The sequence below is a fragment of the Aristolochia californica genome, unplaced genomic scaffold (assembly GCF_029961685.1).
Source record: "Aristolochia californica isolate CCGP_79_NKW_82.1479 unplaced genomic scaffold, dmAriCali1.0.hap1 SCAF_1, whole genome shotgun sequence".
Lineage (NCBI taxonomy): Eukaryota > Viridiplantae > Streptophyta > Magnoliopsida > Piperales > Aristolochiaceae > Aristolochia > Aristolochia californica.
The window spans coordinates 26599718-26671806 of record NW_027181770.1 but is presented as its reverse complement, the minus strand read 5'-3'; positions in this window follow the sequence as shown (position 1 = coordinate 26671806).

The window sequence follows — 72089 nt, the reverse complement described above, 5'->3', positions numbered from 1 at the left end:
GAAACATGTTTAAGATGAAAATGACCTATGGATCCAAACCTTTTAAACAGAATAACAAACGCTGATTAAATTCTCAAGTGAACTTGCGGTGGGATATTTACCCGAGTCAAATAAGCCATTACTTTGCCCATTTACAAAAAGCTGACCTATCAATCATAGATGATTGTAATGTGATTTATCATGCGTAACGGGCTATATTTTTTAAGAAATGACTTTTGGATTGGGAGTCAATGCTCAGTTAAATATCCCCCGCCTCCCCCGTTTCCTAACGATTGTAAAACCTAATATATGAAAACTAAAAAGAGTTTACAATCCCTAAAACTGATAAGAATGCTTTTAAATTATGTCTCTCTACATTTGAGCATTGTGCTTTTCATTTTTAGATGTATACATTTTTCGTAAATCAAAACTTTGAGTTTTCGCCCTCCCTTCATCCCGTAAAAAAAAGGCAATTAGACCACAACAAAATGAAGATTTTAGAGTTTATGTATGGAAAAAATTAAAACAACAATAAATGTAAGTAAAGAAAATTTATTTGCATACCGTAAATGAACACAAAAGTTTTGTCATCCAATTTATCATACGTAACAGGCTATATTTTTGTAACACAAAACTTTTATGTTCATTTGCGGTATCAGAATAATTTTTTTCCTTACATTTGTTGTTGTTTTAAATTTTTTGCATACATAAACTCTAAAATTTTCATTTTGCTATGATTTATTTGCCTTTTTTGTTTACGGGATGAAGGGAGAGCGAAAACTGAAAGTTTTGATTTGAGAAAAAATTATACATCTATAATGGGAATGCACAATGCACTAATATAGAGAGAGATAATTCCTAAGAGTGTCTGTAATTTTTATAGATTTTAAACTCATGTTTAGCTTTTATAAATTTGGTTTTGGAGTCGTCAAGAAAAGGGGGAGGAAGGGGATATTTAACTGAGCGTTGACTCCCAATACATAAATCCTTTCTTACAAAAATATAGCCCGTTATTCTTGATAAATCACTTTTCAATCATCTATGATTGTTAGATCAGCCTTTTGTAAATGGGAAAAAAATGGCATGTTTAATGCGGGTAAATATCCCACCGCATGTTCACTTGAAAATTTAATGACCGTTTGTTATTCTCTTTAAAAGGTTTGGATCCATAGGTCATTTGCTTCTTTAACATGTTCCTAGCATGCGTATCCATTTTGAAAACATGTGTAGAAGAAATCTCTTCCTTATAAAATTCCAAGCTATTAGGGTTGAACTAGTGGAATCTCCCAAACTTGGATAACAAAACTTTTGTGTTCATTTGTGGTGTACCAATAAATTTTCTTTACTTACATTCGTTATTTTTTTAATTTTTTCCTTACATAAACTCTAAAATATTCCTTTTTTGTTGATTTTTTTACCTTTTTTGTTTACGGGATGAAGGGAGAGTGAAAACTCGAAGTTTTCATTTAAGAAAAAAGTATACATCTAAAATGGAAATGCACAATGCACAAATGTAGAGAGAGATAATTCCAAAGAGTATTATTAATTTTTAGGGATTTTAAACTCTTTTTAGTTTTTATATATTAGGTTTTGCAATCGTCTAGAAAAGGGGGAGGTGGTAGATTTTTAACTGAGCGTTGACTCCCAATCCATAAGTAGTTTCTTACTAAAATATAGCCCGTTACGCATGATAAATCACTTTACAATCATCTACGATTTTTAGGCCAGCTTTTTGTAAATGGGAAAAATAATAGCTTCTCTGACTCGTGTAAATATCCGACCGCACATTCACTTGAGAATTTAAAGATCGTTTGTTGTTCTCATTAAAAGGTATGGATCCATAGGTCTTTTGCATCTTTAACATTTTTCAAGCATGTATATCCATTTTTAGAACATGAGTAGAGGAAGTCTCTTCCTTATAAAATTCATAGCTATTAGGGTTGAACTAGTGGAATTGCCCAAAATTGAATGACAAAACTTTTGTGTTCATTTGCAGTATGCGAATAAATTTTCTTTACTTACAATTGATGTTGTTTTAATTTTTTTCCATACATTAACTCTAAAATTTTCATTTTGTTGTGATCTATTTGCCTTTTTTTTTACGGGATAAAGGGAGAGCAAAAAGTCAAAGTTTTGATTTAAGAAAAATGTATACATCTAAAAACGAAATGCACAATGCACAAATGTAGAGAGACAATTTAAAAGAGTTCCTGTTATTTTTAGGGATTGTAAACTCCTTTTAATTTTTATATATTAGGTTTTGCAATCGTCGGGAAAAGAGGGAGGCGGTGGATTTTTAACTGAGCGTTGACTCCCAATCCATAAGTCATTTCTTACAAAAATATAGCTCGTTATGCTTGATAAATCACTGTATAATGATCTACGATTGTTACGTCAGCTTTTTGTAAATGGGCAAACTAATGGCTTGTTTGACTCCGGTAAATATCCCACCGTATGTTCACTTGAGAATTTAAAGAGCATTTTTTATTCTCTTTAAAAGGTTTGGATCCATAGGCCATTTGTATCTTTAACATGTTTCGAGCATGTATATCCCGTTTTAAGACGTGTAGAAGAAATCTCTTTCTTATAAAATTCCTAGCTATTAGGGTTGAACTAGTGGATTTTTCCCAAACTTGGATAAACAAAATTTTGCGTTCATTTGTGGTGTACTAATTAATTTTCTTTTCTTACATTTGCTGTTGTTTTAAAAAATTTCTATACATAAACTCTAAAATTTTCATTTTGTTGTGCTCTATTTTCTTTTTTTGTTTACGGGATAAAGGGAGAGCGACAACTCAAAGTATTCATTTTGGAAAAAAGTATATGTCTAAAATGGCTATGAACAATGCACAAATGCAGAGCGAGAGAATTCCAACGAGTGTCAATAATATTTAGAGATTGTAAACTCTTTTTAGTTTTTATATATCAGGTTATAGAATTGTCGAAAAAGGGGGACACTGGGAGTTTTTCACTGAGCGTTGACCGCCAATCCATAAGTAATTTCTAACAAAAATATAGCCAGTTACACATGATAAATCACTTTACAATCATCTACGATTGTTTGGTCAACTTTTTGTAAATTGGCAAAATAATGGCTTGTTTGAGTCAGGCAAATATTCCACCACACGTTCACTTAAGAATTTAATGAGCGTTTGTTATTCTATTGAAAAGGTTTGGATCCATAGGTCATGTTTATCTTTGACATGTTTTAAGCATGCATATCAGTTTTTAAAACATGTGTAAAAGAAATCTCTTTCTTATAAAATTCCAAGCTATTAGGGTTGAACTAGTGGAATTTCCAAAAGTTGGATGACAAAACTTTTGTGTTCGTTTGCGGTATGCGAATAAATTTTCTTTACTTACATTTGTAGTTGTTTTAAATTTTTTTCCATACATAAACTCTAAAATTTTTATTTTGTTGTGTTTTATTTGCCTTTTTTGTTTACAGGATGAAGGCGGAGAAAAAACTCAAAGTTTTGATTTAAGAAAATAATATACATCTAAAATGGAAAAGCACAATTCAAAAATGTAGAGAGAGATAATTCGAAAGAGTGTCTATAATTTTTTTGGATTGTAAACTCTTTTTAGTTTTTATATATTAGGTTTTACAATCGTCGGGAAAAGTGGGAGGAGGTGGATTTTTAACTGAGCATTGACTCCCAATCCATAAGTAATTTCTAAAAAAAATATAGCCAGTTACACATGATAAATTTCTTTACAATCATCTACGATTGTTACATTAGCTTGTTGTAAATGGGAAAAATAATGGCTTGTTTGACTCAGGTAAATATCCCATCGCACGTTCTCTTGATAATTTAATGAGCGTTTGTTATTCTCTTTGAAAGGTTTGAATCCATGGGTCATTTTTATCTTTAACATGTTTCAAGCATGCATATCCATTTTTAAAACATGTGTAGAAGAAAACTTTTTCTTATAAAATTCCAAGCTATTAGGGTTGAACTAGTGGAATTTCCCAAACTTGGATAACAAAACTTTTGTGTTCATTTGTGGTGTGCGAATAAATTTTTTTTACTTACATTCGTTGTTTTTTAATTTTTTTCCACACATAAACACTAAAATTTTCATTGTTTGCTTTTTTTCTATACGGGAAGAAGGCATAGCGAAAACTCAAAATTTTTATTTAAGAAAAAAGTATACATCTAAAATTAAAATGCACAATGAAAATATGTAGAGAGAGATAATTCCAACGAGTGTTAGTAATTTTTAGGGATTATAATCTATTTTTAGTTTTTACATATTCAATTTTGAAATCTTTGAGAAAAGGGGGCGGCGAGGGATATTTAACTGGGCGTTGTCTCCCTATCCATAAGTTATTTCTTACAAAAATATAGCCTGTTACGCATGATAAATCACTATACAATCATCTATGATTGTTCGGTCAACTTCTTGTAAATGGGAAAAATAAGAGCTTGTTTGACTCAGGTAAATATCCCACCGCACGTTCACTTGAAAATTGAATTTGCATTTTTTATTCACTTTAAAAGGTTTGGATCCATAGGTCATTCGCATCTTTAACATGTTTCAAGCATTCATATCCATTTTTAAAACATGTGTACAAGAAATCTCTTTCTTATAAAATTCCAAGCTATTAGGGCAGAACTATTGAAATTTCCCAAACTTGGATAACAAAACTTTTGTGTTCATTTGTGGTGTGCGAATAAATATTCTTTACTTACCTTTGTTGTTTTTTTAAATTCTTTCCATGGATAAACTCTAAAATTTACATTTTGTTGATTTCTTTTTGCTTTTTTTGTTTACGGGATGAAGGGAGAGAGAAAACTCAAAGTTTTGATATAAGAAAAAAGTATACATCTAAAATGGAAATGCACAATGAACAAATGTAGAGAGAGATAATTCCAATGAGTGTCTGTAATTTTTAGGGATTGTAAACTCTTTTTACTTTTTATATATTAGATTTTGCAGTCGTCGGGAAAAGGGGGATGCATGGGATTTTTAACTGAGCGTTGAATCCCAATCCATAAGTTATTTATTACAAAAATATAGCCCTTTATGCATGATAAATCACTTCACAATTATCTATGATTGTTAGGTCAGATTTTTGTAAATGGTCGAAATAATGGCTTGTTTGACTCCAGTAAATATCCCATCGAACGTTTACTTGAGAATTTAATGTGCGTTTGTTATTCTCTTTAAAATGTTTGGATACATAGGTCATTTGCATCTTTAACATATTTCAAGCCATTAGGGTTGAACTGGTGGAATTTCCCCAACTTGGATAACAAAACTTTTGTTTTCATTTGTGGTGGGCAAATAAATTTGGTTTACTTACATTTTATTTTGTTTTAAATATTTTCCATACATGAACTCTAAATTTTTCATTTTGTAGTAATCTATTTGCCTTTTTTGTTTACGGGATGATGGGAGAGTGAAAACAAAAAGTTTTGATTTAAGAAAAAAGTATACATCTAAAATAGAAATGCACAATGCACGAATGTAGACAGAGATAATTCCAATGAGTGTTTGTAATTTTTAGGGATTGTAAACTCTTCTTAGTTTTTATATATTAGGTTTTGCAATCATTAGGAAAAGGGGGAGGTGGGGGAATTTTAATTGAGCGTTGACTCCCAATCTTTAGTCATTTCTTAAAAAAATATAGCCTGTTACGCAAGATAAATCACTTTAAAATATTCTATGATTGTTAGGTCAGCTTTTTGTAAATGGGAAAAATAATGGCTAGTTTGACTCGGGTAAATATCCCACCGCACGGTCACTTGAGAATTTAATGAGCGTTTGTTATTCTTTTTAAAAGGTTTAGATCCATAGGTTATTTGCATCTTAAACATGTTTCAAGCATGCATATCCATTTTTAAAACATGAGTAGAGGAAGTCTCTTCCTTATAAAATTCATAGGTATTAGGGTTGAACTATTGGAATTGCCCAAAATTGGATAACAAAACTTTTGTGTTCAATTGCGGTATGCAAATAAATTTTCTTTACTTACATTTGTTGTTGTTTTAATTTTTTTTCCATACATAAACTCTAAAATTTTCATTTTGTTGTGATCTATTTGCCTTTTTTTTACGGGATGAAGGGAGAGCGAAAACTCAAAGTTTTGATTTAAGAAAAATGTATACATCTAAAAACGAAATGCACAACGCACAAATGTAGAGAGAGATAATTTAAAAGTGTTCCTGTAATTTTTAGAGATTGTAAACTCTTTTTAGTTTTTATATATTAGGTTTTGCAATCGTTGGGAAAATGGGGGAGGTGGGGGATATTTAACTGAGGGTTGACTCCCAATCCAAAAGTCATTTCATACAAAAATATAGCCCGTTATACGTGATAAATCACTTTATAATCATCTATGATTGTTAGGTCAGCTTTTTGTAAATGGGCAAAGTAATGGCTTGTTTGACTCGGGTAAATATCCCACCGCACGTTCACTTGAGAATTTAATAAGTGTTTGTTATTCTCATTAAAAGGTATGGATCCATAGGTCATTTTCATCTTTAACATGTTTCATGCATGCATATCCATTTTTAAAACTTGAGTAGAGGAAGTCTCTTTCTTATAAAATTCCAAGCTATTAGGGTTGAAATAGTGGAATTGCCCAAAATTGGATGACAAAACTTTTGTGTTCATTTGTTGTATGCGAATAAATTTTCTTTACCTACATTTGTGGTTGTTTTAAATTTTTTCCATACATAAACTCTAAAATTTTCATTTTGTTGTGATCCATTTTGTATTTTTTTTTACGGGATAAAGGGACCGTGAAAACTCAAAGTTTTGATTTAAGAAAAATGTATACATCTAAAATGGAAATGCACAATGCACAAATGTAGAGAGAGATATTTCCAAAGAGTGTCTGTAATTTTTAGGGATTGAAAACCTTGTTTAGTTTTTATTTATTTGGTTTTACAATTGTCAGGAAAAGGGGGAGGCGGGGGATATTTCACTGAGCGTTGACTCCGAATCCATAACTCATTTCTTACAAAAATATACCCCGTTACGCTTGATAAATAACTTTACTTTCATCAATTATTGTTACATCAGCTTTTTGTAAATGGGCAAAATAATGGCTTGTTTGACTCGGGTAAATATCCTACCACACAATCACATGAGAATTTAATGAGCGTTTGTTATTCTCTTTAAAAGGTTTGGATCCATAGGTGATATGCATCTTTAACATGCTTCAAGCATGCATATCCAGTTTTAAAACAAGTGTAGAAGAAATCTCTTTCTTATAAAATTCCAAGCTTATAGGGTCGAACTAGTGGAATTTCCCAAACTTAGATAACAAAACTTTCGTGTTCTTTTGTGGTATGCGAATAAATTTTCTTTACTTACATATGTTGTTGTTTTAAATTTTTTTCATACATAAACTCTAAAATTTTCATTTTGTTGTGATCGTTTTGCCTTTTCGTTTACGGCATGAATGGAGAGAGAAAACTAAAAGTTTTAATTTTAGAAAAAAGAAGAGATCTAAAATGGAAATGCACAATGCACAAATGTAGAGAGAGATAATTCCAAAGAGTGTCAATAATTTTTAGGGATTGTAAGCTATTTTTAGTTTTTATATATTTGGTTTTGCAATCGTCGGGAAAAGGGGGAGGCGGGGGATTTTTAACTGAGCATTGACTCTCAATCTATAAGTCATTTCTTAGAAACATATAGCCTGTTACGCATGATAAATAACTTTAAAATCTTCTACGACTATTAGGTCAGCTTTTTTTAAATGGGCAAAATAATGGCTTGTGTTACTCGGGTAAATATCCCACTGCACGTTAACTTGAGAATTTAATGAGCGTTTGTTTTTCTCTTTAGAAGGTTTGGATCCATAGGTCATTTGGATCTTTAACATGTATCAAGCATTTATATCCCTTTTTAAAACAAGTGTAGAAGAAATCTCTTTCTGATAAAATTCCAACCTATTATGGATGAACATGTGAAATTTCCCAAACTTGGATAATAAAACTTTTGTGTTCATTTGTGGTGTGCGAATAAATTTTTTTTACTTACATTTGTTGTTATTTTAAACTTTTTCCATACATAAACTCTAAAATTTTTATTTTGTTGTGATCTATTTGCCTTTTTTCTTTACGGGATTGAGGGAGAGAGAAAACTCAATGTTTTGATTTGAGAAAAAAGTATACATCTAAAATGGAAATGCACAATGCACAAATGTAGAGAGAGATAATTCCAAAGAGTGTTAGTAATTTTTAGGGATTGTAAAGTCTTTTTAGTTTTTATATATTAGGTTTTCCAATTGACGGGAAAAGGGGGAGGCGGGGAATTTTTAACTGAGCGTTGACCCCCTACCCATAAGTCATATATTACAAAAATATTGCCCGTTACGCATGATAAATCACTTTATAATCATCTATGATTGTTAGGTCAGCGTTTTGTAAATGGGCAAAATAATGGCTTGTTGACTCGGGTAAATATCCTACCGCACGTTCACATGAGAATTTAATGAGCGTTTATTATTCCATTTAAAAGGTTAGGATCCATAGGTGATTTGCATCATGTTTCAAGCATGCATATCCATTTTTAAAACATATCTTGAAGAAATCTCTGTCTTATTAAATTCCAAGCTTATAGGGTCGAACTAGTGGAATTTCCCAAACTTGGATAACAAAACTTTCATGTTCTTTTGTAGTATGCGAATAAATTTTCTTTTCTTACATTTTTTGTTGTTTTTAATTTTTTTCATACATAAACTCTTAAATTTTCATTTTGTTATGATCTTTTTGCCTTTTTTGTTTACGGCATGAAGAGAGAGCGAAAACTCAAAGTTTTGATTTTTGAAAAAAGAATAGATCTAAAATGGAAATGCACAACGCACAAATGTAGAGAGAGATAATTCCAAAGCGTGTCTGTAAATTTTTGGGATTGTAAACTATTTTTAGTTTTTATATATTTGGTTTTGCAATCGTCGGGAAAAGGGGGAGGCGGAGGATTTTTAATTGAGCATTGAATCTCAATCCATCAGTCATTTCATACAAAAATATAGCCTGTTACGTATGATAAATAAATTTACAATTATCTAGGATTATTAGGTTAGGTTTTTTAAAATGGGCAAAATAATGGCTTGTGTGACTCGGCTAAATATCCCACTGCACGTTCACTTGAGAAATTAATGAGCGCTTGTTTTTCTCTTTAGAAGGGTTGGATCCATAGGTCATTTGCATCTTTAACATGTTTCAAGCATGCATATCCTTTTTTAAAACATGTTTAGAAGAAATCTCTTTCTTATAAAATTCCAAGCTATTATTGATGAACTAGTAAAATTTCACAAAATTGGATAACAAAACTTTTGTGTTCATTTGTGGTGTGTGAATAAATTTTCTGTACTTACATTTGTTGTTATTTTAAAATTTTCCATACATAAACTCTAAATTTTTTATTTTGTTGTGATCTATTTGCCTTTTTTCTTTACGAGATGGAGGGAGAGAGAAAACTCAAAGTTTTGATTTGAGAAAAAAGTATACATCTAAAATGGAAATGCACAATGCACATATGTAGAGAGAGATAATTCCAAAGAGTGTCAGTAATTTTTAGGGATTGTAAACTCTTTTTAGTTTTATATATTAGGTTGTACAATTGACGGGAAAAGGGGGAGGCGGGGGATTTTAACTGGGCGTTGACTCCCTATCCATAAGTCATTTCTTACAAAAATATAGCCCGTTACGCATGATAAATCACTTTACAATCATCTATGATTGTTAGGTCAGCTTTTTGTAAATGGGCAAAATAATGTCTTGTTTGACTCGGGTAAATATCCTACTGCACGTTCACATGAGAATTTAATGAGCATTTGTTATTCTATTTAAAAGGTTAGGATCCATAGGTGATTTGCATCTTTAACATGCATATCCATTTTTAAAACATGTGTAGAAGAAATCTCTTTCTTATAAAATTCCAATCTTATAGGGTTGAACTAGTGGAATTTCCCAAACTTGGCTAACAAAAATTTTGTATTCATTTTTTATTTTCGAATAAATTTTCTTTAATTTCATTTCTTTTTTTTTAATTTTTTTCATACATAAACTCTAACTTTTTCATTTTGTTGTGCTCTTTTTGCCTTTTTTGTTTACGACATGAAGAGAGAGCGAAAACTAAAAGTTTTGATTTGAGAATAAAGTAAACATCTAAAATGGAAATGCACAATGCACAAATGTAGAGAGAGATAATTCCAAAAAGTGTCAGTAATTTTTAGGTATTGTAAACTATTTTTAGTTTTTATATATTTGGTTTTGCAATCGCAGGGAAAAGGGGGAGGCGGGGAATTTTAAACTGAGCATTGACACCCAATCCATAAGTCATTTCTTAAAAAAATATAGCCTGTTATGCATGGTAAATAACTATACAATCATCTACGATTATTAGGTCACCTTTTTTAAAATGGGCAAAATAATGGCTTGTGTGACTCGGGTAAATATTCCACGTTCACTTGAGAATTTAATGAGCGTTTGTTCTTCTCTTTAGAAGGTTGGATCCATAGGTCATTTGGATCTTTAACATGTATCAAGCATTTATATCCCGTTTTAAAACAAGTGTAGAAGAAATCTCTTTCTGATAAAATTCCAACCTATTATGGATGAACATGTGAAATTTCCCAAACTTGGATAACAAAACTTTTGTGTTCATTTGTGGTGTGTGAATAAATTTTCTTTACTTACATTTGTTGTTATTTTAAAATTTTTCTATACATAAACTCTAAAAATTTTATTATGTTGTGATCTATTTGCTTTTTTTTGTTTACGCGATGGAAGGAGAGAGAAAACTCAAAGTTTTTATTTATGAAAAAAGAATACATCTAAAATGGAAATGCACAATGTAAAAATGTAGAGAGAGATAATTCCAAAGAGTGTCAGTAATTTTTATGGATTGTAAACTCTTTTTAGTTTTTATATATTAGGTTTTGCAATCGTCGAGAAAAGACGGAGAGATGGATTTTTAACTGAGCATTGACTCCCAATTCATAAGTCATTTCTTACGAAAATATAGCCCGTTACGCATGATAAATCACTTTACAATCATCTTTGATTGTAAGTCAGCTTTTTAAAAATGGGCAAAATAATGGCTAGTTTGACGCGAGTAAATATCCCACAGCACGTTCACTAGATCCATAGGTCATTTGCATCTTAATATGTTTCCAGCATGCATATCCATTTTTAAAACATGTGTAGAAGAAATCTCTTTCTTATAAAACCATTTGTGTTCCTTGGTGGTGTGCGAATAGATTTTCTTTTCTTACATTTGTTGTTGTTTTAAATTTTTTCCAGCCATAAACTCTAAAATTTTAATTTTGTTGTGATCTATTTGTCTTTTTTGTTTACGGGATGAAGGGAGAGTGAAAACTCAAAGTTATGATTTAGGAAAAAAGTATTCGTCAAAATTGGAAATGCACAATGCACAAATGAATAGAGAGATAAAATTCCTATGAGTGACTGTTATTTTTAGGGATTGTAAACTCTTTTTAGTTTTTATATATTAGGTTTTGCAATCATTGGGAAAAGGGGGAAGTGGGGGGTTTTTAACTGAGCGATGATTCCCAATCCATAAGTCATTTCTTACAAAAATATAGCCCGTTACGTATGATAAATCACTTTACAATCATCTACAATTGTTAGGTCAGCTTTATGTAAAAGGTCAAAATAATGGCTTGTTTCACTCGGTAAATATCCCACCGCCTGTTCACTTGAGAATTTAATGAGCGTTTGTTATTCTCTTTAAAAGGTTTGGATCCATAGGTCATTTGCATCTTTAACATGTTTCAAGCATGCATATCCATTTTTAAAACATGTGTAAAAGAAATCTCTTTCTTAAAAAATTCCAAACTATTAGGGTTGAACTAGTGGAATTTCCCAAACTTGGATGATAAAACTTTTGTGTTAATTTGCGGTATGAGAATAAATTTTTTTACTTACATTTGTTGTTGTTTTAAATTTTTTGCATACATAAACTCTAAAATTTTCAATTTGTTGTGATCTTTTTGCATTTTTTGTTTTTGGGATGAAGGGAGAGAGAAAACACAAAGTTTTGATATGAGAAAAAAGTATACATCTAAAATGATAATTCACAATGCAAAAATGTAGAGAGAGATAGTTCCGAAGAGTGTTTGTAATTTTTAGGGATTGCAAACTCTTTTTAGCTTTTATATGTTTGGTTTTGCAATCATCGGGAAAAGGGGGAGGCGGAGGATATTTAACTGAGCATTGACTCCCAATCCATAACTCATTTCTTACAAAAATATAGCCCGTGATGCGTGATAAACCACTTTACAATCATCTATGATTGTTAGGTCAGCTTTTTGTAAATGGTCAAAATAATGGCTTGTTTGACTCGGGTTAATATCCCACCACACGTTCACTTGAGAATTTAATCAGCGTTTGTTATTCTCTTTAAAAGGTTTGGATCCATAGGTCATTTGCATCTTAAACATGTTTCAAGCCTGCATATCCATTTTTATAACATGAGTAGAAGAAATCTTTTTTTTTATAAAATTCCAAGCTATTAGGGTTGAACTAGTGGAATTTCCCAAACTTGGATAACAAATCTTTTGTGTTCATTTGTGGTGTGCGAATAAATTTTCTTTACTTACATTCGTTGTTTTTAAAATTTTTTCCATACATAAACACTAAAATTTTCATTTTGTTGTGATCTATTTTCTTTTTTTGTATACATGATGGAGGGAGAGAGAAAACAAAAAGTTTTGATTTAACAAAAAAGTATACATCTAAAATGGAAATGCACAATGCACAAATGTGGAGAGAGATAATTCCAAAGAATGTCAATAATTTTTATCGATTGTAAACTCTTTTTAGTTTATAATTATTAGGTTTTGCAATCGTCGGGTAAAGGGGGAGGAGGAGGATTTTTTAACTGAGCGATGACTCCCAATACATAACTCATTTCTTACAAAAATATAGCCTGTTATTCTTGATAAATCCCTTTTCAATCATGTATGATTATTAGGTCAACACTTTTTAAATGGGCAAAAAAATGGCATGTTTGACACAGGTAAATATCCCACTGCACGTTCACTTGAGAATTTAATGAAATGTTTGTTATTCTATTTAAAAGGTTTGATCCATAGGTCATTTGCATCTTTAACATGTTTCAAGAATGCGTGTCCATTTTTAAAACATGTGCAGTAGAAATCTCTTTCTTATTAAATTCCAAGCTATTAGGCTTGAACTAGTGGAATCTCCCAAACTTGGATAACAAAACTTTTGTGTTCATTTCTGGTGTGCGAATAAATTTTCTTTACTTACATTCGTTGTTTTTAAAATTTTTTCCATACATAAACTCTAAAACATTCATTTTGTTGTGATCTTTTTGCCTTTTCTTTTTTACGGGATGAAGGGAGAGCAAAAATTCATAGTTTTGATTTTAGAAAAAAGTATACATCTAAAATGGAAATGCACAAAGAAAAAATGTAGAGAGAGATAATTCCAACAAGTTTCTTTAATTTTTAAGTATTTTAAACTCTTTTTAGTTTTTATATATTAGGTTTTGCAACAGTCATGAAAAGGGGGAGGCGGGGGATTTTTAATTGAACTCTGACTCCCAATCCATAAGTCATTTCTTACAAAAATATTGCCTATTACGCAAGATAAATCACTTTACAATTATCTATGATTGTTAGGTCAGCATTTTGTAAATGGGCAAAATAATGGCATGTTTGACTTAGGTGAATATCCCACTACACGTTCACTTGAGAATTTAATGAGCGTTTGTTTTTCTCTTTAAAAGGTTTGGATCCATAGGTCATTTGGAACTTTAACATGTTTCAAGGATGCATATCCATTTTTAAAACATGTGTAGAAGAAATATCTTTCTTATAAAATTCCAAGTTTTTTTGGGTTGAACTAGTGGAATTTCCAAAACTTGGATAACAAAACTTTTGTGTTCATTTACGGTATGCGAATAAATTTTCTTTGCATACATTTGTTGTTGTTTTAAATTTTTTCCATACATAAACTCTAAATTTTCATTTTTTTATAATCCGTTTTGCCTTTTTTTTTTTACAGGATGAAGGGAGAGCGAAAACTCAAAGTTTTGATTTAAGAAAAATGTATACATCTAAAATGGGAATGCACAATGCACAAATGTAGAGAGAGATATTTCCAAGGAGTGTTAAAAAATTTTAGGGATAGTAAACACTTTTTAGTTTTTATATATTAGGTGTTACAATCATCGGGAAAAGGTGGAGCCGGGGGATATTTCACTGAGCGTTGACTCCGAATCCATAAGTCATTTCTTTTTAAAATATACCCTGTTACTCTTGATAAATCACTTTACAATCATCAATGATTGTTACATCAGCTTTTTGTAAATGGGCAAAATAATGGCTTGTTTGACTCGGGTAAATATCCTACCGCACGTTCACATGAGAATTTAATGAGCGTTTGTTATTCTCTTTAAAAGGTTAGGATCCATAGGTGATTTTCATCCTTAACATGATTCAAGCATATATATCCATTTTTAAAACATGTGTAGCAGAAATCTCTTTCTTATAAAATTCCATGTTATAGGGTCGAACTAGTGGAATTTCAAAAACTTGGATAACAAAACTTTTGTGTTCTTTTGTGATTTGAGAATAAATTTTATTTACTTACATTTGTTTTTGTTTAAAAATTTTTTCATATATAAACTCTAAAATTTTCATTTTGTTGTGACCTTTTTGCCATTTTTGTTTACGGCATGAACGGGAGCGAAAACTCAAAGTTTTAATTTAAGAAAAAAGTATACAGCTAAAATGGAAATGCACAATGCACAAATGTAAAAAGAGATAATTCCAAAGAGTGTCAACAATTTTTAGTGATTGTAAACAATTTTTAGTTTCTATATATTTGGTTTTGCAATCGTCGAGAAAAGAGGGAGGCAGGGGATTTTTAACTGAGCATTGAAACCCAATCCATAAGTCATTTCTTACAAAAATATAGCCTGTTACGCATTATAAATAACTTTACAATCTTCTATGATTATTAGGTCAGCTTTTTGTAAATGGGCAAAATAATGGCTTGTGTGACTCGGGTAAATATCCCACTGCACGTTCACTTGAGAATTTAATGAGCATTTGTTATTCTCTTTAGAAGGTTAGGATCCATAGGTATTTTGCCTCTTTAACATGTTTCAAGCATGCATATCCTTTTTTAAAACATGTATAGAAGAAATCGCTTACTTATAAAATTCCAAGCTATTATGGACGAACTAGTGAAATTTCCCAAAATTGGATAAAAAACTGTTTTTTGTGGTGTGCGAATAAATTTTCTTTACTTGCATTTGTTTTTATTTTAAACTTTTTCCATACAGAAACTCTAAAATTTTTATTTTGTTGTGATCTATTTGCCTTTTTTTCTTTACGGGATGGAGGGTGAGAGAAAACTCAAAGTATTGATTTAAGAAAAGTATACATCTAAAATGGAAATGCACATTGCACAAATGTAGAGATAGATAATTACAAAGAGTATCAGTATTTTTTATGGATTGTAAACTCTTTTTAGTTTATATATATTAGGTTTTGCAATCGTCGGGAAAAGGGGGAGGCGTGGGATATTTAAGTGAGCGATGACTCACAATCCATAAGTCATTTCTTACAAAAATATAGCTTGTTATTCTTGATAAATCACTTTTCAATTATCTATGATTGTTAGGTCAGCTTTTTTTAAATAGGCAATACAATGGCAGGTTTGACGCATGTTCACTTGAGAATTTAATGAGCATTTTTTATTCTCTTTAAAAGGTTTGGATCCATAGGTCATTTGCATCTTTAACATGTTTCAAGCATGCGTATCCATTTTTAAAACATGAGTAGAGGAAGTCTCTTCCTTATAAAATTCCAAGCTATTAGGGTTGAACTAGTGGAATTGCCCAAAATTGGATGACAAAAATTTTGTATTAATTTGCGGTATGCGAATAAATTTTCTTTACTTACATTTGTTGTTGTTTTAATTTTTTTCCATACATAAACTCAAAAATTTTCAATTTGTTGTGATCTATTTGCCTTTTTTTTTTACGGGATGAAGGGAGAGTGAAAACTCAAAGTTTTTTTTTAATAAAAATGTATACATCTTAAAACGAATTGCACAATGCACAAATGTGGAGAGAGATTATTTAAAAGAGTTCCTGTAATTTTTAGGGATTGTAAACTCTTTTTGGTTTTTATCTATTAGGTTTTACAATCGTCGGGAAAAGGGGGAGGCGGGGGATATTTCACTTAGTGTTGACTCCCAATCCATAAGTCATTTCTTAAAAAAATAAATCCCGTTACGCATGATAAATCACTTTACAATCATCAATGATTGTTACATCTGCTTTTCGTAAATGGGCAAAATAATGGCTTGTTTGACTCATGTAAATATCCCACCGCACGTTCACTTGAGAATTTAAAGAGTGTTCGTTATTCTATTTAAAGGGTTTGGATCCATAGGCCATTTGCATCTTTTATATGTTTCAAGCATGCATATCTATTTGTAAGACATGTGTAAAAGAAATCTTTTTCTTATAAAATTCCAAGCTATTAGGGTTGAACTAGTGGAATTTCCCAAACTTGGATAACAAATCTTTTGTGTTCATTTGTGGTGTGAAAATAAATTTTCTTTACGTACATTCATTGTTTTTAAAATTTTTTCCATACTTAAACACTAAAATTTTCATTTTATTGTGATCTATTTGAGTTTTTTGTTTATAGGATGGAGGGAGAGCGAAAACAAAAAGTTTTGATTTAAGAAAAAAATATACATCTAAAATGAAAATTCACAATGCACAAATGTGGAGAGGGATAATTCCAAAGAGTGTCAGTAATTTTTATGGATTGTAAACTCTTTTTAGTTTATAATTATTAGGTTTTACAATCGTCGGGAAAAGGGGGTGGCGGGGGATTTTTTAATTGAGCGATGACTCCCAATACATAAGTCATTTCTTACAAAAATATAGCCTGTTATTCTTGATAAATCATTTTTCAATCATGTATGATTGTTAGGTCAGCTCTTTATAAATGGGCAAAAAACTGAAATGTTTGACACGGGTAAATATCCCACCGCACATTCACTTGAGAATTTAATGAGCGTTTGTTATTCTCTTTTAAAAGTTTGATCCATAGGTCATTTGCATATTTAACATGTTTCATGAATGCGTGTCCATTTTTAAAACATGTGTAGAAGAAATCTCTTTCTTATAAAATTCCAAGCTATTAGGCTTGAACAAGTGGAATCTCCCAAACTTGGATAACAAAACTTTTGTGTTCATTTCTAGTGTGCGAATAAATTTTCTTTACTTACATCCGTTGTTTTTAAAAAAATTTCCATACATAAAATCTAAAATATTCATTTTGTTGTGATCTTTTTGCCATTTTTTTTACGGGATGAAGGGAGAGAAAAAACTCATAGTTTTGATTTAAGAAAAAAGTATACATCTAAAATGGAAATGCACAAAGAACAAATGTAGAGAGAGATAATTCCAACGAGTGTCTATAATTTTTAGGTATTTTAAACTCTTTTTAGTTTTTATATATTAGGTTTTGCAATAGTCAGGAAAAGGGGGAGGCGGGGGATTTTTAATTGAGCGCTGACTCCCAATCCATAAGTCATTTCTTACAAAAAATATTGCCTATTACGCAAGATAAATCACTTTACAGTCATCTATGATTGTTCGGTCAGCATTTTGTAAATGGGTAAAATAATGGCGTGTTTGACTTAGGTAAATATCCCACTACACGTTCACTTGAGAATTTAATGAGTGTTTGTTATTCTCTTTCAAAGGTTTGGATCCATAGGTCATTTGCATCTTTAACATGTTTCAAGCATGCATATCCATTTTTAAAACATGTGTAGAAGAAATCTCTTTCTTATAAAATTCCAAGCTATTAGGGTTTAACTAGTGGAATTTCCAAAACTTGGATAACAAACTTTTGTGTTCATTTCCAGTATGCGAATAAATTTTCTTTACACACATTTGTTGTTGTTTTAAATTTTTTACATACATAAACTCTAAATTTTCATTTTGTTGTGATCCATTTGCCTTTTTTTTCTAAATTTTCACTTTTCAATTATCTATGATTGTTAGGTCAGCTTTTTGTAAATAGGCAAAAAAATGGCAGGTTTGACGCACGTTCACTTGAGAATTTAATGAGTGTTTTTTATTCTCTTTAAAAGGTTTGGATCCATAGGTCATTTGCATCTTTAACATGTTTCAAGCATGCGTATCAATTTTTTAAACATGAGTAGAGGAAGTCTCTTCCTTATAAAATTCCATGCAATTAGGGTTGAACTAGTGGGATTGCCCAAAATTGGATGACAAAAATTTTGTATTAATTTGCTGTATGCGAATAAATTTTCTTTACTTACATTTGTTGTTGTTTTAATTTTTTTCCATACATAAACTGTAAAATTTTCTATTTGTTGTGGTCTATTTGCCTTTTTTTTACGGGATGAGGGGAGAGTGAAAAGTCAAAGTTTTGATTTAAGAAAAATGTATACATCTAAAAATGAAATGCACAATGCACAAATGTGGACAGAGATAGTTTAAAAGAGTTTTTGTAATTTTTAGAGATTATAAACTCTTTTTAGTTTTTATTTATTAGGTTTTACAATCGTAGGGAAAAAGGGCAGGCGGGGGATATTTCACTGAGTGTTGACTCCCAATCTATAAGTCATTTCTTAAAAAACTAAAGCCCATTACGTATGATTAATCACTTTACAATCATCAACGATTGTTACATCAGCTTTTTGTAAATGGGCAAAATAATAGCTTGTTTGACTAAGGTAAATATCCCACTGCACGTTCACTTGAGAATTTAAAGAGTGTTAGTTATTCTCTTTAAAGGGTTTGGATCCATAGGCCATTTGCATCTTTTACTTGTTTTAAGCATGCATATCCATTTGTAAGACGTGTAGAAGAAATCTCTTTCTTATAAATTCCAAGCTATTAGGGTTGAACTAGTGGAATTTCCCAAACTTGGAAAACAAAACTTTTGTGTTCATTTGTGGTGTGCTAATAAATTTCATTTTCTTACATTTTTTGTTGTTTGAAATTTTTTCCACGCATAAACTCTAAAATTTTCATTTTGTTGTGATCTATTTGCCTTTTTTGTTAACGGGATGAAGGGAAAGCGAAAACTCAAAGTTTTGATTTAGGAAAAAAATATACATGTAAAATGGTAATGAACAATGCACAAATGTAGAGAGAGAGAATTCCAACGAGTGTCTATACTTTTTAGAGATTGTAAACTCTTTTTAGTTTTTATATATTAATTTTTTCAATCGTCGAGAAAAGGGGGGGGGGGGGGGGGGGTTTAACTGAGGGTTGACTGAGCGTTGACTCCCAATCCATAAGGCATTCTTACAAAAATATAGCCCGTTATGAATGATAAATCAGTTTACAATCATCTACGATTGTTAGGTCAGCTATATGTAAATGGGCAAAATAATGGCTTGTTTGACTCGAGTAAATATCCCACCGCACGTTCACTTGAGAATTTAATGAGCGTTTGTTATTCTCTTTAAAAGGTTTGGATCCATAGGTCATTTGCATCTTTAACATGTTTCAAGCATGCATATCCATTTTTAAAACATGTGTAGAAGAAATCTCTTTCCTATAAAATTCCAAACTATTAGGGTTGAACTAGTGGAATTTCCCAAACTTGGATAACAAAACTTTTGTGTTCATTTGTGGTGTGCAAATAAATTTTCTTTACTTATATTTTTTATTGTTTTAAATTTTTTTAACACATAAACTCAAAATATTTCATTTTTTTGTGATCTTTTTGCCTTTTTTGTTTACCGGATGGAGGGAGAGTGAAAACTCAAAGTTTTTATTTAAGAAAAAAGTGTATATCTAAAATAGAATGCAAATTGCACAAATGTGGAGAGAGATAATTCCAAAGAGTGACAATAATTTTTTGGGGTTGTAAACTCTTTTTATAATTTATGTATCAGGTTTTGCAATCGTCGGGAAAAGTGGAAGGAGGTGGATTTTTAACTAAACGTTGACACCCAATCCATAAGTCATTTCTTACAAAAATATAGCCTGTTAAGTATGATAAATCTCTTTACAATCATCTACGATTGTTAGGTCAGCTTTTTGTATATGGGCAAAATAATTTTTTCTTTGACTCGGGTAAATATTCCAGCGCACGTTTACTTGAGAATTTTATCAGCGTTTGTTATTCTCTTTAAAAGGTTTGGATCCATAGGTCATTTGCATCTTTAAGATGTTTCAATCATGAATATTCATTTTTAAAACAAGTTTAGAAGAAATCTCTTTCTTATAAAATTTCAAGCAATTAGGGTTGAACAAGTGAAATTTTCCAAACTTGGAGTATAAAACTTTGGTGTTCATTTGTGGTGTGCGAATAAATTTTCTTTATTAACATTTATTGTTGTTTTAATTTTTTTTTATACATAAACTCTAAAATTTTCATTTTTTGTGATCTATTTGCCTTTTTAGTTTCCGAGATGAAGAGAGAGAGAAAAACTTAAAGATTTTATTTAAAAAAAAAATATACATCTAAAATAGAAGTGGACAAGGTACAAATGTAGAGAGATATATTTCCAAAGAGTGTTAGTAATTTTTAGGGATTGTAAACTCTTTTTAGTTTTTATATATTAGGTTTTGCAATTTTATGGAAAAGGGGGAGGAGGGGGATTTTTAACTGAGCGTTGACCCCCAATCTTTAAGTCATTTCATGCAAAAATATAGCCAGTTACGCATGATAAATCAATTTACAATCATCTATGATAGTTAGGTCAGCTTTTTGAAAATGGGCAAAATAATGACTTGTTTGACTCGGGTAAATATCCCACTGCACGTTCACTTGAGAATTTAATGAGGGTTCGTTATTCACTTTAAAAGGTTTGGATCCATGGATCATTTCCATCTTTAACATGTTTCAAGCATGTAGATCCCTTTTTAAAACATATGTAGAAGAAAAATATTTCATTTAAAATTTTGAGCTATTAAGGTTGAACCAGTGAAATTTCCCTATTTTGGATAACAAAACTTTTTTGTTCATTTATGGTGTGCGAATAAATTTTCTTTACTTAAATTTATTGTTATTTAAAATTTTTTCCATACATCAACTCTATAATTTTTATTTTGTTGTGATCCATTTGCCTTTTTCATATACGGGATGAAGGGAGAGCGAAAACTCAAAGTTTTCTTTTAAGAAAAAATTATACATCTGAAATGGAAATGTACAATGCACAAATGTAGAGAGAGATAATTCCAAAGAGTGTCAGTAAATTTTAGGGATTGTAAACTCTTTTTAGTTTTTAGATATTAGCTTTTGTAATCGTCGGGAAAAGGGGAGGCAAGGGATTTTTAACTGAGCATTGACTCCCAATCCATAAGTCATTTCTTACAAAAGTATAGCCCGTTACGCATGATAAATCACTTTACAATCATCTATGATTGTCAGGTCAGCATTTTTTAAATGGGCAAAATAATGGTTTGTTTGACTAGGGTAAATATCCGACCGCACGTTCACTTGAGAATTTTGATAAGCATTTGTACTTCTGTTTAAAAGGTTTGGATCCATAGGTCATTTGCATCTTTCACTAGCTTCAAGCATGCATATCCCTTTTTAAAACATGTGTAGAAGAAATTGTTTTCTTACAAAATTCCAAGCTAATATGGGCGAACTAGTGAAATTTCCCATACTTAGATAACAAAACTTTTGTGTTCATTTGTGGTGTGCGAATAAATTTTCTTTACTTACATTTTTTGTTATTTTAATTTTTTTCCATACATAAACTCTTAAATTTTTATTTTGTTGTGATCTATTTGCCTTTTTTCTTTACGGGATGGAGGGAGAGAGAAAACTCAAAGTTTTGATTTAAGAAAAAAGTATATCTCTAAAATGGAAATGCACAATGCACAAATGTAGAGAGAGATAATTCCAAAGAGTGTCATTAATTTTTAGGAATTGTAAACTCTTTTTAGTTTTTATATATTAGGTTTTGCAATCGTCGTGAAAAGGCAGAGGTGGGGATTTTTAACTGAGCATTGACTCCCATTCCAAAAAATATAGCCCGTTACGTATGATAAATCACTTTACAATCATCTATGATAGTTAGGTCAACTTTTGGAAAATGGGGAAAATAATGGCAAGTTTTACACGGGTAAATATCCCACCGCACGTTCACTAGAGAATTTTGTTGAGCGTTTTTTCTTCTCTTTAAAAGGTTTGGACCCATAGGTCATTTGCATCTTAACATGTTTCAAGCATGCATATCCATTTTTAAAACATGTGTAGAAGAAATTTCTTTCTTATAAAATTCCAAGCTATAAGGGTTGAACTAGTCGAATTTCCCAAACTTGGATAATAAACCTTTTGTGTTCATTTGTGGTGTGTGAATAAATTTTCTTTTCTTACATTTGTTGTTGTTTTAAATTTTTGCCATCCATAAACTCTAGAATTTTCATTTTGTTGTGATCTATTTGCTTTTTTTTTTATGGGATGAAGGAAGAGTGAAAAATCAAAGTTTTGATTTAGGAAAAACGTATAAGTCTAAATTGGAAATGCACAATGCACAAATGAAGAGGGAGAGAATTCCAATGAGTGTGTGTTATTTTTAGGGATTGTAAACTCCTTTTAGTATTTTTATATTAGGTTTTGCAATCGTCAGGAAAAGGGGGAAGCCGGGGTTTTTTAAATGAGCGTTGACTCCTAATCCATAAGTCATTTCTTACCAAAATATTTCCCGTTACGCATGATAAATCACTTTACAATCATCTACGATTGTTAGGTCAGCCTTATGTGAAAGGCTAAAATAATGGCTTGTTTGACTCGGGTAAATATCCCACCGCACCTTCATTTGAGAATTTAATGAGCATTTGTTATTCTCTTTTAAAAGGTGTGGATCGATAGGTCATTTGCGTCTTTAACATGTTTCAAGCATGCATATCCATTTTTAAAATATGTGTAAAAGAAATCTCTTTCTTATAAAATTCCAAGCTATTAGGGTTGAACTAGTGGAATTTCCCAAACTTGGATGACAAACCTTTTGTGTTCAGTTGACGTATGAGAATAAATTTTTTTTACTTTCAATTGTTGTTGTTTTAAATTGTTTGCACACATAAACTCTAAAATTTTCTTTTTCTAGTGTTCTATATGCCTTTTTTGTTTACGAGATGAAGGGAGAGCGAAAACTCAAAGTTTTTTTATGAGAAAAAAGTATACATCTAAAATGGTAATGGACAATGCAAAAATGTAAAGAGATACAATTTCTAAGAGTGTCAGTAATTTTTAGGGATTGTAAAATTTTTTAAGCTTTTATATATTTGGTTTTGCAATCGTCAGGAAAAGGGGGAGGCGGGGGATATTTAACTGAGCGTTGACTCCCAATCCATAAGTCATTTCTTACAAAAATATAGCCCGTTACGCGTGATAAATCAATTTACAATCATCTATGATTGTTAGGTCAGCTTTTTTGTAAATGGGCAAAATAATGGCTTGTTTGACTCGGGTAAATATCCCACTCAACGTTCACTTGAGAATTTAATCATCGTTTGTTATTCTCTTTAAAAGGTTAGGATCCATAGGTCCTTTGCATCTTAAACATGTTTCATGCATGCATATCGATTTTTGTAACATGAGTAGAAGAAATGTCTTTTTTATAATATTCCAAGCTATTAAGGTTGAACTAGGGCAATTTCCCAAACTTGGATAACAAATCATTTGTGTTTATTTGTGGTGTGCGAATAAATTTTCTTTACTTACATTCGTTGTTTTTAAAATTTTTTCCATACAAAAACACTAAAATTTTTATTTTGTTGTGATCTATTTGCCTTTTTTGTTTACATGATGGAGGGAGAGCGAAAACTAAATGTTTTGATTTAATAAAAAAGTATACATCTAAAATGGAAATGCACAATGCACAAATGTAGAGAGAGATAATTCCAAAGAGTGTCAGTAATTTTTATGGATTGTAAACTCTTTTTAATTTCTATATATTAGGTTTTGCAATCGTCGGGAAAAGGGGGAGGCGTGGGATATTTAATTGAGCGATGACTCCCAATCCATAAGTCATTTCTTAAATAAATATAGCCTGTTACACATTATAAATCAATTTACAATCATCTATGATTGTTAGGTCAGCATTTTGTAAATGGGCAAAATAATGGCTTGTTTGACTCCGGTAAATATCCCACCACACGTTCACTTGAGAATTTAATGAGCATTTTTTATTCTCTTTAAAAGGTTTGGATCCATAGGTCATTTGCATCTTTATCATGTTTCAAGCCTGCATATCCATTTTTAAAACATGTGTAGAAAATATCTCTTTCTTATAAAATTTCAAGCTATAAGGGTTCAACTAGTGGAATTTCCAAAACTTGGATAACAAAACTTTTGTGTTCATTTGTGGTGTGCGAATAATTTTTTTTTTACTTACATTTGTTGTTGTTATAAATTTTTTCCATAAATAAAATCTAAAATTTTCATTTTGTTGTGATCTATTTGCCTTATTTGTTTACGGGATGAAGGGAGAGCGAAAACTCGAAGTTTTGATTTAAGAAAAAAGTATACATCTAAAATGGAAATGCACAATGCACAAATGTAGAGATAGATAATTCCAAAGAGTGTCAGTAATTTTTTGGGATTGTAAACTCTTTTTAGATTTTAGATATTAGGTTTTGTAATCATCGGGAAAAGGGGCAGGTAGTGGATTTTTAACTGAGCATTGACTCCCATTCCATAAGTAGTTTGTTACTAAAATATAGCCCGTTCCGCATGATAAATCACTTTACAATCATCTACGAATTTTAGGCCAGCTTTTTGTAAATGGGCAAAATAATGGCTTCTTTGACAAGTGTAAATATCCCACCGCACGTTCACTTGAGAATTTAAAGGGCGTTTGTTGTTCTCATTAAAAGGTATGGATCCATATGTCATTTGCATCTTTAACATGTTTCATGCATGCTATCCATTTTGAAAACATGAGTAGAGGAAGTCTCTACCTTATAAAATTCCAAGCTATTAGGGTTGAACTAATGGAATTGCCCAAAATTGGATGACAAAAATTTTGTATTAATTTGCGGTATGCGAATAATGTTTCTTTACTTACATTTGTTGTTGTTTTAATTTTTTTTTCCATACATAAACTCTAAAATTTTCAATTTGTTGTGACCTATTTGCCTTTTTTTTTTACGGGACGAAGGTAGAGCGAAAACTCAATGTTTTGATTTAAGAAAAATGTATACATCTAAAAAAGAAATGCACAATGCACAAATGTGGAGAGAGATAATTTAAAAGAGTTTCTGTAATTTTTACAGATTGTAAACTCTTTTTAGTTCTTATTTATTAGGTTTTACAATCGTCGGGCAAAGGGGAGGCGGGTGATATTTCACTGACCATTGACTCCCAATCCATAAGTCATTTTTTTAAAAAATATAGCTTGTTACCCATGATAAATCACTTTACAATGATCTACGATTGTTACATCAGCTTTTTGTAAATGGGCAAAATAATGGCTTGTTTGACTTAGGTCAATATCCCACCGCACATTCACTTGAGAATTTAATGAGCATTTGTGATTCTCTTTAAAGGGTTTGGATCCATAGGTCATTTGCATCTTTTACATGTTTCAAGCATGCATATCCATTTTTAAGACCTATGTAGAAGAAATCGCTTTCTTATAAAATTTCAAGCTATTACGGTTGAACTAGTGGAATTTCCCAAACTTGGAAAACAAAAATTTTGTGTTCATTTGTGGTGTGCTAATAAATTTTATTTTCTTACATTTGTTGTTGTTTTAAATTTTTTCCATACATAAACTCTCAAATTTTTATTTTATTGTGATCTATTTGCCTTTTTTGTTTATGGGATGAAAGGAGAGCGAAAACTCAAAGTTTTGATTTAGGAAAAAAGTATACGTCTAAAATGGTAGAGAGAGGGAATTCCAACGAATGTCTATAATTTTTTGAGATTGTAAACTCTTTTTTGTTTTTACATATTAGGTTTTGCAATCGTTGAGTAAAGGGGGAGGCAGGGGGGTTTAACTGAGCGTTGGCGCGCAATCCATAAGTCATTTCTTATAAAAATATAGCCAATTAAGCATGATAAATCACTTTACAATCATCTACGATTACTAGGTCACCTTTAACTAAATGGGCAAAATAATGGCCTGTTTGACTCTGGTATATATCCCACCACATGTTCACTAGAGAATTTAATGAGCGTTTGTTATTCTCTTTAAAAGGTTTGGATCCATAGGTCATTTTCATCTTTAACATGTTTCAAGCATGCATATCCGTTTTAAAAACTTGTGTAAAAGAAATCTCTTCCTTATAAAATTCCAAGCTTAATTTCCCAAACTTTGATGACAAAACATTTGTGTTCGTTTGTGGTACGCGAATAAATTTTCTTTACTTACATTTGTGGTTGTTTTAAATTTTTTCCATACATAAAATCTAAAATTTTCATTTTGTTGTGTTCAATTTGTCTTTTTCTTTTACGAGATGAAGGGAAAGCGAAAACTCAAATTTTTGATTTAAGAAAAAAGTATACATCTAAAATGGAAGTGCACAATGCACAAATGTGGAGAGAGATAATTCCAAAGTGTGTCTGTAATTTTTGGGGATTGTAAACTCTTTTTTGTTTTTACATACTAGGTTTAGCGATCGTCGGGAAAAGGGGAGGCGGTGAATATTTAACTGAGCGTTGACTCCCAATCCATAAGTCATTTCTTACAAAAATATAGCTTGTTATGTATGATAAATCACTTTACAATCATCTACGATTGTTACATCAGGTTTTTGTAAATGGGTAAAATAATGGCTTGTTTGACTCGGGTAAATATCCCACCACACATTCACTTGAGGATTTTATCAACATTTTTTATTCTCTTTAAAAGGTTTGGATCCATAGGTCAGTTGAATCTTTAACATGTTTCAAGCATGAATATGTATTTTTAAAACAAGTGTAGAAAAAATCACTTTCTTATAAAATTCCAAGCAATTAGGGTTGAACAAGTGGAATTTCCCAAACTTGGATTACAAAAATTTTGTGCTCATTTGTGATGTGCGAATAAATTTTCTTTACTAACATTTATTGTTGTTTTAAATTTTTTTTATACATAAACTCTAAAATTTTCATTTTTTGTGATTTCTTTTCCTTTTTTGTTTATGGGATGAAGGGAGAGAGAAAACTCAAAGTTTTGATTTAAGAAAAAAGTATACAACTAAAATAGAAGTGGACAAGGTAAAAATGTAGAGAGAGATAATTCCAAAGAGTGTTAGTAATTTTTAGGGATTGTAACCTCTTTTTAGTATTTATATATTAGGTTTTGCAATCGTAAGGAAAAGGGGCATGAGGGAGATTTTTAACTAAGCGTTGACTCCCAATCCATAAGTCATTTCTTAGAAAAATAGAGCCAGTTATGCATGATAAATCACTTTACAATCATCTATGATAGCTAGGTCAGTTTTTTGAAATTGGGCAAAATAATGACTTGTTTAACTCGGGTAAATATCCCACTGAACGTTCACTTGAGAATTTAATCAGCGTTTGTTATTCACTTTAAAAGTTTTGGATCCATAGATCATTTGCATCTTTAACATGTTTCAAGCATGCATATCCCTTTTTAAAACATGTGTAGAAGAAATATCTTTCTTTTAAAATTTCGAGCTATTAAGGTTGAACCAGTGAATTTTCCCTAACTTGGATAACAAAACTTTTTTGTTCATTTGTGGTGTGCAAAAAAATTTTCTTTACTTACATTTTATGTTACTTTAAATTTTTTCCATACATAAACTCTAAAATTTTTATTTTGTTGTGATCTATTTGCCTTTTTTATATACGGGATGAAGGGAGAGCGAAAACTCAAAGTTTTCATTTAACAAAAAAGTACACATCTAAAATGGAAATGTAAAATGCACATAGGTAGAGAGAGAGAATTCCAAAGAGTGTCAGTAATTTTTAGGGATTGTAAACTCTTTAATGTTTTTAGATATTGGGTTTTGCAATCGTTGGGAAAAGGGGAGGCGGGGGAATTTTAACTGAGCTTTGACACCCAATCCATAAGTTATTTCTTACCAAAATATTGTCCGTTATGCATGATAAATCACTTTACAATCATCTATGATTGTTAGGTCAGCATTTTTTAAATGGGCAAAATAATGGCTTGTTTGACTCGGGTAAATATCCCACCGATGCGTATGTTATCTCTATAAAAGATTTGGATCTGTAGGCCATTTTCATCTTTAACATGTTTCAAGCATGCATATCCATTTTTAAAACATGTGTTGAAGAAATATCTTTCTTATAAAATTCCAAGCTATTAGAGTTGAACTAGAGGAATTTTCCAAACTTGGATAACAAAACTTTTGTGTTCATTTGTCGTGCGCGAATAAATTTTCATTACGTACATTTGTTGTTGTTTTAAATTTTTTGCATTCATAAACCCTAAAATTTTTATTTTGCTGTGATCTATTTCCCTTTTTTTTTTTAACTGGATGAAGGGAGAGCGAAAAGTCAAAGTTTTGATTTAAGAAAAAAGTATACATCTAAAATGGAAATGCACAATGCACAATTGTAGAAAGAGACAATTCCTAAGAGTGTCTGTATTTTTTAGTGATTGTAAGCTTTTTTTAGTTTTTATATATTAGGTTTTGCAAACGTTGGGAAAAGGGGGAGGAGGGGGATTTTTAACTGAGGGTTGACTACCAATCCATAAGTAATTTTTTACAAAAATATAGTCCATTACGCATGATAAATCACTTCACAATCATCTATGATTGTTAGGTCACCTTTTTCTAAATGGCAAAACTAATAGCTTGTTTGACTCGGGTAAATATCCCATTGCACGTTCACTTGAGAATTTAATGAGAGTTTGTTATTCCCTTTAAAAGGTTTGGATCCCTAGGTTATATGCATCTTTAACATGTTTCAAGCATGCATATCCATATTTAAAACATGTGTAGAAGAAATCTTTTTCTTATAAATTTCCAAGCTATTAGGGTTGAACAAGTGGAATTTCCAAAACTTGGATATTAAAACTTTTGTGTTGATTTGTGGTGTGTGCATAAATTTTCTTTACTAACATTTTTTTTTTATTTTAATTTTTTTCCAAACTTAAAATCTAAAATTTTCATTTTGTTGAGATCTATTTGGCTTTTTTGTTGACGGGATAAAGACAGAGCGGAAACTCAAAGTTTTGATTTAAGAAACAAGTATACTTCTAAAATGGAAATGCACAATGCATAAATGTGGAGAGAGATAATTCCAACCAGTGTTTTTAATATTTAGGGATTGTAAACTCTTTTTAGTTTTTATATATTAGGTTTTGCAATCGTCGGGAAAAGGGGGAGGCTACAAATTTTTAACTGAGCGTTGACTCCCAATCCATAAGTCATTTCTTACAATAATATGGCTTGTTACGCATGATAAATCACTTAAAAATCATCTATGATTGTTAGGTAAGCTTTTTGTCAAAATGGGAAAAATAATGGTTTGTTTGACTCCGGTAAATATCCCGCCGCACGTTCACTTGAGAATTTAATGAGCGTTTGTTATTCTCTTAAAAAGGTTTGGATCCATAAGTCATTTACATCATTAACATCTTTCAAGCATGCATATCCATTTTTAAAACATGTGTAGAAGAAATCTCTTTGTTATAAAATTCCAAGCTATTAGGGTTGCACTAGTGGATTTTCCCAAATTTAGATAACAAAACTTTTGTGTTCATTTGTGGTGTACGAATAAATTTTATTTACTTTCATTTGTTGTTGTTTTAAATTTTTCTCTGTTCATCAACCCTAAAATTTTGATTTTGTTGTGATCTATTTGCCATTTTTGTTAACGGGATGAAGGGAGAGCGAAAACTGATAGTTTTGATTTAAGAATAAATTATACATATAAAATGGAAATGCACAATGCAAAAATTTAGAGAGAGATTATTCCAAAGAGTGTCTGTAATTTTTAGGGATTGTAAACTCTTTTTAGTTTTTATATATTTGGTTTTTCAATCGTCGGGAAAATGGGAGGGGGGAGATGTTTAACTGAGCGTTGACTCCCAATCCATAAGTCATTTCTTAAAAAAATGTTACACATGATAAATCACTTTAAAATTATTTATGATTATTAGGTCAGCTTTTTGTAATTGAGCAAAATAATTGCTTGTTTAACTCGGGTAAATATCCCACCACAAGTTCACCTGAGAATTTAATGAGCGTTTGTTATTCTCTTTAATAGGTTTAGATCCATTGGTCATTTACATCTTTAACATGTTTCATGCATGCATATCCATTTTTAAAACATGTGTAGAATAAATCTCTTACTTCTAAAATTCCAAGCTATTAGGGTTGAACTAGTGGAATTTCCTAAACTTTTGTGTTCATTTGTGGTGTCCGAATAAATTTTATTTACTTACATTTGTTGTTGTTTTAAATTTTTTGCATACATAAACCCTAAAATTTTCATTTTATTGTGATCTATTTCCCTTTTTTGTTTACAGGATGAAGGGTAAGCGAAAACTCAAAGTTTTGATTGAAGGAAAAAGTATACATCTGAAATTGAAAATCATAATGCACAAATGTAGAGAGAGATAAGTCCAAAGAGTGTCTGCAATTTTTAGGGATTGTAAACTCTTTTTAGTTTATATATTAGGTTTTACACTCATTGGGAAAAGGGGGAGACGGTGGATTTCTAACTGAGCGTTGCTCCGATTCCATAAGTCATTTCTAAAAAAAATATAACGCATTACACATGACAAATCAATTTAAAATCATCGACGAATGATAGGTCAACTTTTTGTAAATGGCCAAAATAATAGCTTGCATGACTCCGGTAAATATCCCACGCATGTTCACTTGAGAATTTAATGACCGTTTGTTATTCTATTTAAAAGGAATGGATCCATAGGTCATTTGCATCTTTAACATGTTTCAAGCATGCATATCCATTTTTAAAACATGACTAGAAGAAATCTTTTTCTTATAAAATTCCAAGCTATTAGGGTTGAACTGGTGGAATTTCCCAAACTTGGATAACAAAAGTTTTGTGTTCATTTATGGTGTGCGAATAAACTTTTTTTTACTCACATTTGTTGTTGCTTTAAACTTTTTCCATACATAAATTCTAAAATTTTCAATTTCTTGTGATCTATTTGCCTTTTTTTTTACAGGATGAAGGGAGAGTGAAAACTCAAAGTTTTGATTTAAGAAAAAATTATACATCGAAAATGGAAATACACAATCCACAAATGTAGGGAGAGATAATTCCAAAGAGTTTCTATAATTTTTAGGGATTGTAAACTCTTTTTAGTTTTTATTTAGTAGGTTTTGCTATCGTCGGGAAAAGGGGGAGGTGGTGGATTTTTAACTGAGTGTTGACTCCCAATCCATAAGTCATTTCTTATGAAAAATATAGCACGTTACGCATGATACTTCACTTTACAATCATCTACGAATGTTATGTTAGCTTTTTGTAAATGGGGAAAATATTGCCTTGTTTGTCTCGGGTAAATATCCCACCGCATGTTCACTTGAGAGTTTAATGATCGTTTGTTATTCTCTTTAAAAGGTATGAATCCGTAGGTCATTTGCATCTTTAACATGTTTGAAACATGCATATCCATTTTTAAAAACATGAGTAGAAGAAATCTCTTTCTTATAAAATTCCAAGCTATTAGGGTTGAACTTGTGGAATTGCCCAAACTTAGATGACAAAAGTTTTATGTTCATTTGCGGTATGCGAATAAATTTTCTTTCCTTACATTTGCTGTTGTTTTAAATTTTTCCAATACAAAAAGTCTTAAATTTTCATTGTGTTCTGATCTGTTTGCCTTTTTTTTAACGGGATGAAGGGAGAGCGAAAACTCAAAGTTTTGAATTAAGAAAAAAGTATACATCTAAAATGGAAATGCACAATGCACAAATGTAGAGAGAGATAAATTCAAAGAGTGTCTGTAATTTTTAGGGGTTGTAAGCTCTTTTTTGTGTTATATCTCAGATTTTGCAATCATGGGGAAGAGGGGGAGGCGGGGGATTTTTTACTGAGTGTTGACTCCCAATCCATAAGACATTTCTTAAAAAAATTTATCCCGTTACACATGATAAATCACTTTACAATCATTTATGATTTTTAGGTCAAATTTTTGTAAATGGATAAAACATGGCTTGTTTGACTCAGTTAAATATCCCACTGCACGTTCAATTGAGAATTTAATGAGCGTTTGTTATTCTCTTTAAAAGGTTTGGATCTATTGGTCATTTGCATCTTTAACATGTTTCAAGCATACATATCCATTTTTAAAACATGTGTAGCAGAAATCTCTTTCTTATAAAATTCCAAGCTATTAGTGGAATTTCCCAGACTTGGATAACAAAACTTTTGTGTTCATTTATGGCGTGCGAATAAATTTTCTTTTCGTACATTCGTTGTATTTGAAATGTTTTCCACACATAAACTCTTAAATTTTCATTTTTTTGTGGTCTTTTTGCCTTTTTTTTTTACAGGATGAAGAGGGAGCGAAAACTCAAAGTTTTTATTTAAGAAAAAAGTATACATCAAAAAGGGAAATGCACAATGAAAAAATGTGGAGAGAGATAATAACAATGAGTGTCTGTAATTTTTAGGGATTGTAAACTCTTTTTAGTTTTTATTTATTAGGTTTTGCAATCGTTGTGAAAAGGGGGAGGTGGGGATACTTAACGGAGCATTGACACCCAATCCAAATTTCTTAAAAAAAAATATAGCCCGCTATGCATGATAAATCACTTTACAATGGTCTTTTTGCCTTTTTTTTTTTTTACAGGATGAAGAGAGAGCGAAAACTCAATGTTTTTATTTAAGAAAAAATTATACATCTAAAATGGAAATGCACAATGCACAAATGTAGAGAGAGATAATTCCAATGAGTGTCTATAATTTTTAGGGATTGTAAACTCATTTTTTTTTATATAAAGGTTTTACAATCGTCGGGAAAAGGGGGAGGCGAGGGATTTTTAAATAACCGTTGACTCCCAATCCATAAGTTATTTCTTACAAAAATAGAGCCCGTTATGCATGATAAATAACTTTAAAATAATCTATGATTGTTAGGTCAACTTTTTGTAAATGGGCAAAATAATGGCTTGTTTCACTCGGGTAAATATCCCACCGCACGTTCCCTTGAGAATTTAATTAGCGTTTGTTATTCTCTTGAAAAGGTTTCGATCCATAAGTCATTTGCATCTTTAACATGTTTCAAGCATTCTTATCCATTTTTAAAACATGTGTAGAAGAAATCTCTTTCTTATAAAATTCCAAGCTATTAGGGTTGAACAAGTAGAATTTCCCAAAGTTGGATAACGAAACTTCTGTGTTCATTTGTGGTGTCTGAATACATTATTTTTACTTAGTTTTGTTGTTGTTTTAATTTTTTTTCCATAGATAAACTCTAAAATTTTCATTTTACTCTGATCTATTTTCCTTTTTTGTTCACAAGATGAAGGAGAGCGAAAACTCAAAGTTTTGATTTAAGAAAAAAGTATACATCTAAAATGGAAATACACAATGTACAAATGTAGAGAGAGATAATTCCAAAGAGAGTCTGCAATTTTTTTGGGATTGTAAACTCTTTTTAGACTTTATATATTAGGTTTTGCAATCATCGAGAAAAGGGGGAGGCTGTGGATTTTTAAATAAGCGTTGACTTCCAATTCATCTGTCATTTCTTACAAAAATATAGCGTGTTACGTATCATAAATCACTTTACAATTATCTACGATTTTTAGGTCAACTTTTTGTAAATGGGCAAAATAGTGGCTTGTTTGACTCGGGTAAATATCCCATCGCACACTCACCTGAGAATTTGATGAGCGTTTGTTATTCTCTTTAAAAGGTGCGGATCCATAGGTCATTTGCATCTTTCAAGCTTGGATATTCATTTTTAAAACATGAGTTGAAGAAATCTTTTTCTTATAAAATTGCAAGCTATTAGGGTTGAACTAGTAAAATTGCCCAAACTTGGATGACAAAACTTTTGTGTTCATTTGTGTTATGCGAATAAATATTCTTTACTTACCTTTGTTGTTTTTTTAAATTCTTTCCATGCATAAACTCTAAAATTTTCATTTTGTTGTGATCTATTTGCCTTTTTTTTATGGGATTAAGGGAGAGCGAAAACTCAAAGTTTTCATTTAAGAAAAAAGAATACATCTAAAATGGAAATGCACAATGCAAAAATGTACAGAGAGATAATTCCAAAGAATGTCTGTATTTTTTATGGATAATAAACTCCTTTAAGTTTTTATTTATTAGATTTTGCAATCGTCGGGAAAAGGGGGAGGTGGGGGATATTTAACTTAGCGTTGACTCCCAATCCATAAGTCATTTCTTAGAAAAACATTGCCCGTTACACATGATAAATCACTTTACCTTCATATATGATTGTTAGCTCAACGTTTTTGTAAACGGGCAAAATAATGGCTTGTTTGACTCGGGTAAATATCCCACCACTAGTTCACTTGAGAATTTAATGAGCGTTTGTTATTCTCTTTAAAAGGATTTGATCCATAGGTCATTTGCTTCTTTAACATGTTTCAAGCATGCATATCCATTTTTAAAACATGTGTAGAAGAAATCTCTTTCATATAAAATTCCAAGCTATTAGGGTTGAACTAGTGGAATTTCCCAAACATGGATAATTAAAAACATTTGTTCAAATGTGGTGTGCGAATAAATTTTTCTTACTTAAATTTGTTGTTTATTAATTTTTCCATATATAAACTCTAAAATTTTCATTTTGTTGTGATCTATAGGCCTTTTTTTGTTTATGGGATGAAGGTAGAACGAAAACTCAAAGTTTTGATTTAATAAAAAAGTATACATCTAAAAAGGAAATGCCCAATGCACAAATGAAAAGAGAGATAATTCCAATGAGTGTCACTAATTTTTAGGGATTCTAAACTCTTTTTTGTTTTTATATATAGGTTTTGCAATCATCGAGAAAAGGGGGAGGCGGAGGATTTTTAACTGAGCGTTGACTCCAAATCCATAAGTCATTTCTTAAAAAAATTATAGCTCGTTACACATGAAAATGCACTTTACAATCATCTATAATTGTTAGTGAGCTTTTCATCAATGGGAAAAATAATGGCTTGTTTGACTCGAGTAAATATCCCATTTCACGTTTACTTGAGAATTTAATGAGCATTTTTTCTACTCTTTAAAAGGTTTGGATCCATAGGTCATTTACATATTTAACATGTTTCAAGCATGCATATCCATTTTTAAAACATGTGTAGAAGAAATCTCTTCCTTATAAAATTCCAAGCTATTAGGTTTGAACTAGTGGAATTTCCAAAACTTGATAACAAAACTTTTGTGTTCATTTGTGTTGTGCAAATAAATTTTCTTTACATACATTGGTTGTTGTTTAAATTTTTTTCCATACATAAACTCTAAAATTTTCATTTTGTTGTAATCTGTTTGCCTTTTTTGTTTACGAGATGAAGGGTAAGCAAAAACTCAAAGTTTTGATTTAAGCAAAAAGTATACATATAAGATGGAAATGCACAATGCACAAATGTTGACAGAGATAATTCCAAAGAGTGTTTGTCATTTTTAGGGATTGTAAACTCTTTTTACTTTTTATATATAATGTTTTGCAATCGTCAGGAAAAGGGGGACGCGGGGGATTTTTAACTGAGCATTGACTCCCAATCCATAGTCAGTTCTTACAAAAATATAGTCTGTTACGCATGATAAATCACTTTACAATCATCTATGATTGTTAGGTTAGCTTTTTGTAAATTGGCAAAAATATGGCTTGTTGGACTTGGGTAAATATCCTACATCACACTCACTTGAGAAATTAATGAGCATTTTTTCTTCTATTTTAAAGGTTTGGATCCATAGGTCATTTGCATCATTAACATGTTTCAAGCATGCATATCCATATTTAAAACATGTGTCAAAGAAATCTCTTTCTTATAAAACTCCAAGCTATAAGAGTTGAAGTAGTGGAATTTCCAAAACTTGGAAAACAAAAATTTTGTGTTCATTTGTGGTGTGTGAATAAATTTTCTTTACTTACATTTGTTGTTATTTTAAATTTTTTCCATACATAAACTCTAAAATTTTCATTTTTTTGCGATCTATTTTACTTTTTTGTTTACGGGATGAAGGATGAGCGAAAAATCAAACTTCTAATTTAAGAAAAAAGTATACTTCTAAAATGGAAATGAACAATACACAAATGTAGACAGAGATAATTCCAAAGAGTGTCAGTAATTTTTAGGGATTGTAAACTCATTTTAGTTTTATAAATAAGGTTTTGCATTCGTCAGGAAAATGGGGACGTGGGGGATTTTTAACTGAGTGATGACTCCCAATTTATAAGTCAGTTCTTACAAAAATATAGCCTGTTACGCATGATAAATCACTTAATAATCATCGATGATTGTTAGGACAGCTTTTTGTAAATGGGCAGAATAATGGCTTGTTTGATTCGGGTAAATATCCCACCGCACATTCACTTGAGAATTTTGACAAGCGTTTGTTTGTCTCTTTAAAAGGTTTGGATCTATAGGTCATTTGGATCTTTAACATGTTTCAAACATGCATATCCATTTTTAAAACATGTGTAGAAGAAATCTCTTTCCTATAAAATTCCATGCTATTAGAGTTGAACTAGTGGAATTTCCCAAACTTGGAAAACAATACTTTTGTGTTCATTTCTGGTGGGCGAATAAATTTTCTTCACTTACATTTGTTATTGTTTTATATTTTTTCCATAAATAAACTCTAAAATTTTCATTTTTTGTGATCTATTTGCCTTTTTAATTTACGGGATGAAGGGGGAGCGAAAAATCAAAGTTTTTATTTAACAAAAAAGTATACATCTAAATTGGAAATGCACAACTCACAAATGTAGAGATAGATAATTACAAAGTGTGTCTGTAAATGTTAGGGATTTTAAACTCTTTATAGTTTTCATATACGAGGTTTTACAATCGTCGGGAAAAGGGGGAGGTGGGGGACTTTTAAGTGAGCTTTGACTCCCAATCCATAAGTCATTTCTTTCAAAAATATAGCCTGTTACGCATGATAAATCACTTTACAATCATTTATGATTGTTTGGACAACTTTTTGTAAATGGGCAAAATAATGTCTTGTTTGACTCAGGTAAATATCCCACCGCACGTTCACTTGAAAATTTAATGAGCGTTTGTTATTCTCTTTAAAAGGTTTGAATCCATAGGTCATTTGCCTCTTTATCATGTTTGAAGTTTGCATATCCATTTTTAAAACATGTGTAGAAGAAATCACTTTCTTAAAAAATTCCAAGCTATTAGGGTTGAACTAGTGGAATTTCCCTAACTTGGATAACAATACTTTTGTGTTCATTTATGGTGCACGAATAAATTTTCTTCACTTACATTTGTTGTTGTTTTAAATTTTTTCCATACATAAACTCTGAAATTTTCATTTTTTGTGATCTATTTGCCTTTTTAATTTACGGGATAAAGGGGGAGTGAAAACTCAATGTTTTTATTTAAGAAAAAATTATACATCTAAAATGGAAATGTACAACTCACAAATGTACAGAGAGATAATTACAAAGTGTGTCTGTAAATTTGAGGGATTTTAAACTCTTTTTAGTTTTTATATATTAGGTTTTCCAATCGTCGGGAAAAGGAGGAGGCGAGGGATTTTTAACTGAGCTTTGACTCCCAATCCATAAGTCATTTCTGACAAATATATGGCTTGTGAGGCATGATAAATCCCTTGACAATCATCTACGATTGTTAGGTCAACTTTTTGTAAATGGGCAAAATAATGGCTTGTTTGATTCGGGTAAAAATTCCATCGCACGTTCACTTGAGAATTTAATGAGCGTTTGCTATTCTCTATTAAGGGTTTGGATCCATTGGTCATTTGCACCTTTAACATGTTTCAAGCATGCATATCTATTTTTAAAACATGTGTAGAAGAAATCTCTTTCTTATAAAATTCCAAGCTGTTAGGGTTGAACTTGTGGAATTTCCCAAACTTGGATAATAAAACTTTTGTGTTCATTTGTGGAGTGAGAATGAATTTTCATTACTTAAATTTTTTGTTTTTTAAAATTGTTTCCTTACTTAAACTCTTAAATTTTCATTTTGTTGTGATCTATTTGCCTTTTTTGTTGACAAGATGAAGGGAGAGCGAAAAACACAAAGTTCTGATTTAAGAAAAAAGTTTAAATATAAAATGGAAATGCACAATGCAGAAAAGTAGAGAGAGATAATGCTTAAGACTGTCTATAATTTTTAAGGATTGTAAACTCTTTTTAGTTTTTATATATTAGGTTTTTGAATCATTGGGAAAAGAGGAGGCGGGGGATTTTTAACTGAGCTTTGACTCCCAATCCATAAGTCATTTCTTACAAATATATAGCCCGTTAGGCATGTTAAATCACTTTACAATCATCTACGATTGTTAGGTCAATTTTTTGTAAATCGGCAAGACAATGGCTTGTTTGACTCGGGTAAATATCCCACCGCACGTTCACTTGAGAATTTTGACGAACGTTTTTTCTTCTCTTTAAAAGGTTTGGATCTATATGTCATTTGCATCTTTAACATGTTTCAACCATGCATATAAATTTTTAAAACATGTGTACAAGAAATCTCTTTCTGATAAAATTCCAAGCTATTAGGGTTGAACAAGTAGAATTTCCCAAACTTGGATAACAATACTTCTATGTTCATTTCTAGTGTGCGAATAAATTTTCTTTACTTACATTTGTTGTTGTTTTAAATTTTTTCCATACATAAACTCTAAAATTTTCTTTTTTTGTGATCTTTTTACCTTTTTAATTTACGAGATGATGATGAAGGGGGAGCGAAAACTCAAAGTTTTTATTTAAAAAAAAGTATACATCTAAAATGGAAATGCACAGCTCACAAAGTATAGAGAGAGATAGTTCCAAAGTGTGTTTATAATTTTTAGGGAATGTAAACTCTTTTTTGTTTTTATATATTAGGTTTTGCAATTCTCAGGAAAAGGGGGAGGCTGGGGATTTTTAACTGAACTTTGACTCCCAATCCATAAGTCATTTCTTAAAAATATATAGCCCGTTAGGCATGATAAATCACTTTACAATCATCTACGATTGTTAGGTCAGCCTTTTGTAAATGGACAAGATAATGGCTTGTTTGACTCGGGTAAATATCCCACCGCACGGTCACTTAAGAATTTAATGAGCGTTTGCTATTCTCTTTAAAAGGTTTGGATCCATCGGTCGTTTGCACCATTAATATGTTTCAATCATGCATATCTATTTTTAAAAAATCTGTAGAAAAAATCTCTTTCTTATATAATTCCAAGCTATTAGGGTTGAACTAGTGGAATTTCCCAAACTTGGATAAAAAAGTTTTTGTGTTCTTTTGTGGTGTGCGAATGAATTTTATTTACTTGTATTTTTTGTTTTTTGAAATTTTTTCCTTACTTAAACTCTTAAATTTTCATTTTGTTGTGATCTATTTGCATTTTTTGCCTACGGGATGAAGGGAGATCGAAAACTCAAAGTTCTGATTTAATAAAAAAGTATACATCTAAAATGGAAATGCAAAATGCAGAAATGTAGAGAGAGATAATTCCAAAGAGTGTCTATAATTTTTAGGGATTGTAAACTCTTTTTAGTTTTTATATGTTAGGTTTTGCATTTGTGTGAAAAAGGGGAGGCGGGGGATTTTTAACTGAGCATTGACTACCAATCTATAAGTCATTTCTCACAAAAATTTACCCCTTACGCATGATAAATCACTTTACAATCATCTACGATTGTTAGGTCAAGTTTTTATAAATGGAGAATATAATGGCTTGTTTGACTCGGGTAAATATCCTACAACACGTTAACTTGAGAATTTAATGAGTGTTTGTTAATCTCTTCATAGGTTTGGATCCATAGGTCATTTGCATCTTTAACATGTTTCAAGCATGCATATCCATTTTTAAAACTTGTGTAGATGAAATCTCTTTCTAGTAAAATTCCAAGCTATTAGGGTTGAACTAGTGGAATTTCCTAAACTTGGATGACAAAACTTTTGTGTTCATTTGTGGTGTGCAAATAAATTTTCTTCACTAACATTTGTTGTTGTTTAAAATTTTTACCATACATAAACTCTAAATTTTTTATTTTGTTGAGATCTCTTTGCCTTTTTTGTTTACGGGATGAAGGGTATTCAAAAACTCAAAGTTTATATTTAAGAAAAAATTATACAAATAAAATGGAAATGGAAAATGCACAAATGTAGACAAAGATAATTCCAAAGAGTGTGTGTAATTTTTTGAGATTGTAAACTCTTTTTAGTTTTTATATATTAGGTTTTGCAATCGTCGGGAAAAGGGGGAGGCGAGGGATTTTTAACTAAGTGTTGACTCCCAATCCATAAGTCAGTTCTTAAAAAAATATAGCCCGTTACACATGATAAATCACTTTACAATCATCTATGATTGTTAGGTCAGTTTTTTGTAAGTGGGAAAAATAATGGCTGGTTTGTCTTAGGTAAATATCCCACATCACGTTCACTTGAGAATTTAATGAGTGTATGCTCTTCTCTTTAAAAGGTTTGGATCCATAGGTCATTTCTTTTACAACATGTGTAGAAGAAATCTCTTTCTTATAAAATTCCATGCTATTAGGGTTGAACAAGTGGAATTTCCCAAACTTGGAGAACAATACTTTTGTGTTAATTTGTGGTGTGCGTGTAAATTTTCTTTACTAAATTTTGTGGTTGTTTTAAATTTTTTCTTTTCATAAACTCTAAAATTTTCATTTTTTTGTGATCTATTTGTCTTTTTTTTACTGGATCAAGGGAGAGCAAAAACTCAAAGTTTTGATTTAAGAAAAAAGTATACATCTAAAATGGAAATGCACAATGCACAAATGTAGACAAAGATAATTCCAAAGAGTGTCAGCAATTTATAGGGATTGTAAACTCTTTTTAGTTTTTATATACAAGGTTTTGCAATCGTCGGGAAAAAGGGGAGGCGAGGGGATTTTTAGCTAAGCGTTGACTCCCAATCCATAAGTCAGTTCTTACAAAATTATAGCCCGTTATGCATGATAAATCACTTTACAATCATCTATCATTTTTAGGTCAGCTTTTTGTAAATGGGCAAAATAATGACTTTTTTTACTCAAGAAAATATCCCACCGCACGTTCACTTGAAAATTTTGACAAGCTTTTTTCCTTCTCTTTTAAAGGTTTGGATCTATAGGTCATTTTCATCTTTAACATTTTTCAAGCATGGATATCCATTTTTAAAACATGTGTAGAAGAAATCTCTTTCTTATAAAAATCCAAGCTATTAATGTTGAACTAATGGAATTTCCCAAACTTGGATAACAGTACTTTTTTGTTCATTTGTGGTGTGTGAATAAATTTTCTTTACTTATATTTGTCATTGTTTTAATTTTTTTCCATAGATAAACTGTAATATTTTCATTTTTTCTGATATATTTGCCTTTTTTATTTACAGGATGATGGCAGAGCAAATGTAAATGAAAATGGAGATGCACAACTCACAAAAAAATGGAAATGCACAACTCTCAAATGTAGAGAGAGATAATCCCGAAGAGTGTCTGAAATTTTTAGGTATCATCAACTCTTTTTAGTTTTTTATATATTAGGTTTTGCAATCAACGGGATTAGGGGGAGGCGGGGGATTTTTATCTGAGTGTTGACTCCCAATCCATAAGTCATATCTTACAAAAAATTAACAAGTTATGCATGATAAATATCTTTACAATCCTCTACGATTGTTAGGTCGACTTTTTTTAAATGGTCAAAATAATGGGTTGTTTGACTCGGGTAAATATGCCACCGCACGTTCACTTGAGAATTTATTGAGCGTTTGATATTCTCTTTAAAAGGTTTGGATCCATAGTTCATTTGCATCTTTAACATGTTTCAAGCATTCATATCCATTTTTAAAACATGTGCAGAAGAAATCTCTTTCCTAAAAAATTCCAAGCTTTTAGGGTTGAACTAGTGGAATTTCCCAAAGTTGGATGACAAAACTTTTGTGTTCATTTGTGACGTGCGAATAAATTTTCTTTATTTACATTTGTTGTTGTTTTAAATTTTTTCCATACATAAACTCTATAATTTTCATTTTATTGAGATCTATTTGCCTTTTTTGTTTACGGGATGAAGGGATAGCGAAAACTCAAAATTTTGATTTAAGAAAAAAGTATACTTCTAAAATGGACATGCACAATGCACAAATGTGAAGAAAGAAAATTCCAAAGAGTGTCTTTAATCTTTAGGGATTGAAACTCTTTTTAGTTTTTATATATTAGGTTTTGCAATCATCAAGAAAAGGGGGAGGCGGGGGATTTTTAACAAAGTGTTGACTCCCAATACATAAGTCAGTTCCTACAAAAATATGGCCCGTTACACATGATAAATCACTTTACAATCATCTATGATTGTTAGGTCAGCTTTTAGTAAATATCCAACCGCTCGTTCACTTTAGAATTTTGATGACCATTTTTTCCTCTCTTGCAATGGTTTGGATCTATAGGTCATTTGCATCTTTAACATGTTTTAAGCATGCATATCAATTTTTCAAACATGTGTGGAAGAAATCATTTTCTTATAAAATTCCAAGCTATTAGGGTTGAACTAGTGGAATTTCCAAAACTTGGATAACTAAACTTTTGTGTTCATTTGTGGTGTGAGAATAAATTTTCTTTACTTACATTTGCTGTTGTTTTAAATTTTTTCCAGACATAAACTCTAAAATTTTCATTTTGTTGTGATCTATTTGCCTTGTTTTGTTTATGGGATGATGGGAGAGCAAAAAATCAAAGTTTTGATTTAACAAAAAAGTAGACATCTAAAATGGAAATGCACTTTGAAAAAATGTAAACTCTTTTTAGAGTTTATATATTAGGTTTTGCAATCGTTAGAAAAGGGTGAGGCGGGGGATTTTTAACTCAGCGTTGACTCCAAATCCATAAGTTAGTTCTTACATACATATAGCATGTTATGGATGATAAATCACTTTGATGTCTCCTATGATTGTTAAGTCAGCTTTTTGTAAATGGGAAAAATAAGGGCTTGTTTGACTCGGGTAATATCCTACTGCACGTTCACTTGAGAATTTAATGAGCGATTGTTATTCTCTGTAAAAGGTTTGGATTCATAGATCATTTTCATCTTTAAGATGTTTCAAGCATGCAAATCCATTTTTAAAAAATCTGTAGAAGAAATCTCTTTTTATAAAATTCCAAGCTATTAGGGTTAAACTAGTGGAATTTCCAAAACTTGGATAAAAAAACTTTACTTTTGTGTTCATTTGTGGTGTGCGAATAAATTTTCTTTTCTTACATTTGTTGTTGTTTTAAACTTTTTCCATACATAAACTCTAAAATTTTCATTTTTTTGTGATCTTTTTGCCTTTTTTGTTTAAGGGTTTAAGGGAGAGCGGAAACTCAAAGTTTTGATTTTTAAAAAAGTATACTTCTAAAATGGAATTGCACAATTCAAAAATGTTGAGAGAGATAATTCCAAAGAGTGTCAGTAATTTTTAGGTATTGTAAACTTTTTTTAGTTTTTATATATTAGGTTTTGTAGTCGGTGGGAAAAGGGGGTGGATGGGATGTTCAACTAAGCGTTGACTCCCAATCCATAAGTGATTTCTTACAAAAATATAGCCCATTACGCATGATAAATCACTTTAAAATCAACTACGATTGTTAGGTCAGCTTTTTGTAAAAGGGTAAAATAATCGCTTGTTTGACTCAGGTAAATATCCCGCCGCACGTTGACTTGAGAATTTAATGAGCATTTGTTTTTCTCTTTAAAAGGTATTGATCCAAAGGGCATTTGGATATTTAACATGATTCAAGCATGCATATCCATTTTTAAAACATGTGTAGAAGAAATCTCTTTCGCAATTAGGGTTGAACTTGTGGAATTTCCCAAACTTGGATAACAAAACTTTTGTGTACATTTGTGGTGTGCGAATAAATTTTCTTTAATTACATTTGTTGTTGTTTTAAATTTTTTCCATACATCAACTCTAAAATTTTCATTTTGTTGTGATCTATTTTTCGTTTTTGTTTACGTGATGAAGAGAGAGCGAAAACTCAGTATCTTGATTTAAGAAAAAAGTATACATCTAAAATGGAAATGCACAATGCACAAATGTGGAGAAAGATAATTCCAAAGAGTTTTAGTAATTTTTAGGGATTGTAAACTCTTTTTAGTTTTTATATGTATGGTTTTGCAATTGTTGTGACAAAGGGGTGGCAGAGGATTTTTAACTGAATCTTGACTTCTAATCCATAAGTCAGTTCTTACAAAATTATAGCCTGTTACGCATGATAAAATACTTTACAAACATCTATGATTGTTAGGTCATCTTTTTGTAAATGGTCACAATAATGGCTTGTTTAACTCGGGTAAATATCCCACCACTCGTTCACTTGTGAATTTTGATGAGCGTTTTTTCTTCTCTTTAAAAGGTTTGGATCTATAGGTCATTTGCATCTTTAACATGTTTCAAGCATGCATATCCATTTTTAAAACATGTGTGGAAGAAATCTCTTTCTCATAATATTCCATCATATTAGGGTTGAACTAGTGGAATTTCCCAAACTTGGATAACAAAATGTTTGTGTTCAGTTTTTGTGTGCGAATAAATCTTGTTTACATACATTTGTTGTTCTTTTAAAAAACTTTTCGACATAAACTCTTAAATTTTCATTTTGTTGCGATCTATTTGCCTTTTTTGTTTACGGGTTGAAGGAAAATGCACTATGTCAAAATGTGGAAAGAGATAATTCCAACAACTGTTTAGGGATTGTAAACTCTTTTTAGTTTTTATATATTAGGTTTTGCAATCATTAGTAGAAGGGGGTGCAGGGGATTTTTAACTGACCATTCACTCTCAATCCATATGTCATTTCTTGCAAAAATATAGCCTGTTATGCATGATCAATCGCTTTAAAATCATCTATGATTGCTAGGACAGTTTTTTTGCAAATGGGCAAAAAATGGGGTAAATATCCCACCGCACAAATGAAGATTTATATATGGAATTTCCCAAACTTGGATAACAAAACTTTTTTTTTCATTTGTGGTGTGTGAATAAATTTTTTTACTTACATTTGTTGTTGTTTTAAATTTTTTCCATACATAAACTCTAAAATTTTCATTTTGTTGTGAGCTATTTGCCTTTTTTGTTAACGGGATGAAGGGAGTGCGAAAACTCAAAGTTTTGATTTAAAAAAAATATAAATCTAAAATGGAAATACACAATGAAAAAATGTAGAGAGAGATAATTCCTAAGAGTGTCTGTAGTTTTTAGGGATTTTAAACTCTTTTTAGTTTTTATATATTAGGTTTTACATCCGTCGGTAAAATTGAGAGGAAGAGGATTTTTAACTGAGCATTGACCCCCAATCCATAAGTCATTTCTTAAAAAAATATAGCATGTTCTGCATAATACATCAAATTACAATCATCTATGATTGTAAGGCCAGCTTTTCGTAAATAGGCAAAATTAGGGCTTGTTTGGCTCGGGTAAATATCCCACTGCACGTTCACTTGAGAGTTTAATGAGCGTTGGTTATTCTCTTTAAAAGTTTTGGATCCATAGGTCATTTGAATCTTTAACATGTTTCAAGCATGCTTATCCATTTTTAAAACATGTGTAGAAGAAATCTCTTTCTTATAAAATTCCAACCTATTAGGGATGAACTAGTGGAATTTCCCAAACTTGGATTACAAAACTTTTGTGTTCATTTATGGTGTGCGAATAAATTTTTTTTAATTATATTTGTTGTTATTTTAAATTTTTGCCATACATAAACTCTAATATTTTTATTTTGTTGTGATATGTTTGCCTTTTGGTTTTTACGGGATGAAGGGAGAGCAAAAACTCAAAGTTTTGATTTAAAAAAAATAATACATCTAAAATGGAAATGCACAATGCAAAAATGTAGAGAGAGATAATTCCTAAGAGTGTCCATAATTTTTACGGATTGTAAACTCTGTTTAGTTTTTATGTATTAGGTTTTGGGGAAAAGTGGGAGGCAGGGCATTTTTAATTAAGCATTGACCCCCAATCCATAAGTCATTTCTTAAAAAAAGTATAGCCCATTCCGCAAGTTAAATCACTTTACAATCATCTATGATTGTTTGGTTAGGTTTTTGTAAATGGAAAAAATAATGGCTTGTTTGACTCGGGTAAATATCTCACTGCACGTTCACTTGAGAATTTAATGAGCGTTTGTTATTCTCTTTAAAAAGTTTGGCTCCATAGGCCATTTGCTTCTTTAACATGTTTCAAGAATGCATATCCATTTTTAAAACATGTGTAGAAGAAATCTCTTTCTTATTAAATTCCAAGCTATCATGGTTGAACTAGTGGAATTTTCCAAACTTTGAAAACAAAACTTTTGTGTTCATTTGTGATGTGTGGATAAATTTTCTTTACTTTCATTTGTTGTTATTTTAAACTTTTTCCATACATAAACTCTAAATTTTCATTTAGTTGTGATTTGTTTGCCTTTTTTTTTACAAGATGAAGAGAAAGCGAAAATTCTAAGTTTTGATTTAAGAAAGAAGTATACATATAAAAAGGAAATGCACAATACAAAAATGTAGAGAGAGATAATTCCTCAGAGTGTCTATAATTTTTCAGGATTGTAAACTCTTTTTAGTTTTTATATAATAGGTTTTGCAATCGTCGGGAAAAGGAGGAGGCAGGGGATTTTTAACAGATCGTTGGCCCCCAATTCATAAGTCATTTCTTACAAAAAATATAGCCCGTTCCGGATAATAAATCAATTTACAATCATCTATGATTGTTAAGTCAACTTTTTGTAAATTGGCAAAACGATGGCTTCTTTGACTCGGATAAATATCCCACCGCACATTCACTTGAGAATTTAATGAGTGTTTGTTGTTCTCTTTAAAATGTTTGGATCCATAGGTCATTTACATCTTGAACATGTTTCAAGCATGCATATCAGTTTTTAAAACATGTGTAGAAGAAATCTCTTTCTTATAAAATTCCAAGGTATTAGGGTTGAACTAGTGGAATTTCCAAAACTTAGATAACAAAACTTTTGTGTTCATTTGTGGTGTGCAAATAAACTTTCTTTACTTATGTTAATTATTATTTAAAATTTTTTCCATACATAAAGTCTTAAATTTTCATTATGTTGTGATCTATTTGCCACTCAAAGTTTTGATTTAAGAAAAAAGTATACAACTAAATTGGAAATGCACAATGCACAAATGTAGAGAGAGATAATTCCAAAGAGTGTCTGCAATTTTTAGGTATTGTAAACTTTTTTTAGTTTTTATATATTAGGTTTTGCAATCATCGGGAAAAGGGGGAAGTAGGGATTTTGAACTGAGAATTGACTCCCAATCCATAAGAAATTTCTCACAAAAATATAGCCCATTACGCATGATAAATCACTTTACAATCATCTACGATTATTAGGTCAGATTTTCGTAAAAGGGTAAAATAATGGCTTGTTATACTCGGGTAAATAGCCCACAGCACGTTCACTTTAAAATTTATTGAGCGTTTGTTATTCTGTTTAAAAGGTTTGGATCCATAGGCCATATGCATCTTTAACATGTTTCAAGCATGAATATCTATTTTTAAAACATGTGTAGAAGAAATATCTCTCTTATAAAATTCCAAGATATTAGGGTTGAACTAGTGGAATTTCCCAAACTTGGATGACAAAACTTTTGTGTTCATTTGCGGTGTGCGAATAAATTTTCTTTACTTGCATTTGTTGTTGTTCTAAATTTTTTCTGTACATAAACTCTAAATTTTTTATGTTTTTGTGATCTATTTGCCTTTTTTGTTTACGAGATGAAGGAAGAGCGAAAGCTCAAAGTTTTGTTTTAAGAAAAAATTATACATCTAAAATCGAAAAGCACAATGCACAAATGTGAGAGATAATTCCTAAAAGTGTATGTAAGTTTTAGGGACTTTAAACTCTTTTTAGTTTTTATATATTAGGTTTTCTAATCGTCGGGAAAAGGTGGAGGCGGAGGATTTTTAAATGAGCGTTGACTCCCAATCCATAAGTCATTTCTTAATAAAATATAGCCTGTTATGCTTGATAAATAACTTTACAATCATTGACGATTGTTAGGTCAGATTTTTGTAAATGGCCAAAATAATGGCTTGTTTGACTCAAGTAAATATCCCACCGCACGTTCACCTGAGAATTTAATGAGTGTTTGTTATTCTCTTAAAAAGGTTTGTATCCCTAGGTCATTTGCATATTTAACATGTTTAAAGCATGCATATCCATTTTTAAAACATGTGTAGAAGAAATCTGTTTCTTATAAAATTCCAAGGTATTAGGGTTGAACTAATGGAATTTCCCAAACTTGGATAACAAAACTTTTCTATTCATTTGTGGTGTGCAAATAAATTTTCTTTAATTACATTTTTGGTTGTTTTAATTTTTTTCCATACATAAAATGTAAAATATTCATTTTGGTGTGATCTATTTGCCTTTTTTGCTTACGAGTTGGAGCGAGAGCGTAAACTCAAAGTTTTGATTTAAGAAAAAATTATACATCTAAAATGGAAATGCACAATGTACAAATGTACAGAGAGATAATTCCAAAGAGTGTCTGTAATTTTTAGGGACTGTAAACTCTTTTTAGTTTTTATAAATTAGGTTTTCCAATTGTCGTTAAAAAGGGGAGGCGGGGGATTTTTACTTGAGCGTTGACTCCCAATCCATAAGTCATTTCTAAAAAAAATATAGCCCGTTACGTATGATAAATCACATTACAATCATCTTTGATTGTAAAGTGATTTATCATACGTAATTGGTAGGTCAGATTTTTGTAAATGGGCAAACAAATGGCTTGTTTAACTCGAGTAAAAAAATTTCTTGTTATTCTCTTTAAAAGGTTTGGATCCATTGGTCATTTGCATCTTTAACATATTTCAAGCATGCATATCCCTTTTTAAAGCATGTGTAGAAGAAATCTCTTTCTTATAAAATTCCAAGCAATTAGGGTTGATCTAGTGGAATTTCCCAAACTTGGATAACAAAACTTTTGTGTTCATTTGTGGTGTGCAAATAAATTTTCTTTACCTTCATTTGTTGTTGTTTCAAATTTTTTCCATACATAAACTCTAAAATTTTCATTTTGTTCTGATCTAGTTGCCTTTTTTGTTGACGGGATGAAGGGAGAGCGGAAACTCAAAGTTTTGATTTAAGAAAAAATTGTACATCTAAAAAGGAAATTTACAATACACAAATGTAGAGAGAGATAATTACCACGGGTGTCCGTAATTTTTTGGTATTGTAAACTCTTTTTACTTTTTATATATTAGGTTTTGTATTAGCCTGGAAAAAGGGGAGGCGGAGGATTTTTAACTGAGCATTGACTCCCAATCCATAAGTCATTTCTTACAAAAATATAGCCCGTTACACATGATAAATCAGTTTACAATCATCTATGATTGTTAGGTCAGCTTTTTCTAAATGGGCAAAATAATGGCATGTTTGACTCGGGTAAATATCCCACCGCTTGTCACTAGAGAATTTAATCAGCGGTTGTTGTTCTCTTTAAAATGTTTGGATCCATAGGTCATTTGAATCTTTAACGTGTTTCAAGCATGCATAACCATTTTTAAAACAAGTGAAGCAATAATCTCTTTCTTGTAAAATTCGAAGGTATTAGGGTTGAACTAGTGGAATTTCCAAAACTAGGATGACAAAACTTTTGTGTTCATTTGCGGTGTGCCAATAAATTTCCTTTACTTACATTTGTTGTTGTTTTAAAATTTTTCCATACATAAACTCTAAAATTTTCATTTTGTTATGATCTATTTAGCTTTTTTGTTTACGGGATGAAAGGAGAGCGAAAACTCAACGTTTTGATTTAAGAAAAAAGTATACATCTAAAATGGAAATGCACAATGCACAAATGTAGAGAGAGATAATTCCATAGAGTATTTGTAATTTTTAGGGATTGTAAACTCTTATTATTTTTTATAAATTAGGTTTTGCAATCGTCGGGAAAAGGGGGAGGCGGGGGATGTTTTACTGAGCGTTGACTCCCAATCCATAAGTCATTTCTTAAAAGAATATAGCCCGTTACGCATGATACATCTCTTTTGAATCATCTATGATTGTTACGTCAGCTTTTTATAAATGGGCAAAATAATGGTTTGTTTGACTCGAGTAAATATCCCATCGCATGTTCACATGAGAATTTAATGAGCTATTGTTATTCTCTTTAAAAGGATTTGATCCATAGGTCATTAGCATCTTTAACATGTTTAAAGCATGCATCTCCATTTTTAAAACATGTGTAGAAGAAATCTTTTTCTTATAAAATTCCAAACAATTAGGGTTGATGTAGCGGAATTTCCCAAACTTGGATAAAAAAACTTTGGTTTCATTTGTGGTGTGCGAATAAATTTTATTTACTTACATTTTTCCTAGTTTAAAATTTTTTCCATACATAAACTCTAAAATTTTCATTTTCTTGTGATCTTTTTGCATTTTTAGTTTACTGGAAGAAGGGAGAGCAAAAACTCAAAGTTGTGATTTAAGAATAAAGTGTACATCTAAAATTGAAATGAACGATGCACAAATTTAGAGAGAGATAACTCCTAAGATTGTCTGTAATTTTTAGGGATTGTAAACTCTTTTTAGTATACATATATTTGGGTTTGCAATCGTCGGGAAAAGGGGAAGGCTGGGGAGTTTTAGCCGAGCATTGATTCCCAATCCATAAGTAATTTCGTACAAAAATATAGCCCATTACGCATGATAAATGACTTAAATAATATATGATTGTTCGGTCAGCTTTTTGTAAATGGGCTAAATAATGGCTTGTTCGAGTCGCGTAAATATCCCACCGCACGTTCACTAGAGAATTTAATGAGCATTTGATTTTTCTCTTTAAAAGGATTGGATGCAAAGGTCATTTGTGTTTTTAACATGTTTCAAGCATGCTTATCCATTTTTAAAGCATGTGTAGAAGAAATCTCTTTCTTATAAAATTCCAAGCAATTAGGGTTGATCTTGTGGAATTTCCCAAACTTGGATAACAAAACATTTGTGTTCATTTGTGGTTTGCGGATACATTTTATTTTCTTACATTTGTTGTTGTTTTAAAGTTTTTCCATAAATAAACTCTAAAATTTTCATTTAGTTGTGATCTATTTGCCTTTTTGGTTGACGGGATGAAGAGAGAGCGAAAACTCAAAGTTTTGATTTAAGAAAAAATTATAAATCTAAAATTTAAATTCACAATGCACAAATGTAGATAGAGATAATTCCTAAGAGTGTCTGTAATTTTTTAGGATAATAAACTCTTTTTAGTTTTTATATATTAGGTTTTGCAATAGTCGGGAAAAAGGGGAGGCGGAAGATTTTTAGCTTTGCACTGACCCCCAATCCATAAGTCATTTCTTACAAAAATATAGCCCGTTACGCATGATAAATCACTTTACAATCATCTATGATTATTAGGTCAGCTTTTTCTAAATGGGCAAAATAATGGCATGTTTTACTCAGATAGATATCCCACCGCACGTTCACTAGAGAATTTAATGAACGCTTTTTCTTCTCTTTAAAAGGTTTGGATCTATAGGTCATTTGAATCTTTAACATGTTTCAAGCATGCATATCCATTTTTAAAACATGTGAAGCAATAATCTCTTTCTTATAAAATTCAAAGCTATTAGGGTTGAACTAGTGGAATTTCCAAAACATGGATGACAAAACTTTTGTGTTCATTTGTGGTGTGCGAATAAATTATGTTTACTTACCATTCTTGTTGTTTTAATTTTTTTTCCATACATAAGCTCTAAAATTTTTATTTTGTTGTGATCTATTGGCATTTTTTTTACGAGATAAAGGAAGAACAAAAAGTCAAAGTTTTTATTTAAGAAAAAAGTATAAATAAAAAATTAAAATGCACAATGCACAAATTTAGAGAGAGATAACTCCTAAGATTGTATGTAATTTGTAGGGATTGTAAACTCTTTTTATTTTTAATATATTTGGGTTTGCAATCGTCGGAAAAAGGGGAAGGCGGGGGAGTTTTAACAGAGCGTTGACTCCCAATCCATAAGTCATTTCTTACAAAAATATAGCCCGTTATGCATGATAAATCACTTTAAAATCATCTATTATTGTTAGGTCGGCTTTTTGTAAATGGGCTAAATAATGGCTTTTTGAATCGCGTAAATATTCCACCACACGTTCACTATAGAATTTAATGAGCATTTTTTCTTCTCTTTAAAAGGTTTGGATCCATAGGTCATTTGCATCTTTAACATGTTTGAAGCATGCATATCCATTTTTAGAGGTTGTGTAGAAGAAATGTCTTTCTTATAAAATTCCAAGCAATTAAGGTTCATCTAGTAGAATTTCCCAAACTTGGATAACAAAACTTTTGTGTTCATTTGTGGTGTGCGAAAAAATTTTATTTACTTACATTTGTTGTATTTTAAGTTTTGTTTCATACATAAACTCTAAAATTTTCATTTTCTTGTGATCTTTTTGCCTTTTTACTTTACATGATGAAGGGAGAGCGAAAGCTCAGTTTTGATTTAAGAACAAAGAATACATCTAAAATTGAAATGCACAATGCACAAATTTAGAGAGAGATAACTCCAAAGATTGTCTGTAATTTTTAGGGATTGTAAACTCTTTTTAGTTTTTCTATATTTGGGTTTGCAATCGTCTGGAAAAGGGGAAGGCGCGAGAGTTTTAACTGAGCATTGACTCCCAATCCATAAGTCTTTTCTTACAAAAATATAGCCCTTTACGCATGATCAATAACTTTTCAATCATCTATGATTGTTAGGTCAACTTTTTGTAAATAGGCTAAATAATGGCTTGTTCGAGTCGCATAAATGTCCTACCGCACGTTCACTAGAGAATTTAATGAGCATTTGTTCTTCTCTTTAAAAGGTTTGGATCCATAGGTCATTTGCATCTTTAACATGTTTCAATCATGCATATCCATTTTTAAAGCATGTGTAGAAGAAATCTCTTTCTTATAAAATTCCAAGCAATTAGGGTTGATCTAGTGGAATTTCCCAAACTTGGATAATAAAACATTTGTGTTCATTTGTGGTATGCGAATACATTTTTTTTCCCTACATTTGTTGTTGTTTTAAAGTTTTTCCATAAATAAACTCTAAAATTTTCATTTCGTTGTGATCTATTTGCCTTTTTTGTTGACAGGATGAAGAGAGAGCGAAAACTCAAAGTTTTGATTTAAGAAAAAATTATATATCTAAAATGGAAATTCACAATGCACAGACGTAGAGAGAGATAATTCCTAAGAGTGTCTGTAATTTTTAGGGATTATAAACTCTTTTTAGTTTTTATATATTAGGTTTTGCAATAGTCAGGAAAAAGGGGAGACAGAAGATTTTTAGCTTTGCATTGACTCCCAATCCATAAGTCATTTCTTACAAAAATATAGCCCGTTATGCATGATAAATCACTTTACAATCATCTATGATTGTTAGGTCAGTTTTTTTAAATGGGCAAAATAATGGCATGTTTTACTCGGATAGATATCCCACCACGTTCACTAGAGAATTTAATGAGCGTTTTTTCTTCTCTTTAAAAGGTTTGGATACATTGGTCATTTGAATCTTTAACATGTTTAAAGCATGCATATCCATTTTTAAAACATGTGAAGCAATAATCTCTTTCTTATAAAATTTGAAGGTATTAGGGTGTAACTAGTGGAATTTCCAAAACTTGGATGACAAAACTTTTGTGTTCATTTGCGGTGTGCAAATAAATTTTCTTTACTTACCATTCTTGTTGTTTTAATTTTTTTTCATACATAAGTTCTAAAATTTTTATTTTTTTGTGATCTATTGGCCTTTTTTTTTACGAGATAAAGGTAAAGCGAAAACTCAATGTTTTGATTTAAGAAAAAAGTATACAGCTAAAATGCAAATGCAGAATGCACAAATTTTGAGAAAGATAATTCCAAAGAGTGTCTATAATTTTTAGGGATTGTAAAATCTTTTTAGTTTTTACAAATTTGATTTTGCAATCGTCGAGAAAAGGGGTAGGGGGGTATTTTTTACTAAGCGTTGACTCCCAATCCATAAGTCATTTCCAAAAAAAATATAGCCCGTTATGCACGATAAATCACTTTACAATCATCTCCGGTTGTTAGGTCATCTTTTTGTAAATGGGAAAAATATTGGCTTGTTTGACTTGGGTAAATATCCCACCGCACGTTCATTTGAGAATTTAATGAGCTTTTTTTATTCTTTTTTAAAGGTTTGGATCCATAGGTCATTTGCATATTTAGCATGTTTCATCCATGCATATCTATTTTTAAAACATGTGTGGAAGAAATCTCTTTCTTATAAAATTTCAAGCTATTAGGGTTGAACTAGTGGAATTTTCCAAACTTGGATGACGAAACTTTTGTGTTCATTTTTAGTGTGCGAATAAATTTTCTTTACTTACATTTGTTGTTGTTTTAAATTTTTCCCATTCGTAATCTCCAAAATTTTGATTTTGTCATGATCTTTTGGAGTTACGACAAGAAGGGAGAACGGAAACTTAAAAATTTTATTTAAGACAAAAGTATACATCTAGAATGGAAATGCACAATGCACAAATGTAAAGAGAGATAATTCCAAAGAGTGTCGGAAATTTTTAGGGATTGTAAACTCTTTTTAGTTTGTATATATTTGGTTTTGCAATCTTTGGTAAAAGGGGGAGGCGGAGGATTCTTAGTTCAGCGTTGACTCCCAATCCATAAGTAATTTCTTACAAAAATATAGCTCATTAAGCATGATAAATTACTTTACAATCATCTATGACTGTTAGGACAACTTTTTGTAAATGGGCAAAATAATGTCTTGTTTGATTTGGGTAAATATCCCACCGCACGTTCACTTTAGAATTTAATGAGCCTTTTTTATTCTCCTTAAAAGGTATGGATCTATAGGTCATTTGCATCTTTAAAATGTTTCAAGCATGCATATCCATTTTTAAAACATGCGTAGAAGAAATCTCTTTCTTATAAATTTACAAGCTATTAGGGTTGAACTAGTGGAATTTCTCAAACTTGGAGAACAAAACTTTTGTGTTCATTTATGGTATGCGAATAAATTTTCTTTACTAGCATTTGTTGTTGTTTTAATATTTTCCCTTACATAAACTCCTAAATTTTCATTTCAAGTTTACGGGATGAAGGGAGAGCGAAAACTCATAGTTTTTATTTATGAAAAAAGTATACATCTAAAATGGAAATGCACAATGCACAAATGTAGAGAGAGATAATTCCTAAGAGTGTCTGTAATTTTTAGGGATTGTAAATTCTTTTTTTTTATATATTAGGTTTTGCAATCGTGTGGAAAAGGGAGAGGGAGGGGATTTTTAACTGAGCGTTGACTCCATATCCATAAGTCATTTCATACAAAAATAAAGCCCGTTATGCATGATAAATCACTTTACAATCATCTATGATTGTTAGGTCAGTTTTTTGTAAATGCCCAAAATAATGGATTGTTTGACTCGGGTAAATATTCCACCGCACGTTCACTAGAGACTTTAATGAGTGTTTGTTCTTCTCTTTAAAAGGTTTGGATCCATAGGTCATTTGCATTTTTACATGTTTAAAGCATGCATATCCATTTTTAAAACATGTGTAGAAGAAATCCCTTTTTGATAAAATTCCATGCTATTAGGGTCGCACTAGTGGAATTTCCCAAACTTGGATGACAAAACTTTTGTGTTCATTTGCGGTGTGAGAATAAATTTTCATTACTTACTTTCATTGCTATTTAATTTTTTTGCATACATAAACTCTAAAATTTTCAATTATTTTTTATCTATTTGCCTTTTTTGTTTTTGGGATGGAGGTTGAGCGAAAACTCAAAATTTTGATTTAATAAAAAAGTATACCTCTAAAATGGAAATGCACAATGCACAATTGTAGAGATAGCTAATTCCAAATTGTGTGTGTATTTTTTAGGTATTTTAAACTCTTTTTAGTTTTTATATATTAGGTTTTGCAATAGTAGGGTAAAGGAGAAGGCAGAGGATTTTTAACCGAGAGTTGACTCCCAATCCATAAGTCATTTCTTTAAAAAATATAGCCAATTACACATGATAAATCACTTTACAATCATCTATGATTGTTAGGTCAGCTTTTTGTAAATGGCCAAAATACTGGCATGTTTGACTCGGGTAAATACCCCACCGCACGTTCACTTGAGAATTTGACAAGCGTTTGTTATTCTTTTTAAAAGGTATGGATGCATAGGTCATTTGAATATTTAACATGTTTCAAGCATGCATATCGATTTTTAAAGCATGATTAGAAGAAATCTCTTTATTAAAAAATTCCAAGCTATTAGGGTTGAACTAGTGGAATTGCCCAAACTTGGATGAAAAACCTTTTGTGTTTATTTACGGTGTGCGAATAAATTTTCTTTACTTAAATTTGTTGTTGTTTTTAATTTTATCCATACATAAACTCCAAGATTTTCAATTTGTTGTGTTCTATTAGCCTTTTTTGTTTACGGGATGAAAGGAGAGGGAAAACTGAAAGTTTTGATTTAAGAAAAAAGTGTACATCTAAAATGGAAACACACAATGCACAAATGTGGAGAGAGATAATTCCAAAGAGTGTATGTAATTTTTAGGGATTGTAAAATCTTTTCTGTTTTTATTTATTAGGTATTTAATTTGTCGGAAAAAGAGGGAGACATGGGATTTTTAATAGAGGGTTGACTCCAAATCCAAAAGTCATTTCATATAAAAATATATCCCGTTACGCATGATAAATAACTTTACAATCATCTATGATTCTTAGGTCAACTTTTTGTAAATAGCCAAAATATTGGCTTGTTTGACTCGGGTAAATATCCCATCGCACATTCACTTGAGAATTTAATGAGTGTTTGTTGTTCTCTTTAAAAGCTTTGGATCCTTAGGTTATTTGCATCTTTAACATGTTTCGAGCATGCATATCCATTTTTTAAACATGTGTAGTAGAAATTTCTTTCTTATAAAATTTCAAGCTATTAGGGTTGAACAAGTGGAATTGCCCAAACTAGTGTGAATAATTTTTTTTAATTACATTTGTTGTTGTTTAAAATTTTTTCCATCCTTAAACTCTAAAATTTACAATTTTTTGTGATCAATTTTGTTTACGGGATGAAGGGAGAGCGAAAGCTCAAAGTTTTGACTTAAGAAAAAACTATACATCTAACATGGAAATGCACAATGCAGAAATGTAGAGAGAGATAATTCCAAAGAGTGTGTGTAATTTTTAGCGATTGTAAACTCTTTTTAGTTTTTGTATATTAAGTTTTACAATCGTCGGGAAAAGGGGGAAGCAGGGGGTTTTTAATTGAGCGTTGACTCCTAATCCATCAGTCATTTCTAACAAAAATATAGCCCATTACGCCTGATAAATCACTTTACAATCATCTATGATTGTTAGGTCAGCTTTTTGTAAATGGGAAAAATAATGGCTTGTATGACTCAGGTAAATATCCCACCGCACGTTGACTTGAGAATTTAATGAGTGTTTTTTATTCAATTTAAAATGTTTGGATCCATTGGTCATTTGAATCTTTAACTTGTTTCAAGCATGCATATCCATTTTTAAAACATATGTAGAAGAAATCTCTTTCTTATAAAATTCTGAGCTATTAGGGGGTAACTAGTGGAATTTCCCAAACTTGGATAAAAAAACATTGTGTTCATTTGTGGTGTGCGAATAAATTTTCTTTACTTACATTTCTTGTTGTTTTAAATTTTTTTCATAGATAAACTCTAAAACTTTCATTTTTTTGTGATCTATTTGCCTTTTATGTTTACGGGACGAAGGGAGAGCGAAAACTCAATGTTTTAATTTAAGAAAAAAGTATACATCTAAAATGGAAATTCACAATGCAAAAATGTATAGAGAGATAATTCCAAAGAGTGTCTATAATTTTTGCGGATTGTAAACTCTTTTTAGTTTCATATATAAGGTTTTGCAATCTTCGAGAAAAGGGGGATGGATGGAATTTTAAACTGAGCATTGACCCCCAATCCATAAGTCATTTCTTGCAAAAATATAGCCCGTTACGCATGATAAATCATCTATGATTGTTAGGTCAGCTTTTTGTAAATGGGCAAAATAATGGCTAGTCTGACTCGGGTAAATATCCCACCACACCTTCACTGGAGAATTTAATGAGCGTTTGTTATTCAGATTAAAAGGTTTGGATCCATAGTTCATTTGCATCTTTAACATTTCAAGCATGCATATCCATTTTTAAAACACGTGTAGAAGAAATCCCTTTCGTATAAAATTCCAAGCTATTGAGGTTGAACTAGTGGAATTTCCCAAACTTGGATAACAAAACTTTGGTGTTCATTTGTGGTGTGTGAAAAAAAAAATCCTTACTTACATTTTTTGTTTTTTAAAATTTTTACCAAACAAAATTTCAAAAATTTTCAATTTGTTGTGATCTATTTGCCTTTTTTGTTTACGTGATGAAGGGAGAGCGAAAACTCAAAGTTTTGATTTATGAATAAAGTATACGTATAAAACGGAAATGCACAATGCTCAAATTTAGTGAGAGATAATTTCTAAGAGTATCTATAATTTTTAGAGATTTTTTAACTCTTTTTAGATTTTATATTTTAGGTTTTGCAATCGTCGGGAAAAGGGGGAGGCAGGAGATTTTTAACTGAGCACTGACTGCCAATCCATAAGTCATTTCTTACAAAAATATAGCCGTTACGCATGATAAATCACTTTACAATAATTTTCGAGTGTTAGGTCAAGCTATTAGGGTTGAACTAGTGGAATTGCCCAAACTTGGATGACAAAACTTTCGTGTTCATTTCTCGTGTACGAATAAACTTTCTTTAGTTACATTTGTTGTTGTTTTAAATTTTTTCCATACATAAACTCTAAAACTTTCTATTTGTAGTGATCTATTTACCTTTTTTGTTTATGGGATGAAGTGAGAGCGAATACTCAAAGTTTTGATTTAGGAAAAAAATATACAACTAAAACAGAACTGCACAATGCACAAATGAGGAGAGAGATAATTCCAAAGAGTGTTTTTAATTTTTAGGGATAGTAAACTCTTTTTAGTTTTTATATATTAGGTATGTAATTCGTTGGGAAAAGGGGGAGGCGGGGGGTTTTAACTGAGCATTGACTCCCATTCCATAAGTCATTTCTTACAAAAATATAGGGCGTTACACATGAGAAATAACTTTACAATCATCTATGATTGTTAGGTCAGCTTTTTGTTATTGGGAAAAATAATGGCTTGTTTGACTCAGGTAAATATCCCACTGCACGTTCACTAGAGAATTTAATGAGTATTTGTTATTATCTTTTAAAGGTTTGGTTCCATAGGTCATTTGCATCTTAAACATGATTCAAGCATGCATATCCATTTTTAAAACATGTGTAGGAGAAATCTCTTTCTTATAAAATTCCAAAGCTATTCGGGTTGAACTAGTGGAATTGCCTAAACTTGGATGTCAAAAATTTTGTGATTATTTGCGGTATGCGAATAAATTTTCATTACTTATATTTGTTGTTTTTTTAAATATTTTCCATACATAAACGGTAAAATTTTCATTTTGTTGTGATCTATTTGCCAATTCTGTTTACAAGATGAAGGGAGAGCGAAAACTCAAAGATTTGATATAAGAAAAAGTATACATCTAAATGGAAATACACAATGCACAAACGAAGAGAGAGATAATTCTAAAGACTGTTTGTAATTTTCTGGGATTGTAAACTCTTTTTAGTTTTTGTATATTAGTTTTTACATATTAGGTTTCGCAATCATCGGGAAAAGGGGGTGGTATGGAATTTTAACTGAGTGTTGACTCCCAATCCACAAGTCATTTCTCAAAAAGTTATAGTCTGTTACATAGGATAAATCACTTTACAATCTTCTATGGTTGTTAGCTCAGCTTTTTGTAAATGAGCAAAATAATGGCTTGTTTGACTCAGATAAATTTCCCACTGCACGTTCACTAGAAAATTTAATGAGCGTTTGTTATTCTATTTAAATGGTTTGGATCCATAGGTCATTTGCATCTTTAACATGCTTCAGTCATGAATATGCATTTTTAAAACATGTGTAGAAGAAATCTCTTTCTTATAAAATTCCACTCTATACAAGTTGAACTAGGGGATTTTCTCAAACATGGATAACAAAACTTTTGTGTTCATTTGCGGTGAGCGAATAAATTTTCTTTACTTACATTTTTTGTTGTTTTAAATTTTTTCCATACTAAAATTTTCATTTTGTGGTGATCTATTTGCCTTTTTTATTTACGGGATGAAGGGAGAGCGAAATCTCAAAGTTTTGATTTAAGAAAAAAATATACATCTAAAATGGAAATCCAAAATGCACAAATGTAGAGAGAGAAAATTCCTAAGAGTGTCTGTGTTTTTTAGAGATTGTAAACACTTTTTAGTTTTTATATATTTATTTTTCCAATCGCCAAGAAAAGGGGGAGGCGGGGGATTTTTAACTGAGCGTTGACTCCCAATCCATAAGTCATTTCCTGCAAAATAGAGCCCTTTACTCATTATAAATCACTTTACAATCATATATTATTGTTAGGTCAGATTTTTGTAAATGGCAAAATAATGGTTTATTTGACTCGGGTAAATATCCCACCGCACGCACACTTGAGAATTTAATAAGTGTTTGTTATTCTCTTTAAAAGGTTTGGATCCATAGGTCATTTGCATCTTTAACATGTTTCAAGCATGCATATCCATTTTTAAAGCATGTTGAGAATAAATCTCTTTCTTATAAAATTCCTGGCTATTAGGGTTGAACTAATTGAATTTCCCAAACTTGGATAACAAAAATTTTGTGTTCATTTGTGGTGTGCGAATAAATTATTTTTTCTTATATATTTTTTTTAAAATTTGAAAATACATAAACTCTAAAATTTTCATTTTGTTGTGATATATTTGCCTTTTTTGTTTACTGGATGAGGGAGAGTGAAATCTCAAAGTTTTTGTTAAGAAAAAAGTATACATCTAAAATGAAAATGCAATATGCACAAATCTAGAGAGAGATAATTCCAAAGAGTGTCTGTAATTTTGAGGGATTGTAAAGTCTTTTTAGTTTTTATATATTAAATTTTTCAATCGAAGGGAAAAGGGGGAGGCGGGGGATTTTTAACTGAGCATTGACTCCCAATCCATAAGTCATTAATTACAAAAATATAGCCTATTACACATTGATAAATCACTTTACATTCATCTATGATTCTTAGGTCAACTTTTTGTTAATGGGCAAAATAATGGCTTGTTTGACTTGGGTAAATATCCCAACGCATGTCCACTTGAGAATTTAATGAGCGTTTGTTATTCTCTATAAAAGGTTTGGATCCATAGGTCATTTGAATCTTTAACATGTTTCAAGCATGCATATCCATTTTTAAAACATGAGTAGAAGAAATCTTATTCTTATAAAATTCCAAAATATTAGGGTTGAACTAGTGGAATTGCTAAAACTTGGATGACAAAACTTTTGTGTTCATTTGCGGTGTGTGAATAAATTTTTTTTACTTACATTTGTTGTTGTTTTAAATTTTTTCCATACATAAACACTAAAATTTTTATTTTGTTGTTATCTATTTGCCTATTTTGTTTATGGGATTAAGGGAGAGCGAAAACTCAAAGTTTTGATTTGAGAAAAAAGTATACAACTAAAATGGAAATGCACAATGCAAAAATGTAGAGAGAGATAATTCCAAAGAGTGGATATAATTGTTAGGGATTGTAAGCTCTATTTAGTTGTTATATCCCAGGTTTTGTGATCATCAAGAAAAAGGGGAGGTGGGGGATTTTTATCTGAATGTTGACTCTCAATCCAGAAGTCATTTCTGACAAAAATATTGTCCGTTACGCATGATAAATCACTTCACAATCATCTGTGATTGTTAGGTCAGCTTTTTGTAAATGGGCAAAATAATGCCATGTTTGACTCGGGTAAATATCCCACCGCACGTTCACTTGAGAATTTAATGAGCGTTTGTTGTTCTCTTTAAAAGGTTTGGATCCATAGGTCATATGAATCTTTATCATGTTTCAAGCATGCATATCCATTTTTAAAACAGGTGTTGAAGAAATCTCTTTCTCATTAAATTCCAAGCTATTAGGGTTGAACTAGTGGAATTTCCAAAAATTGGATAACAAAACTTTTCTTTTCATTCGTGGTGTGCGAATAAATTTTCTTTACTTACATTATTTGTTTTTTTTAAAAAAATTTTCCTTACATAAATTCTAAAATTTCATTTTGTTGTGATCTATTTGCTTTTTTCGTTTACGGGATGAAGGGAGATCGAAAACTCATAGTTTTCATTTAATAAAAAATTATATATCTAAAATGGATAATCACAATGCAAAAATGTGGCGAGAGATAATTCCAAAGAGTGTCTGTAATTTTTAGGGATTTTAAACTCTTTTTAGTTTTTATATATTAGGTTTTGTAATCATTGGGAAAAGGGGGAGGCACAGGATTTTTAACTGATTGTTGACTCCCAATACTTTAGTCATTTTATACAAAAATATAGCCCGTTACGCATGATAAATCACTTTACAATCATCTATGATTGTTAGGTCAGCTTTTTGTAAATGGAAAAATAATGTCAGGTTCGACTTAGGTAAATATTCCTCTACATGTTCATTTCAGAATTTCAAGAGCGTTCGTTATTCATCTTTAACATGTTTAAAGCATGCATATCTATTTTTAAAATATGTGTAGAATAAATCTATTTCTTAAAATATTCCAAGCTATTAGGGTTGAACTAGTGGAATTTCTCAAACTTGGATACAAAAATTTTGTGTTCAATTGTGGTGTGCGAATAAATTTCCTTTACTTACATTTGTTTTTTTTTTTAAATTTTTCCATACATAACTCTAAAATTTTCATTTTTTTGTGATCTATTTGTCCTTTTTTTTGGGATAAAGGGAAAGCGAGTACTCTATGTTTTGATTGAAGAAAAAAGTATACATATAAAATGGAAATGCGCAAGGCACAAATGTAGAGAGAGAAAGTTCCAAAGAGAGTCTGTAGTTTTTAGGGATTGTAAACTCTTTTCAGTTTTTAAATATTAGGTTCTGTAATCATTGGGAAAATGGGGTGGCGGTAGATTTTTGACTGAGCGTTGTCACCCAATACGTACATCATTTCTTACAAAAATATAGCTCGTTACGCATGATAAATCACTTTACAATCATCTATGATTGTTACGTCAGCTTTTTGTCAATGGGAAAAATTATGGCTTATTTGACTCGGGTAAATATCCCACCGGACATTCAGTTGAGAATTTAATGAGCGTTTGTTATTCTTTTTAAAAGGTATGGATCCATAGCTCATTTGCTTCTTTAACATGTTTCGAGCATGCATATCCATTTTTAAAACATGAGTATAAGAAATCTCTTTCTTATAAAATTCCAAGCTATTAGGGTTTAACTAGTGGAATTGCCCAAACTTTGATGACCAAAATTTTGTGTTCATTTACGGTGTGGGAATAAATTTTCTTTACTAACATTCGTTCTTGTTTTAAATTTTTTCCATACATCAACTCTTAAATTTTTATTTTGTTGTGATCTATTTGCCTTTTTTGTTTAAGGGATGAAGGGAGACCGAAAACACAAATTTTTGATTTAAGAAAGAAATATACATCTAAAAGAGAAATGCACAATGCACAAATGTAGAGAGAGAAAATTTCTAAGAGTGTCTATAGTGTTTTAGGATTGTAAACTCTTTTTAGTTTTTATATATTAGGTTTTGGAACCGTCGGGAAAAGGGGGAGGGGGGGGGGGGGGGGATTTTTTACTTAACGTTGACTCCCAATCCATCAGTCATTTATTAGAAAAATATAGCCCGTTACGCACGATAAATCACTTTACAATCAACTACGATTGTTAGGTCAACTTTTCGTAAATGGGAAAAACAATGGCTTGTTTGACTCGGGCAAATATCCCACGGCACGTTCACATGAGAATTTAATGAGCGTTTGTTATTCTCTTTAAAAGGTTTGGATCCATAGGTCATTTGGATCTTTAACAAGTTTCAAGCACGCATATCCATTTTTAAAGCATGAGTAGAAGAAATCTTTTTCTTATAAAATTCCATGCTATTAGGGTTGAACTAGTGGAATTGCCGAAACTTGGATGACAAAACTTGTGTCTTCATTTGCGGTGTGCGAATAAATTTTTATTACTTTCATTTGTTATTGTTTTAAATTTTTTTTCATACATAAACTCTAAAATTTTCATTTTCTTGTGATCTATTTGCATTTTTTGTTTTACGGGATGAAGGGAGAGCGAAAAACTCAATGTTTTGATTTAAGTAAAAAAAGTATACATCTAAAATAGAAATGCACAATGTACAAATGTAGAGAGAGATAATTAGAAAGAGTGTCTATAATTTTTAGGGATTGTATACTCTTTTTTGTTTTTATATATTAGGTTTTGCAATCTTCGGGAAAAGGGGGATGCGGGGGATTTTTAACTGAGCGTTGACTCCCAATCCAAAAGTCATTTCTTAAAAAAATATAGCTTGCTATGCATGATAAATTACTTTACAATCATCTATGATTGTTAGGTCAGTTTTTTGTAAATGGGCTAAATAATTAGTAGTTAAGTTTGGGTAAATATCCCACCGCACGTTCACTTGAGAATTTAATCAGTGTTTGTTATTCTCTTTAAAAGGTTTGGATCTATAGGTCATTTGCGTCTTTAACTTGTTTCAAGCATGCATATCCATTTTAAAAACATGTGTAGAAGAAATCTCTTTCTTATAAAATTCCGAGCTATTAGAGGGTAACTAGTAGAATTTCCAAAACTTGGAAACCAAAAAATTTGTGTTCATTTGTGGAGTGCGAATGAATTTTATTTACATACATTTCTTGTTGTATAAATGTTTTCATAGATAAACTCTAAAATTTTTATTTTGTTGTGATCAATTTGCCTTTTTTGTTTATAGGATGAAGGGAGATCGAAAACTGAAGGTTTTGCTTTAAGAAAAAAGTATACAACTAAAATGGAAATTCACAATGCAAATGTGTAGAGAGAGATAATTCTAAAGAGTGTCTATAATTTTTAGGGATTGCAAACTCTTTTTATTTTTTATTTATTAGGTTTTGCAATCGTTGAAAAACTGGGGTGGGAGGGGGTTTTTAACTGAGCGTTGACTCTATAAGTCATTTCTTACAAAAAAAATAGCGTGTTATGCACAATAAATCACTTTATAATCATCTATGATTGTTAGGTCAGCTTTTTGTAAAAGGGCAAAATAATGGCTTGTTTGACTCGGGTAAATATCCCAATGCACGTTCACTTGGGAATTTAACAAGCGTTTATTATTCTCTTTAAAAGGATTTGATCCATAGGTCATTTGCATCTTTAACATGTCTCAAGCATGCATATTCATTTTTAAAACACGTGTAGAAGATATCTCTTTCTTATTAAATTCCAAGCTATTGGGGTTGAACTAGTGGAATTCCCAAACTTGGAAAACAACTCTTTTGAGTTCATTTGTAGTGTGCGAATAAATTTTTCTTACTTAAATTTGTTGTTGTTTTAAATTTTTTCCATACATAAACTATAAATTTTTCTTTTTGTTGTGATCTATTTGCCTTTTTTGTTTACAGGAAGAACGGAGAGTGAAAACTCAAAGTTTTGATTTAAGAAAAAAGTATACATATAAAATGGAAATGCACAATGCAGAAAAGTAGTCAGAGATAATTCCAAAGAGTGTCAATAATTTTTAGGGATTTTTAACTATTTTTAGTTTTTATATATTAGGTTTTACAATCGTCGGGAAAAGGGGGAGGCAGGGGATTTTTAACTGAGTGTAGACTGCCAATCCATAAGTCATTTCTTCCAAAAATATAGCCTGTAATGCATGATAAATCAGTTTATAATCATCTACGATTGTTAAGTCAGCCTTTTCTAAGTGGGAAAAATAGCTTGTTTGACACGGGTAAGTAACCCACCACACGTTCACTTGAGAATTTAATGTGCGTTTGTTATTCTCTTTAAAGGTTATGGATTCATAGGTCATTTGCATAATAAACATGTTTCATGCATGCATATCCATTTTTCAAACATGAGCAGAAGAAATCTCTATCTTATAAAATTCCAAGCTATTAGGGTTGAACTAGTTGAATTGCACAAACTTGGATGACAAAACATTTGTGTTAATTTATGGTGTGTGAATAAATTTTCTTTATTTACCTTTATTGTTGTTTTAAATTGTTTTCATACATAAATTCTAAAATTTTCAATTTCTTGTGTTCAATTTGCCTTTTTTGTTTACGGGATGAGGGGAGAGCGAAAACTCAAGGTTTTGATTTAAGAAAAAAGTATACATCTAATACGGAAATGCACAATGCACAAACGTAGAAAGAGATAATTCTAAATAGTGTCTGTAATTTTTAGGGATTGTAAAATCTTTTTAGTTTTTATATGTTAGGTTTTTCAATCGTAGGGAAAAGGGGGAGGTGGGGGATTTTTAACTGAGCGTTGACTCCATATCCATAAGTCATTTCTTACAAAAATATAGCCCGTTACACATGATAAATCACTTTACAATCATATATGATTATTAGGTAAGTTTCTTTTAAATGGGCAAAATAATGACTTGTTTGAGTCGGGTAAATATCCCACCGCACATTACCTTGAGAATTTGAAGAGCATTTTTTATTCTCTTTACAATGTTTGGATCCATAGGTCATTTGCCTCTTTAATATTTTTCGAGCAAGCATATCCATTTTTGAAACATGTGTAAAAAGATCTCTTTCTTATAAAATTCACAGCTATTAGGGTTGAACTAATGGAATTTCCCAAACTTGGATAACAAAACTTTTGTGTTCATTTGTGGTGTACGTATAAATTTTCTTTACTTACATTAGATGTTGTTTTAAATATTTTCCATACAAACTCTGAAATTTTCATTTTCTTTTCATCTATTTGCCTTTTTTTTTTTACGGGATGAAGGGAGAGCGAAAACTCTAAGTTTTGATTTAAGAAAAAAGAATACATCTAAAATGGAAATTCACAATGCAAAATTGTAGAGAGATATAATTCCAAAGAGTGTCTATAATTTTTTAGGATTTTAAACACTTTTTAGTTTTATATATTAGTTTTTGCAATCATTGGGAAAAGGGGGAGGCGTGGAATTTTTAACTGAGAGTTGACTCCCAAATAATAAGTCATTTCTTACAAAAATATAGCCCTTTACGCATGATAAATCACTATGGAATCATTGTAAGGTCAGCTTTTTGTAAATGGGCAAAATAATGGCTTGTTTGACTCAGGTAAATATCCCACCGCACATTCACTCGAGCATTTAATGAGCAATTGTTATTCTTTTTAAAATTTTTTGATCCATAGGTCATTTGCTTCTTCAACATGTTTGAAGCATACATATCCATTTTTAAAACATGTGTAGAAGAAATCTCTTTCTTATAAAATTCCTAGCTATTAGGCTTGAATTAGTGGGTTTTCCCAAACTTGGATAAAAAAATTGTTGTGTTCAATTGTGGTGTGAGAATAAATTTTCTTTACTTACATTTTTTTTTTTAAAATTTCAATACATGAACTTTAAAATTTTTATTTTGTTGTGATCTATTGCCTTTTTCAGTTTACGGGATGAAGGGAGTGCGAAAACTCAAAGTTTTGATTTAAGAAAAAAGTGTGCGTCTAAAATGGAAATTCACAATGCACACATGTGGAGGGAGATAATTCCAAAGAGTAGCTATAATTTTTAGGGATTGTAAACTCTTTTTAATTTTTATATATTAAATTTTTCAATCGTCAGGAAAAGGGAGAGGTGGGGGATTTTTAACTAAGCGTTCACTCCCAATCAATAAGTCATTTCTTACAAAAATATAGTCAATTACGCATGATAAATCACTTAACAATCATCGATGGTTGTTAGGTCAGCTTTTTGTAAATGGGAAAAATAATGTCTTGTTTGACTGGAGTAAATTTTACACCACATGTTCACTTGAGATTTTATTGAGCGTTTGTTATTCTTTTTAAAATGTTTGGATCCATAGGTCATTTGCATCTTTAACATGTTTCAATCAAGCATATCCATTTTTAAAACATGTGTACAAGAAATCTCTTTCTTATAAAATTCCAAGCTATACGGGTTGAACTAGTGGAATTTCCAAAACTAGAATAACAAAACTTTTGTGTTCATTTGTGGTGAGCAAATAAATTTTATTTTCTACATTTTTTCTTGTTTTAAATTTTTTCCATACTTAAACTACAAAATTTTCATTTTGTTGTGATCTATTTGCCTTTTTTGTTTACGAGATGAAGGGAGAGTGAAATCTCAATGTTTTGATTTAAGATAAAAGTATACATCTAAAATGGAAAGCACTCTGATTGTTAGGTCAGCTTTTTGTAAATGGGCAAAATAATGGCTTGTTCAACTCGGGTAAATATCCCACTGCACGTTCTCTTGAGATTTTAATGAGCGTTTGTTATTCTCTTTAAATGGTTTAGATCCATAGGTCATTTGCACCTTTGACATGTTTCATGCATGCATATCCATTTTTCAAACTTGTGTAGAAAAAATCTCTTTCTTATAAAATTCCAAGCTATTAGGGTTGAACTAGTGGAATTTCCCAATCTTGGATAACAAAACTCTCGTGTTCATTTGTGGTGTATGAATCAATTTTATTTACTGATATTTGTTGTTCTTTTAAACTTTTTCCATACATAAATTTAAAATTTTCATTTTGTTGTGATCTACTTGCCTTTTTTGTTTATGGGATGAAGGGAGAGCGAAAACTCAAATTTATGATTTAAGAAAAAAGTATACATATAAAATGGAAATGCACAATGGACAAATGTAGAGAGAGATAATTCCAAAGTGTGTCTATAACTTTTAGGTATCGTAAACTCATTTTAGTTTTTATATATTAAGTTTTGCAATCTTCGGGAAAAGGGGGAGGCTGGGGAAATTTAACTGAGCGTTGACTCCAAATCCATAAGTCATTTTGTACAAAAATATAGAGTATAATAAATTACTTTACAATCATCTTTGATTGTTAAGTCAGCTTATTTTAAATGAGCAAAATAATGGCTTGTTTGACTCAGGTAAATATCCCACTGCACATTCACTTGAGAATTTAATTAGTGTTTTTTATTCTCTTTAAAAGGTTTGGATCCATAGATCATTTTCATCTTTAACATGTTTCAAGCATGCATATCCATTTTTAAAACATGTGTAGAAGAAATTTCTTTCTTAAAAAATTCCAAGTTATTAGGTTTGAACTAGTGAAATTTTCCACTTGGATAACAAAACTTTTGTGTTCATTTGTGATATGTGAATAAATTTTCTTTATTTATATTTGTTGTTTTAATTTTTTTTCCAAACATAAACTCTAAAATTTTCATTTTGTTGTGATTTGTTTGCCTTTTTTTTTACGGGATAAAGCGAGAGCGAAATTTCAAAGTTTTGAATTAATAAAAAAGTATATATCTAAAATGGAAATGCACAATGCAAAATTTTAGAGAGAGATAATTCCAAAGAGTGTCTGCAAGTTTTAGGGATTCTAAACTCCTTTTAGTTTTTATATATTAGGTTTTGTAATCATCGACAAAAGGGGGAGGGGGAGGGTTTTTTAAATGAGCATTGACTCCCAATCCATAAGTCATTTCTTACAAAAATATAGCCCGTTATGCATGATAAATTACTTCACAAATATCAATGATTGTTAGGTCAACATTTTTTAAATAGGCAAAATAATGGCTTGTTTGACTCGGTGTAAATATCCACCACACATTCACTTGAGAATGTAGTGAACGTTTGTTATTCTCTGAAAAGGTTTAGATCCATAGGTCATTTGCATCTTTAACATGTTTCAAGCATGCATATCCATTTTGAAACCATGTGTAAAAGAAATGTCTTTCTTATAAAATTCCAAGCTATTAGGGTTGAACTAGTGAAATTTCCCAAACTTGGATAACAAATGTTTTGTGTTCATTTTTGGTGTGCTAATAAATTTTCTTTACTTGCATTTGTTGTTGTTTTAAATTTTTTCCTTACATAAACTCTAAAATTTTCATTTTGTTGTGATCAATTTGCCTTTTTTGTATATAGGATGAAGGGAGAGGGAAAACTCAAGGCATTGATTTAAGAAAAAAGTATACATCTATAATGGAAATTCTTAATGCACAAATGTAGAGAGAGATAATTCCAAAAAGTGTCTGTAATTTTTAGGGATTGTAAACTCTTTTTAATTTTTATATATTAAGTTTTGCCATCGTCTCGAAAAGGGGCAGGCGGGGGATTTTTATCTGAGCATTGACTCCCAATTCATAAGTCATTTCTTAAAAAAATATAGCCCGTTACACATGATAAATCACTTTACAATCATCTACAATTGTTAGGTCTGCAGTTTGTAAAAGGGAAAAATAAGAACTTGTTTGACTCGGGTAAATATCCCACTGCACGTTCACTTGAGAATTTAATGAGCTTTTGTTATTCTCTTTAAAAGGTTTGGATCCAAAGGTTATTTACATCTTTAACATGTTTCAAGCATGCATATCCATTCTTAAAACATGTGTTGAAGAAATCTCTTGCTTATAAAAATCCAAACTATTAGGGTTGTAGTAGAGGAATTTCCCAAACTTGGATAACAAAACTTTTGTGTTCATTTGTGGTGTGCGAATAAATTTTATTTACTTACATTTGTTGTTGTTTTAAATTTTATCCAATAATAAGCTCTCAAATTTTCATTTTGTTTACGGGTTGAGGGAAGAGTGAAAAGACAAAGCTTTGATTTAAGAAAAAAATATACATCTAAAATTGAAATGCAGACAACACAAATGTAGAGAGAGATAATTCAAAAGGGTATCTATAATATTTACAAATTGTAAACTCATGTTAGTTTTTATATTTTAGGTTTTCCAATCATCGAGAAAAGGGGGAGGTGGGGGATTTTTAACTGAGCGTTGACTCCCAATCCATAAGTCATTTCTTAAAAAAATATGGCTTGTTACCCATGATAAATCACTTTATAATCATCAATGATTGTTATGTCAGCTTTTGGTAAATGGGCAAAATATTGGCTTGTTTGACTCGAGTAAATGCACGTTTTTTATTCCCTTTAAAAGCTTTTGATTTGTAGGTCATTTGCACCTTTAACATCTTTCAGGCATGCATATCTATTAGGGTAGAACTAGTGGAATTTCCCCAACTTGGATAACAAAAGTTTTGTGTTCATTTGTGATGTGCAAATAAATTTTCTTTACTTACATTTGTTGTTGTTTGAAATTTTTTCCTTACATAAACTATAAAATTTTCATTTTGTTGTGATCTATTTGCCTTTTTTGTATACAGGACGAAGGGAGAGGGAAAAGTCAAGGCTTTGATTAAAGAAAAAAGTATACATCTATAATGGAAATTCACAATGCAAAAATATAGAGAGAGATAATTCCAAAGAGTGTCTGTATTTTTTAGGGATTGTAAACTCTTTTTAGTTTTTATATATTAGGTTTTCCAATCGTCAAGAAAAGGGGGAGGGAGGAGGGATTTTTAACTGAGCGTTGACTCCCAATCCATAAGTCATTTCTTACAAAAATATAGCCAGTTACGCATGATAAATCACTTTACAATTGTCAATGATTGTTAGGTCAGCTTTTTGTAACTGGGCAAAATAATGGCTTGTTTGACTCGGTGTAAATATCCACCACACATTCACTTGAGAATTTAATGAGCGTTTCTTATTCTCTTAAAAGGATTGGATCCATAGGTCATTTGCATCTTTAGCATGTTTCAAGCTTGCATTTCCATTTTTAATACATGTGTAAAAGAAATTTCTTTCTTATAAAATACCTAGCTATTAGGGTTGAACAAGTGGAATTTCCCAAACTTGGATAACAAAATTTTTGTGTTCATTTGTGGTGTGAGAATAAATTTTATTTACTTACATTTTTTGTTGTTTTAAATTTTTTCCATACATAAACTCTAAAATTTTCATTTTGTTGTGATCTATTTGCCTTTTTTGTATACAGGATGAAGGGAGAGGGAAAAGTGAATGCTTTGATTTAAGAAAAAGTACACATCTATAAATGAAATTCACATTGCAAAAATGTAG